Consider the following 72,089-nt stretch of genomic DNA (forward strand, 5'->3'; position numbering starts at 1 on the left):
GCTGTCTTTAGTTATTACGAGTATATTTACATACACCATACAGCCCATACCTACTATACAGGGTGAATTTTTAAAACGGGCCTTCATGGCCAAATCCGAAACTATAAGGGTTAGCGAAAAATGCTGAAAGGAGTTACGAGGCCGATTTTGATAAAAACTAAAACTGCATCATTAGTTTTTTAAAATATCAATGTTTTTTAAAATTCTTGCCGTGTGGCTCCGGCGGCGAATAGACCACCCCATGCCTGCCCGTGGGTGTCGTAGAAGCCGACTAAGGGCGTCTACTCGGGCATTTAACATCTTACTGCGACGGTCCCACTGGTAGCTGGGTCTGACACCGCCTGGCGTAATTCCCAAAGGTGTCCCGCTTGGTGGTAAGGTCTCTTCGTGGGATCTGCCTGGCTAGCTACCACCCTCAGGCCGGAGTCTACCGCTAATAACGACTCGTCGTGTTTCGGTAGTGCGCCTGGGAGCCAGTTCATCCCTTTATCCCCCCTTCCCATCCTCTTGTGGTGCTTCCGACGGCGTACCTCTCGGGTCCGGTAGGTCACTTTAAGCGTCGTTGCTCCCGGGGGCGTGGTGTATTGGCGCGGGGGCCAGGGAGACCCGGTGAAACGGTTGTCCGCTGGCCGCCCGCCGGTTAGTTGGGGACCCGAACCCGGGTAACACCGTCAACCTCTGGCCCGGGAGGCTGTCCCGCCAACCGGCGAAAAATCCCGTGGCACGATTACCCTGCCGGAGTAAGAGACCGGAGTGGAGCCGGTTAGTCGTGCACGGGGGGGACCGGGGGCCCTTCCGTCCCCCGCGCCAGCATCCCACATTACCTCTGTGAACACGCCGCTACGAGACCCGCACTTTGTCCCGTGAGGCGGCGACGGAGCACCGCAAATCCTTTCTAATTCCTACGCTCTTCAAAAAACACCATGAAACGGCAGCTAAAAAGGAAAAAGTTATGCACAGCGGCGACCTCCTCCACACTTACTGTGGACATGTGCAACATCAGGGGGCTCCATTCCAATCTGGATGCCGTCCATCACCACCTTGAGACGGCAAAGCCGGCTTTCCTCTTTTTGACGGAGACGCAGATATCGCCCTCGGGCGACACCTCGTATTTAGATTACCCCGGCTATAGTTTAGAACATGCCTTTAGGCGTCGAGCCGGGGTATGTGTGTATGTTCGGGGCGATATCTGCTGCCGCCGTCTCAGCTGCCTTGAAGACAAGGACCTATCTCTGTTGTGGGTGCGCGTAGATATTGGGGGGCAAACCCGCGTCTACGCGTGCCTATATAGGTCCTATAGCGGAGATGAAGAGACAACTCGATTATTCGAGCACGTCCAGTGGGCGACTGACAGAATGCTGCAGCAGTGTCCTTCGGCGGAGTTGGTGATTCTGGGTGACTTTAATGGCCACCACATTGAGTGGCTGGGCTCCCGAACCACTGACTTTGCCGGAAGAACTGCGTATGAGTTCTCCTTGGCATATGGGCTCTCCCAGGTCGTACCCGGTCATACTAGGGTACCTGATATAGAGACCCATACTGCGTCTTTGCTAGATCTTCTGCTGACCAACCGTCCCGAGGACTACCAAGTGATGGTCAAGGCTCCCCTTGGATCTTCTGACCATTGCTTGGTAAGTTCTTCTGTGCCCTTGTCGCGTCCCACGGGGGCTCGACCTCCGGGGAAGCGACAAGTTTGGCACTACAGGTCAGCAGATTGGGACGCGTTCCGGGAATTCCTGGCCTCGTACCCGTGGAGGCAGCTGTGCTTCGTCTCGGGTGATCCTAGCACGTGCGCTGACTCTGTAGCCGACGTAATACGGCAGGGTATGGAATGCTTCATTCCAAACTCTGTCGTGTCCGTCGGTGGACGGAGTCCGCCCTGGTTTGATGGGTCTTGCGCTAAGGCATCACGTCATAAGCAAGAGGCCTACCAAGCCTGGGCGTCAGCGCACGCATGCAAGGATCCGAAGACCTCCGAGCTACGAACCGCCCTTAACGCTACCTCCCGATCAGCAAAGAAGCATATGGCCAAGGCGAAGTCTAGGCACGTTGGCAGAATTGGCGAGCGATTACTTGGTTACCCCTCCGGGAGTCGAGCCTTTTGGTCGCTAGCCAAAGCTGTTGAAGGTAATTTCTGTCGCTCCTCACTACCGCCCCTGCGGAAATCAGATGATTCTCTGGCCCATACGGCAAAGGGAAAAGCCGATCTTCTGGGCACTCTCTTTGCCTCAAACTCGACTCTCGATGACATGGGGGCCACACCGCCGACCATCCCGCGGTGTGAGAGTTCTATGCCTAATATACGCTTTACGCAGAAAGCTGTCAGGCGAGCTCTATTGTCCCTTGATGTCAAGAAGTCGAGTGGGCCGGATGAAATCCCCGCGGTGGTGCTGAAGACGTGTGCTCCCGAATTGACTCCCATCTTAACGCGCTTATTCTCGCTTTCCTATACCACAGGACAAGTACCGTCTTCGTGGAAGGTAGCCCTCGTTCACCCGATTCCCAAAAAGGGTGACCGCAGTGACCCGGCTAATTACAGGCCTATAGCGATCACCTCCCTGCTCTCAAAGGTTATGGAGCGTATTGTTAATACCCAGCTCCTGAGGTACCTCGAGGATCACCGGCTGATCAGCGATCACCAATACGGTTTCCGCAAGGGCCGTTCAGCTGGTGATCTTTTGGTGTATCTCACACACCGATGGGCGCAAGCCATTGAGAGTAATGGTGAGGCTTTGGCAGTTAGCCTAGCCATCGCTAAGGCCTTTGACCGGGTCTGGCACAGGGCCCTTCTCGCGAAGCTTCCATCTTACGGTCTTCCCGAGAGGCTGTGCACATGGGTAGCCAGTTTTCTGTCTGAGCGGCAAATCAAAGTCGTAGTAGACGGGTGCTGCTCAGACACGAAGCATGTTAACGCTGGCGTGCCCCAGGGCTCTGTCCTCTCTCCCACGCTATTCATTCTGCATATCAATGACATGTTGCAAAAAACTAGCAGCATTCATTGCTATGCAGATGATAGTACGGGAGATGCTGTGTATACAGGCCGTGCAAACACCTCTCGGACTCTCGTGGAGGAAAGCAGAATCCGACTTGTGTCTGAAATCGAAGACTCTCTGGAGCAGGTCTCGACATGGGGTCGACTTAACCTTATTGAGTTTAACCCCACGAAGACACAAGTCTGCGCGTTTACCGCTAAAAAAACCCCATTCGTCATAGCGCCACGGTTCCAAGGTATTCCACTCACCATTGATAAAAGTGTGGGGATCCTGGGAGTTGACATATCGTGTGACGTGCAGTTCCGGGGTCATTTGGACGTTAAGGCCAAGTTGGCATCAAGAAAGCTGGGCGTCCTGAACAGAGCGAAGCAGTACTTCACTGCGGGGCAACTCCTTCTGTTGTATAAGGCTCAAGTGAGACCTCACATGGAGTACTGCTCCCATCTCTGGGCAGGGGCGCCCCAATACCAACTTAACCCACTTGACTCCGTGCAAAAACGCGCGATCCGAATCGTCAACGACCCCAGGACCTCCGATCGGTTAGAACCTTTAAGCTTGCGGAGGGACATAGGTTCCCTCTGTGTGTTCTACCGGCTTTACAATGGTGAGTGCTCCGAGGAACTATTTGACCTGATGCCTACGTCACCATTCCTCCATCGCACCACTCGCCGAAGGATGAAGTTCCATCCACACCAACTGGACCCGTGGCGGTCCTCCACAGTTCGGTTTGCACGGACATTCTTGCCACGAACGTGCAAGATGTGGAATGAACTTCCTCCTGAGGTATTCCCAGAGCGCTATGACATGGGGCTCTTCAAAAAAGGTGCAAAAAGAGCTCTCCTTCAAAGCCGGCGATGCATTGGCGACTCCTCTGGTGTTGCAAATGTTCATAGGCGACGTTGACTACTTTCCATCAGGTAGCACGTCTGCTTTATCGTTAGGCTCAAACATATAAAAAAAAAAAAAAAAAAAAAAAAATATCTTTTTCCCTAGCCGGGAATCGAATGAGTTCATTTTTCAAAAAATTACACCCTCTATATTATTCCACCATCTGATAGTGTCGCTTATAAGGATCAAATTCTGGGAAGTAATGTTATGTGACAAATTAAAGGAAAAGGAAATTTTTGAAGAAAATACATATTTTTCCATACATTGCCATACTAATCCTTAAGGATTATACATAACAAATGATTTATGTGTAATTCTTTAGAAACATACGTAAGTCATACCATTGAAGAATGTGTTGGTTAATCAACTAATTATTCGATGTTATAACCATGGCATACGGCTTAGTATGAGAAAGTAATAGTTTGGCAAGTAAATTACCGCCGTTTTTAGAATTTATTTTTTAATAAAAATAGATAAGTGATTAAATAGTAAATTGTTATTGTTTGTTGTTTATAACTACGTTTCAACAGTAAATATAATTTTCTATATCTCTTTGTTTAGGTATCACTCGGATTTGGCTCGAAAAAGATATTCTCGCAAATTGTCAATTTTACATATGTATTTAACGAAACTCCGCCCATAGCAAGTTAAATCTATTATAATGGTCCTAAAAGTAACCTTAACTAAGTCGGACATAAAAATATAAATTCTTGAAGAACAAAACGTCCATTTCGAATGATTTGAAATATTGAGCCAAAAAATTGTTAATACGCGAAATGTTTAAATTGATGAATGGCGGGAACTTAACTGCCAAATTAATATAAAAAAATATGTATTTTCTTAAAATTGAGGCTTTTCCTTTAGTTTGTCATTTATCATTACTTCCCAGATTTTGATCCTTATAAGCAACACTATCAGATAGTGGAATAATATAGAGGGTGTATTTTTTTTTCAAAATGAACTCGTTCGATTCCCGGCTAGGGAAAAAAGTTATTTTAAAAAAGTAATGATGCAGTTTTAGTTTTTATCAAAATCGGCCTCGTAACTCCTTTCAGCATTTTTCGCTAATCCTTATAGTTTCGGATTTGGCCCTGAAGGCCCGTTTTAAAAATTCACCCTGTATATTGCTAGGAAAGCGTGGACGTACCCGCAACCTACAATATTTTCTGGTATTCGAGCCGGACCCCTACAATTTTGTGTTACTTTCGGGGGGAGCGTACAAAATATGTAGCTACAGCTACGCACAAAGTCACGGCAATATCATGTCAATATCACAAAAATCATTTTCATTTCTCAGAATACATCGCGTAGGTGGCGGGTAAATGAGTGCTTGAGTCGTAACGAGCTCTTAAAAAGGTTCAATCAATTGGAGCTTATGAAGCACCCTTAAAAATACGCAGAATATTTGCGCCATCGCTCATTAGATGCCTTCAGATATAACGAGGGGATAATGTCTACTTTCAAATCAGTAGGGACGCATAATGCTTATTAAATAGGAAAATTTCTTTGAATTCTCTACCCACACAACATCTACCAAAAAATGCCATGTAAAGGCGGGCAATTGCCTAGAGTAAAATTTATATGAAAAAAAGGTTTTAAACATAAGTTTTAAGTAATGTTATTTTACTTGTTAGTTTTTCGTATACTTTTAAAAAATCCTGTAAATTGATACTAGGGTTTCTGATTTCCCGGCATATTTTTTTTCCCGGGTCACGGGATTTCCCGACCACATTTTCCCGGGAATTCCCGGGAACTCGGGAAATTTTCAAATCATTATGAATTCTATGTCTCCAACCTTTCTAACTCTTATTTTTGGGCATTACCCACTTCTTGCAACTGGGGGAGACCTGGACCGTATTATACTACGCTACTCTGCTATACGGATTCGTGGAAAGACGTACGGATTAGTGGCCGAACCATGTCAAATGTTTTATCCACTATTCGTATGGTCTCTAACAAGGTTTAACGGCTGCTAACCAAGTGCTACAATACCTGAGATCGTCGAATTAACGTGTGCTACAAAGCGCAGCAGCGTGCCTGAAATTTAGCCATTAGCGGTCATCTATATAGTAGTAGGCCGAGAAGTATAATCGTGCTGTTATCTAAACTTTACGGTGCAAGGCTTTTCAGAGATGCCAGATCAACTGTAAGTACATCGAGATTTTAATCTGTGTATAAAGAGCCGCCTTTGTGTTATTCCGAGTACATAGTAATAGAGTAACTGTAGTCTACCCCGGCAACAGATGCACCGTTACCTCCTGAGGACTAAGCTGGAACGCCTTAAATTGTTTGTTTCCCTTACCGCACCCTTGAAACCGGAACAAAACAGCGTTTAATACTTCTGTTATTAGGTAGAAATACGAGTGTCCCTGTAGTACCGGGACCAGAATAGGGCTACGGTAACCCTTGCCTGTCGTAAGAGGCGACTAAAAGGGGCTTCCGGGGTTGCGGGCGGCAAGAGTGGGAGCTCAAACCGTCCAGCAAGCGACCCCGGGAAGGACAGCGGTTTGTGTGGTCGCATATCGCTGTAATCACCAGGGGATGTGAGAGGAGCATAAATTGCTCCCCCCAGGGCAGAGCCCGATAAAAGGGCATCGCGTTAGGAGGTCTCCGGTTGTGTTCCGTTGGAGATCCCGGAGTTCTCCACCAAACGCTGAGGACGGCCACCGGGGGGGTTTTAGTGTGGTAAAAATCCCACATAACCCGGCGTCACTCCCATGGCGTCGGGTACCTTTTGAAGGTTTCCCCCTCGTCAACAAAAAAAAAAAAAAAAAAAAAAAGGTAGAAATACGAGAAGGTGCGGCGGTGGTACCTCTGGAGTCGAACCACAATGGATTTTACCATCTTCAAAACCTACGTGATATCTACAATGCCTCACAACGGACGGGTCTTAAAATGAACAAAGGGACAAGGCAAACATCATGCCTACGACTCCATGTCACACCCGTATAGGTTGTTGTTGTGCGAATGGGGTTACTCGAAAAATCCACCTCAGCTAGTTTACGTGCTAAAAAATATGGAGTGGTTTTTTACCCCAAATTCCTCATTGCCTGAATTTGAAAGTATTCGCCTGTAATGACTTATGGCGACAAGATAAGATCCTTTACTGTAGGCTTTAGAAGCCTCAAAGCCGAAAACTCAAAGTTGGGGGGAGCTATGCTCGGAGTTAGGTGTAGCTTAGCCAGCTGAAGTGGCGATGACCAGCCACATCACTCAATAGGACCGACCGATATAAACAATAATAGACTCGCCCTAGTTATGGGAGCTGGGCGTCGAGGAAATAATTGCAGTCTATTTCGCGAACAAATTAAATTTTTATTTAAATTTAACACAAATTTTACACAAGTTTTAACAAAAATGAAATAAAAAAAAATAAATTGATGGGATAGGTCGAGTCACTTTCCGCGATGGAGGTGAACTGATTCCATGGTGGACGGCCACCTGTACGTGGGACGGCCACCCGCGCGTGGGACGGCCACCTGCGCGCCTCGTCAGCGTTGGCCGTTCCGCGAAGGCCCGATGCAGCGCAAGCACGATGCAGCGTGAGAACGGTGTAGGGCTGGCGCGATGCAGCCTTAACGTGTAGGGCTGTCGCTTACACGTAACTTCTCCCGCCCCAGCTGAGCAACTATTTGCCTAAGTTTAGTGCAAATATTGCGGCCTTCTTGTCCTCTCGTGTAGCTGTCGACGAGTGATGCTCACTTGAGGTTGCACACGGTTGAAGAGATATTTCAACATTCGATTTTGATATGTCTTCTGATTTTCTATTTCGCCGGTATCGCCTTATGTACGCAATAGCGAGAGCAATTGTACCCAGTAGGATTAACAGGTACAGAGGAAGAGTAGTATGGTAAGTACTCATCGAAGTGGCGTCGGTTACTTTTGGTGAAGTTTCCATTGATATTTGGTCTTCAATGACATGTAGTTTATTAAGATCTATTGCAGTTATGTTGAAATGAGCTTTTCGATTCCTTGAAGATGACAAGGCTAATAATTCAGAATTTGTGAATGTAAGTATTTCGAAATGCTGTCCACGGAGTTTATCGTTGACGTTGGTGATAGTGAATTCTGTTGTTCTGATGCTGCAGGTTCTCGGTATAGTAGCAAGGAAACTACCCTCGATGATTTGATGGCGTTCCTGTCCACATAGCGTTTGTACTTTCGTGGGGGTTTGAAAAGATAGTATATAGTGTTGATCGTCAAGCTCCAGTAGAGCCTCCTGAGACAGAAAAATAGGCGTGGGGTGACACGTTTCATCTATTTTCTGTAAATGAATTAGTGTGCTGATGCAGTCCTGAGATGTTCTGGTTTGATAGCTCATTTGTTGCTTGCATATGAATATGGTGTCGACCTTCGGGCATTCTGCCTCCATGTATGCATATTCCTTGGAGTTGGTTGCAACAAAAGGAGATGGGGGAATTATAACTTCATGGTGCTTATTAGGAACTGGACACAAACGGTAAAGGTCATAAGTTGATGGAGATACAATGGGAAATTTAAGAACAATAATGAGTTTATTGTCTACGAAATAACATCCTAACCTAATTAAATCATAGTAGAGTCGAGCATCAACTAAATTAATAATCTGATCTTGGTTATATATATCTTTCAATCTGCTTAACATATCAATTACATTACTAGTACTTAAAACAGAATGATGTACGGTACTTGTACGGCTAAACGCTAAAATATTTTCTATTCTATCTATCTCTAATCGCAAATCTTGAATATTTTCAGCTATAAGTGTTAATATTTGCGACAATTGGACATAACGGGTAAGCTGTATAGTATTATTACTTGTAGTATTAATATAGCGTGTCAAAGCTTTTTCTAACTTAACTTGATTGCTACTTAAATTACTTAATATTTCTGTTTGATGGAAAGACATCTGCTTATATAAACTTATGTGATTATTTAAACTATTAGCTAAATCTACATCATTCTTCTGTAAGATATGAAACATTTGCTCATACTGTAGAGCATCATTATAATCGAGGTTTCCCGTAATACTTTTAATTATGGATCCCAATGGATTGATTAAACCACGCTTGGTTCTTTTTGTTGGCAGAAAAGTATCTAATTGAGAATTTATTTCCTTAATTTTGTCAGACAAGTGTATGATTTGATATTTAAAAAGAGCGAAGCCTCTAGTAGTTAAGTTATTTGTGACATCAGTTAACTGAGTTTTAGTCAAATCTAATTGCTTCTGAATTTCATCAAAATTAATATCATGTAAAAAGGTGTGATAATGTGAGGTTATTTTTGCAGGTCCGAGTTTGAAAGGAAGAATGCCAGGACCATCATTTAAACTGTCAAGTCGAATGTCTTGTGCTTGGGCCAGGTGTATCAGGATCACCAGACATCTGTAGCAATCCAGACGTTTTGCGTTTACGTTTCAGTCTATTTTTAGCTACGGGTGTGCGCTTCTTTGAAGTGTATATATGTACAGGTAAGTTTGAAATAACTCTATCATGTATGTAACGCGGTGCAATTTTTTGTCTTGTAGCTACCGGGTTCCTAATGTAAACTTCTTGTCCTTCTTCATAATCTATCTGTGGTTCTCTACGTGCATTCTGTTGAGACATAAGTGTGTTACGTTCAGTCTGTGAAATGTCGTGAATAATTTTATATACTAAATCCATTTTATGACGATGGTCTTGAATGTATTGTTGCATTAGTCGTTCATTTAAGTTTAAGTCAGTAGGGTCACGCGGATCGAAATGTCCAGATATTAAGTCAAAGGGTCTGCATTTTGTTAAACTATGTACGGAACTATTGTAGGCAATTATAGCATAATTCATTAAAGTAGAAGTGGATTCATTTTTATACTGTAGTTTTAATAACCTTAAGTGTTCGAGTATGGTGCTATGAAGACGTTCAATCATTCCGTTTTCATTAGGAGAATAAGGTGCAGTAGTGTGATGGTGTACATTATGTAACAGAAGAAATTCTCTAAATACCTGATTAGTAAATTCTGTTCCTTGGTCAGTAGTTAAATTAATTGGAAATCCATGATGAGTGCACAAGGTAAGAAAAGCTTTTACTATATTTGGGGCTGTACAATCAGATATTTTGTATATTTGAGCGTATTTAGAAAATGCGTCTATTACAGTTAAGTACTTTTCTTGATTAATTGTTAATACATCTGCATGTACCATTTCAAAAGGTTTACTAGGAGGTGGCACAATTTTAAATTCTGGACGAATTGGATGACGGTCGTATTTAGCTCTACTACATGTAGTACATGAATTTATAAATTTACTTATAGATTCTTTTAACTTAGGCCAAAAGTATCTATGATAAAGGGATAAATAGGTTTCTGTGATACCACGATGGTTCGTTTTACCTTCGTGATACTTGCGTATAATATCTTGTTGCTCAAAATAGCTGCTGACATTTTCTAATTCATGCTTAACTAGGACTAATCTTATTGATGAATTTTTAAAGAATTCTTGCAAAATTGGTACAACTGTAAGCATTTTTTCAGGCGGATTTACAAGAAGAGCAGTTAGAATTTTTGGGTCGATGAAATTTTTTACTGTATTTATTAAATCTTGTTGAAAATTATTAGCTGAAATATCTGTAACTACTTTTTCATACGTGTTGAAAGGTGTTGTGACTTTTGGTTTACGGTTAGATGGATGCTCACAAATATTAAGAATTAACTGTTTATGATATTTATTCAAAGGGTCATTGACAATAGGTATTTCAAGTACAGGATCTTCATTACTGGTATGCATGGTTTCACTACGTGATCTGACAGTTTCAACGTCATTCGCAGGTATTAATTCGTCAGTAATAGAAAAACGAGAGTTTGCTGTTACTGTGGAACATGGACTACTTAAGGGTTCTATGTTTGGTGCTGTGTCAGTCGACGATTGGCTTATAAAGGGTCTATCATCTGGAGCGGTAACAGTTGATGATGAACAAGTTGAGATATTAACAGCTATTGAGTTTAAATCTTCATTATGAATTTCGACTCTAGAAAGAGCGTCTGCATTAATATTAAGTCTCCCTTTTTTGTAAATTACTGTAAAGTCATATTCGGCTAATTTTAATTTCCATCTTGTCAACCTACAATTCGATTCTTTTAAGTTCATGAGCCATTGCAAGGGCTTATGGTCTGTAAAGATTTTAAACTTTCGGCCAAACAGATATGCTCTAAAATATTTAGTCGCCCACACAATTGCTAGCAATTCTTTTTCAATTGTAGAATAATTTAATTCACTGTCATTAAGAGTCCTGGATGCGTACGCTACTGGTCGGTCACTACCTATAGGTCCTTGTGATAAAATAGCTCCAAGTGCAAAGTTTGATGCGTCTGTGGTCAAATTAAACTCCTTAGTGAAATCAGGGTATTGTAATATCGGATCGTTTGTCAGTAGTGTTTTACAGTGATTAAAACATTCGATGTATTCTTCAGACAAGGTTATTTTTGCACCTTTTTTTAAACAGCTAGTTAGTGGTTTGGTCAGTCTTGCAAAGTTAGGTATGAAACGTCTGTAATAACCTAGCAAGCCTAAAAATCCTTTAATTTGTTTTGTAGTTTTGGGAATTGGATACTTTGAAATAGCACTAATTTTGTCAGGGTTTGGCTTTACTCCGTCAGATGTTATAATATGTCCCAAATACGGTGTTTCATGTTTCAGAAACTCGGATTTGTCCATTTGAATCTTAAAATTGGATTGACGAAGTCGGTCAAAAACTTTACGTAAATTAACTATATGTTCTTGTAGTGAGGTGGAAAATACAAGTATATCGTCTAAGTAAACTACGCAAATTTCATTCTGTAAGCCTTGTAAAACGTTGTCTATGACTCTCTGAAAGGTTGATGGGGCATTTTTAAGACCCATGGGCATTCTTAAAAATTCAAAGTGTCCGGGAGCAAAGTCAACACTAAATGCAGTTTTATGTATGTCATCAGGGTGAGTCTCCACTTGATAAAAACCACTAGCTAGGTCCAAAGTCGAAAAGTATTGGCATTTACCTAATTTGTCAAGTATGTCGTTAATATTAGGGATGGGGTATTTGTCATCAATAGTCTTTTCATTCAGTCGTCTAAAATCAACCACAAGTCTCCACTTAGTCTTACCCGAAGCATCTGCCTTTTTGGGTACAATCCAGATGGGTGCACTCCACGCAGAACTAGATGGTCTGATAATTCCCTGATCAATCATACTTTTTATTTGAGCCCGTACTTCATTTCTATGCACATGAGGGTATTTATATGTCTTACAATGAACAGGAAATTCATCGGTAGTTTTTATACGATGTTTGATATTATTGGTGAATGTAAGTGGCTCGTTTTCTACATAAAAAACATCGGCATATTTTTTGCATAAGGCAAATAAATTTGCACTTTCTTCCTTATTTAAATGATCAGTTCGTAATCTGGATAAAATTTTTTGAGTGCGATCTAAATTTTTATTTTTATTAAAAAAATCATAGGCCGAAACTGATTGTTCACTGAATAAACTTGCAGAAATTGGTTGGATCAATGTGAAAATCACATCATTTTTAGAAGGGTTAGAAACTTCTACATAGGCTTGGCTATTTTCAGAAATAGTCAAACAATCACCAATACTACATTCACAAATGGTTTGTCTATCTATAATAATTTCACCGTTAGCTATAGTAGTTGGCACTTTACTAATTTTGCTAGATTGTGCTGGTATTATCACCTCTATTAAATTTACACTGCCAGATTCAAACATATGGATTTTATTTTTTGCAAACTGTGTGTTAAGTATGCGAGAGCCTAAATCAATTTTTGCTTGCCACTGCTCTAATAAATCACAACCTATTAAACCGTCGAAATAATTGTGAAACCTATAAATGTAAAGCTTTACGGGGTTATTGTCATTAATTTCAGAAAAAACATGGTATTTCTATGGAATAGTCATTTCTAGTAGAAGCATGAATATTTGTCACAATAAAAGGGTCGTAATATAATGGTAAATCCGAATAGTATCTTTCTATAGCTTCTGGATTGATAAAGGATTGATTTGCTCCTGTATCTATTAATAATTTCAGAGGTGGGTTATGAATTTGAATGTATGGAAGCTGTCTTTTATTTTGTAAATTTAATTCTATCTTGGGACACTTGAAATTTGAGCTGACAAAAAATTTTCGTCCGTTTGTTCGTCAGTCTGTTCAATAAATTGTTGGTCATTTATGTAACCGTTTCCCACTAAGTGTTCAACTACGTTAGATGGGGTGTCATAGCTCATGTCATAGTTATCGACGAAGTTATGGTCAATGTCATCACAGTTATCATACTCATTAGTATTAATTTCTTGGTAATAATTTGGAGAACGGTACTGACCTTGTCGGCTCCAGTCAGGTTTCATTGAAGTCGGTGGCAATGTACGGGCTTTGGGGTGGCTAATGCCACTCATAGGCTGTCCGTGCATTTGATTACTGACCTGGCGTTGGTGCTGTGTGGGGTGAGTTTCCCTAAGTGGTATCCTAAAACCAGTGCTCATATTCGATCGTGGTAGAGCCCTAAACATTTGCTGGGTTTTTGATGGACCTTGATAAGGCTTATTTAAGTGTGGCAACATCTGAGAATTATTCATGCGTGACTGCTGGCTAATTTGCTTATTAAAGAAAGGATTAAAATTGTTAGTTCTGAATGATGGTGTCTGTTGTGTAAGTTTTCGTGAATAAGAATTTCTATTTTGCATGTAAATAATATTTAATTCCTCCTGAGCAAACTCCAAGGCCTTTTCAAGCGTTGGAGGCCTCATACAACGTATGCGTGAGCCTAATGGTTCACGTAAGCCTTTAAGGAAAGTCTGTAAAGCTAATTTTTTATATAAGGTCCGTTTAGCTTCAACGGTAGTGGAAATATCATCATGTAACTCAACATATGTCATTATTGTACCGAGTAAATTCTGAATTCGTTCATAAAAAATGTGGGGTGTGTCATTACCTTGAGATAACATAGATAAATCGCTATACAATGAAGATTCATCACGATGATCTGAAAAGGTATTAATAAGAGCTGCGCGGATTCCATTCCAATCCGATGGGATGCCATTCGTAGCTAAGGTTCTAGCCGCGGGTCCCTTAATTTTATTTAAAATTCCATTTATCACTGCATAATTATTTAACTCATTTCCAGATGCCGGATCGACATATGCTAATACAATTTGATCACATATGTTTAAAAATCTAATTAAAACATTTGAATTTCCATCAAACTCAGGGACTAATCTTAAAGCATTAAAAATTTTATCGGTTTTGTCTGACAAAGAAGCAGAAATTGCCGTTCCACTTACACTTGGCATTGAATTTTCTGTCATATTTAATGATTCTTCTATGACAAATAAATCTAAATTACGATTACGGTCTCGTATAGATCTACGAATTTCCTGACGAGAACTGGGTGAACTACCCTTATTTGCTCGTAATAAAAAAATCTTGAAAGATTTTATGTCACTGTTCACTCAAATTTTCAATAAAATTATATTTATAGGGATAGGAAGGACATATATTGTATAGGAGCTGCAACCAATAGGTACATACTTAATATCTACTTATTACTCACAGAAGTAGCTTCATCTCGTATTTGCACATCGATTTTTGGATGTAGCGAGCTGAGCAGGGTTCCCCGACGTCCGGATCTCGTTCAATGGTTCGGTTTCCCGTTTAATAGCGATAGTCCGAAACACGCACAAACCGGGAACTTTCGATTGCGCCAGTTATGGGTTCTGCGCCACTTATGGGTTCCTCGTTTAATTGCGATAGTCCGAAACACGCACAAACCGGGAACTTTCGACTGCGCCAGTTATGGGAGCTGGGCGTCGAGGAAATAATTGCAGTCTATTTCGCGAACAAATTAAATTTTTATTTAAATTTAACACAAATTTTACACAAGTTTTAACAAAAATGAAATAAAAAAAAAAAATTGATGGGATAGGTCGAGTCACTTTCCGCGATGGAGGTGAACTGATTCCATGGTGGACGGCCACCTGTACGTGGGACGGCCACCCGCGCGTGGGACGGCCACCTGCGCGCCTCGTCAGCGTTGGCCGTTCCGCGAAGGCCCGATGCAGCGCAAGCACGATGCAGCGTGAGAACGGTGTAGGGCTGGCGCGATGCAGCCTTAACGTGTAGGGCTGTCGCTTACACGTAACTCCCTCCAAAGAGTTTAAAAGAAATTAATAAACACAAAACATATGCTATTAGTAGTGGTTAGAAAGTCTGCCTCTCAATCGAGGGCTCTGAGTTTAAAATCCACCGCAGGCGGACGCACAGCGGATCCTGAACAAAATAATGTTCCAGTCTTAACAATGAGTAGTTAAATATCACACCTTTTTCTAGTCAGAGTTGTACTAGGCCTATGCGACTGCATATGACTGCATAAGACTTTATGAAGACAATAAAATGGATTATAATAATAAAAGATAAACCAAGTATAAATCGGATGGGATTTGGTACGAAAAACCATGGCTGCAGCGTCCTTTTTATTAAAAGGGTAAAAACGGAACCCTATTACTAAACCTCCACTGTCTGTCCATCTGTCACAGAGCTCTATCTACGGAACCGTTATAGATAAAAATTTGAAAATTTTACAGAGTATGTATACTGGTGGCTGTTATAACAATAAATACTTAAAATAAAAAAGTTTAAAATGTGATAAATACAAGGAACCGCTATTTTTCGATGTCTTTCGCTTCTGTCTATTGAATGTAATAGGTAGACTGTTAAAATGTTTATAATAACTAATACAACATATAAAAGAAATAAAAATTTTGGTGTTACGATACTCTCGGGCTCAAGTTTGAGTTGCACTGGGCCAATTTTATTTATAAAATAAGAGGCCTATGTCCAGCAATCTTCCTCAAAAGGCTAATGAATGGATGGATAAAATAAGAGAGCAGTTAATGCCTCATTTGCAAATGTATTTCTTACATTGACATAATTCTTAATTTTTTGAACATATTTCATTTCTGTCAGCTTGTAAGCACTACCATTACAATACAGCAATAATTACAATATAGTTGAAACTTCGGTATTAATTTGTGCTTAAATGACATATTCTTACGCGATTAGGTCTACTTTATCATTGTTAATATGTTCTCATTGAGTATTGCATGTTAAAATAATCATAAATGTTAAAATCTATGAGTAATTTACGGTATTTTAAGATTATTTTGGACCTTTGAAATTTGCCGAGTTCCCGGGATCCCGGCCCATTTTTCCCGTCCCGACTCATCGTGTTTTTCCCGGGAATTCCCGACCAGAAACCCGAATTGATACCCATGTAATGTGCATGAAAAGCAATTGGTCTACGATTCCTGGATCTAGAATGGCGTCATCATTATGCATTATCCAAACTAAACGTTTATGCGAAATTACAACTCAATCGTTTGGGAATAACTGGTTTAAAATGAAGATGCAAGATTTCAACCCTCACATTCGTGCGAACTAATAAAGCAGTTAAAAATTAAGGAGTTCACAGCCCCACACTAAGATTCCCTGTGTAGCAATGGACTATACAATTCAAACAACCACCCAGACCCAGAACAGATGTCTAAATTAATCATGTAGGCGTCTCTTTAGCCGGGTCGGACCTGGAACTGCGCATCAACATCGGTATAGTGACCGCACAGACCTATAGTGACCGCGACGCGACACAGTACCCTTACCATGAGTTTATACGTTTAGACAAATATTATTTATTTATTTATTTATACTTTATTGAACCAAAACATAATTGTGGAACAAAAGGCGGGCTTAATGCTAAAAGCATTATCTCCCAGCCAACCTTTGGGCTGTGCAGAAAATAATAAAAGCGGTACAACAATAAAAGAAAAGAAAAAAAAATACGTTATAAAATAATAGCATAAGAAACAATATGTAAGAGAAAGAAGAAATACGAGAAAGGAAGAGGAAAAGTGACGTAAGGTTCTAAAATACATACACAGATATAAATAAGAAGGAAAGACTAGAAAAATTAATACAAGAGTTGATTCATGTAGTGACCATGCACTCCTTTTTTAAAAGAAGTCCTGCTTTTCATCCTTCTGATAGCCTCAGGGAGAGAGTTCCAAAAACGGATGGACTGGAGCGTGAAAGAGTTTGATATAAACCCAGAGCGGTGTAATGGAAAAGCAAGGGCAAGAGAACGTGAGGAACGGAGCTGCCGCTCATGGGAATCCGAGAGATACCTGAATTTACAATTCAGGTATTCTGGAGAAACTGGATCGAAAAGAATAGAAAAGAGAGGGTTTAGTACACGAGTCTACGCTCACGAATTGGAAGCCATTTAAGTTGGCGACGATAAGAGGAAATGTGGTCGAATTTACGTAGACAGAAAATGAAACGTATAGAATAGTTGATAAGACGTTCTAGCTTATTGAGAAGATCCTCATTTAAGTCAGTGTAGCACACATCAGCATAATCTATTATGGGGAGAACTAGGGTCTGAATTAAATATTTTTAGTAGCCACAGGTAAAAAGTTCCTGAGCCGGTTAAGGGAGCGTAACGTTGCAAAGACAGATCGGCTTATTTCGTTAACTTGCGTAGTCCAGCTTAAGGTTGAGTCGATGTATAAACCCAGATTTTTGACTGTAGATGAGAAAGGGATGACAGTGTTTCCAAGCGTGACAGGTGAGACCGACGACATATCCAATTTATTTAATTGCCTCGAACCCCCTATGATAATTGATTGGCATTTTGTCGGATTGACACTAGTGTTGCCCAAATTCAGTCTTGGTCTTGCAGTCTTGGTCTTGTTCTTGCGTTTTTGCAAGACCAAGACCAAGAACAAGACCGCGTATTTTTAGCAAGACCAAGACCAAGACTGACCGTGCAAGACTTGAGCAAGAACAAGACATAGCCTGCAAGACTCTTGCGTCTTGCAGCTAGGACTTAGCGCTATTTCACTGAGTAGTTAGGTGTAACAGTTCGGTGTATAGGTAGGTACGCTTAGGAATTCTATGAGACGCAAAAAACTGTATCAAAGAATATGAAAAACTGGACCTATGCGCATTACGACTAATACCATAAACATAGCGAATAAAAAAATATCTATTAAAATCAAACTGAGTGCATGCATAGTTATGTTTTAACCATCGGCACTTTGATAATGCGGCATCAAAGGTTTTGTACTTACTTCTCAAAGAAATTTGCCGCTTTTCGGAAGTACATGGTTATGATACACGCGCCGGCGGCTTCTTTTGAAATCTAAAACAATCGTTGCCGCCACGCCGAAATCATAACATTTGACACTATTTGATTGCCGCCATAGGGCGTAGGTATACTCATGCAAAATAATTTCGAATTTTAAGAGTACCTACAGGTGTTCCAAAGAATAAATAAGTTTCAGAGTGCTTAGAATGAAAATGAATACATTATACTGATCACGCAAGTACTATTATGATTGGGATAAAATGGTAAGGATAGGTAGTAGATGTCATATTAATTCATTCTAGTAAGTATATATTATAATATTGATTACTTATATGGTTTAAAACTAATTACTTAGGTACTATTCACAAGCTCACAATGTTCCAATTCTAATACGTTTTTCTAAGATTTAAAGTAAACTTTAATAAATAGTAATAGACTAATAGGTAATTGCAAGACTTGCAAGACTCTTGCTGCAAGACCAAGACCAAGACTGGGAGCGCAAGACCAAGACCAAGACCAAGATCAGGTGTATTGGCGCAAGACCAAGACCAAGACTGGCTAAGTCTCGTCTTGTTCTTGCATTTGGGCAACACTAATTGACACTGATACCAAATTTATGGGACCAGGAATCAATCTTATACAAATTGCTATTTATTACCTTTACTCCGGAATCGATGTCTAAAACTTTGACCTGTGTGTATATTTGCAGATCATCTGCATACAAATGGTAAGAACAGTCAAGAGAAAAAGTAATAAAGTTAATGAAGATGGAAAATAACAAAGGAGAGAGAATTCCACCTTGAGGTACGCCAGACGTTAAATCACACCAATCAGAAAACCTAGGGTTAACTTTGACAGCTTGCTGGCGACCTCGAAGGTAAGAGGAGAACCATTCCAGTGTTGTGGATGAGAATTTGATATGTTTCAGAGCAGCAAGGAGAATGTCATGATCAACCATATTAAACGCGTTGGAGAAATCGATAAGAACTAAAATGGTGACCATTCCATTCTCCATGCCCTCTCTGATGTCCTCAGTAACTTTGAGCAGAGCCGTTGTGGTACTGTGCCCCGGTCTAAAACCAGACTGAAACGGAGAAAGTAAGTGATTACTGAGAAGGAAGAAAGAAGTCTGTTTATGAACTATGGCTTCGAGAACTTTAGAGAGAAAAGGCAATATAGATATAGGTCTGTAGTTATTTAGTTGACTGGGGTTAGAAATTTTCGGAAGAGGGATTACAAAAGCTTTTCGCCATATGAGAGGAAAAGACCCAGACAACATAGAGAAATTGATGAAGGAGAGGCAAAATCATTGCTCTACTCACAGCATCGAAGCCCACTGCATTAGATTTAAGAGAAGATATAATCTTCATTGTTTCATCCACAGTCACAGGAGAAAAAGAAAAAATATCAATGGAGGGTTGGGTCATGGAAGCTATTTCAGCTATGGTGCACGACTTAACTGATGGGTCAAGAGAAGAGCCTATGGAAAAATGTTTATTTGAATCATTAAGTGGAAAAATAGGTACTAAAACACCAGATGGCGATTTGCCAATGCCAAGAGAGTGAAGAAACTTCCAAATATCGGCTGAAGAAGAATTGGAGATATTGTCGTATATGTAACGACGCTTGGCTGCCCTTACCATTTGATTACAACGGTTACGCGCTTTTTTATACAGACACCACCTCTCATCGCATCTGTCACGCTTGAACTGACGGAAAAGTTTATCACGCCGCGCCATTGCCATTCGTACGCCTCGAGTTATCCACGGAGCTGGTGGTCTTTTTAACCGACTTCAAAAAGGAGGTGGTTATCAATTCGGCCGGTATCTTTTTTTTAATCTAACGGCTCTCATGGGTGCGTGCTTATCAAAATGTTCCAAAATATTTTTATTGAAAAGACAAACTTTATCATCTACAGTTTTCGCTGCTGTCACTGTGGAGAAATCTATTTTATCTGCATCTAATTTTAATGAGGGTAGATCGATCTTGGTAAAGTTGCGCAGCCAAACGACTTCGGGTTTGAGTTTCGGAGGTTTAATGTTGTACGCAAGATAAAGTAAATCATGCCTTGAAAACCCAGGAGCCTCGATCTGTCCGTGGGCAAGGGCCCTGTCTGGCAACGACACAAAAATTAAGTCCAAACAAATGTCGATAGAATTAATATTGTGATGTGTGGGAAGGGAAGGTAAAAGAGATAAATTGACGGATTCAAACATTTTGACAAGTTTTACAGAACGGAGAGAGGTGTTGTGAACGTCAGTATTAAAATCGCCCATGATTATGTGGTGTGTGCACTCGGAACCAAATGATTCTAAGACATTCTCGAGGCTAGAGAAGTAATCAGTAGAAGGCGGACAGTATACGACCCCAAGAACAACCTTGGAACTCCCAACCTTAGCCTCAACAAAAATAATCTCACAGGACGCAGAATAGGGGGAAGGAGATAAGGCAAGTATGTTATAAGGAATGTTACTGCGCAAATATATAGCCACTCCCGCACCGCCCTTACCAATGCGGTCATTTCTTATCAACACATAACCTGGAAGACTGTAAGACACTGACTCGAGGGATGGTTTAAGCCAGCTTTCAGAAATTAGGATTGCGTGAATAGGAGAGTTTAAAGAAAAGGTGTCAAGGAGCTCTGTGTAGTGCGAAGGAATGCTTTGTGCATTTAAATGGCAAACATTGAAGGAAGAGTTAAAGTGATATAGTGTTGAGTCTACAAGTCTGCCAAGGGTTAAAGGATCACAAAATGAATCATCACTCGACTGGGATGTAACATTACAAGCTGCTTTCATTACAAGCTGAGTAAAACGATTAATTATCAGACATAATAATTATAATTTATATGCAATAAAACAAATATAAATATATAATATAGTAATAATAGATAATTAGTACAAGATATGATTATTATATATATTTATAACACTACAACAAATTTGCACGTCCCGCCAGTGAGAGGGGATAATGGATAATAACATAGAAATGCGTATATTATAATTATAATACAAAAAAAATGATAAAACTACTAGACGTCAACTTACAAAACTTATAACATAGACACAACAAACAAACAAAAAAGCGATATATATTAAGGATTTTAACAAAACTTATTTAAATGTCTACCATCCAAAACTAGCACATGACAGCGAACACAGTAAACTGCATTTAGTAATTCAAGCAGAATTTTGAAACAAATATGTTAGGCAAAATAATGATAATTAAAAAAGAAGAAGAAGAATGACATCACATATTTTATAAAAATAAATGTTACCGAAAAACTACCATTTACGTGTATAAGTACGGGACTGGCAACATCGATTTTGACTAATTACCATCGAAATGACAGTTGTCTTTTATGACATCAACGTCAGTCAGACAAATTGGTTAAATACAAAACAATTTTATAACTAATATAAGACAAGAAACAAAAGTATTTGTCGTCTGCGTCTAGCAGTTTCGCTACAAATAACTAACAATATTAGTACCCTCAAGTTAAGCAACAGAATGAAAATAGTGATAAGTAATAACAGGGTAAAGCAAATAACTTGGAGAACACTAAAGAAATCGTGTGCATGAAAATGATAATGATGTTAATGTTATCATTTCTTATACCTTGCTGCACGTTTCGATTTTACATGCTGATCCGAGTGAGCGGCAGGCACAGGGGACGGTGAACGAGTGCAAGGCTGGTTGCAGTCAGCCGGCTTATCGGCCAACGGGATGGCTTTAAGATCTTCCTCCATATATACTCGCCGCTTAGAACCGTCCGGTAATTTGACTATGATAGTCCCATCCGCCGTCCAACAATTCCGCATACCAAAACGTTGACGAGCTTGGATAAACAACGACTGGTGCTGTCGAGTTAGGAACTCAGACAGCACATACGGAGTCCCTTTAAACACCGTTTTCTTCCTCCACACGGAAGACCTGTCCGCAGAGTCTGCAAAGCGCACAAGGGCTGGCCGACATTTGCCATCGCTGACTGTACCGAGCCGATGACATCCCTTAAACTTGTTGCTTGTAAAGCCACATACACCAAGCTTATCTTGGAAGAGCTTGGCTATGAACTCCGGCAGACTTTCTTCAATATCCTCGGAGACACCGCTGACGAGGAGATATTTTCTGCGATGCCTCATCTCACCAACTTCAACAGTTCTCGCAATCTCGCCAATTTGATGTCGAAGAAGGTTGAGGATACTCTAGACGTGGGTCTTAAAATCCGAGATCTCTTCCTGCAGGCGATGCAATGTTATGCCACTACGAGGGGCTGATGCCTTCAGCTGAGACTCAAGATCTGCGAATTTTTGCATCAGGTTGGCCTCAAGAGCTTGTTGGGTCTCCATAACTGCGTTGTAATTTGCCATTTTCGTCCAAAGTACACTCGGACAAACAATCAAAAACCAGTAGTGCAGTGGTGTGATAGTGAGGTTGACAGGACAGTGCAGTGCAACTTTAGTTATGCAGCATCAAATGAGTTACTAACACTTGTAAGTCTTTCCAGTACTATAAACTTCTAATTATTAATAAGAATAGATACTTTAAACAGAGAAATACTAATAAATTTAAATATTGATGTTAAGAACACTGTGTCACTTTTTTACACCTACCGCCCAAAAAATATTACTGTTTTGGTATTTGTTTACGTAATTACAAATTCCAATCAGCTCCCCTAGCGGATTGTATCAGAACTATTGTATCAGTAACGTAACACTAAATGTTTACATGTACAAAATGGCGCTTTATGTTTTGTCTCTTTTTTTTGTGAACATGTAAGGCAGTCAAAAACACTTGAGCACTTACTTATTGTTACGTTTACTCAGTCTACTGAAGCAAACGGAACAGAATAATGGATTGAGTAAATGTAACGTAAAATTGTGGGATGTTTTGAAAACTCATGTTAAGGTCATACTCAGGTCGTCATACAATAAAAGCTAGTAAAAATGTGTTCAAGGATTTACTTCAATTTCCAATCAAACTTTCCTGCCGTGAGTTATTTGAAAACAACTTAACCAATTTGCGTGCGGGAATACGAATTTGAAAACATCAAACAAGCCGAAGTCATAACTTTCTACGCCCCACCCTTTGCGCCACTCTACACTCTCTAAACGAACTTCATTGTTGTCTACCTGTTGCAGAGAAATCTTTGAGACGGAATGGGACTACTGATTTTATCCGACGGTAAAGTATAATGTTTGTTGACGTATGTATTTTGTTGGTATGTCTTTTCTTTGTCATATCGTTGACTGAATATTTACATGTGAGGTGTTATTGGATTCGTCTAAATTGTGTAAGTAACATAGGCTGCTTTACAGTAAAAAAATTTTTAACAAAAAAATACAACCGACTTCTATGTCACTACCGAGTAAAAAATAATTCAAATAAATGTTAGTTTAGTACATATTTCTGAAGTCGGCGCTCTATATATTTCGTTGGATAACGATGTAAACAGCGTGTCTAATATGAGCGTTGAGGAGTTACATATTTTGTCTCCGAGCCACATTCTCAGACCCTTAAATAGTCAATGACGAACTGGCTTTGTAATTTCATTAGAACCTACACCAAATATCTTCAAACACAACTCAATTACTCCCATCGGTTGAGGAGTTACATATTTTGACACCGAGCCACATTATCAGACCCTTAAATAACCAATGGTAAACTGGTTTTGCAATTTCTTTAGAACCTACACCAAATATCTTCAAACAAAACTCAATTATACCCATCGGTTGAGGAGTTACATATTTTGTCTCCAGAACCCACTCTGATCCTCATCATATTTAAATGGGACCAACTTGTAGCAATTGTACACACACGAAATTAAAGGCATTAAAATAGGTTCATAAACGGCGAAGTTATGGCTGTTATATTTACATGGGTGGAGGAGTTCCCCCATTTTCTCCAGAACCCATCGATGGATCCTAACCATATTTAAATGGGACCAACTTCCAGCTCGTATCTATACAATAAAACAAGAATTATTAAAATCGGTCCACTAACGGCGGAGTAATTCGTGTACATACATAAAAAAAAAAGATACTGGCCGAATTGATAACCACCTCCTTTTTGAAGTCGGTTAAAAAGGGATAAATAATTAGTTATTGCTAATTCTAAGTTTTGATTATTTAAAAGTTAATCGATTATAATTTCTTCCGAATGCTTTGAAGCCGAAAGCTCTAACCGTCACGTGGTCGTAATCTGCCTACTAAAAAGTTAGTTTAAGACATTAATGACATTGGGATGGCATATGTCAAAATGGGCCTATTAAATTGTGACGACTATAAATCCTTAATTACGTAAAAAAATCACTAAACTTTAACGTTTATGGCGTATAAAACACTTGTAATGGACCCAAAAACATATATTACAACATTTTAATGGCATCCAATATTTAAGTTTCACAATATTTACGATGTTTATAAATGTAACTACGTGTGCTCGCGCCCTTTTGACGGAGGCGACGAAAATGTCGAGCGGTAGGCGATGTGGCAGCACGTGTAAGGTGTACATTAAAGTACATTTAATTATTATAAATAAGTAGTATTTTAGGTATAAATTGAATATTATAATTACAGTCTTTGTTTAGAATATAAAAAATTGTAAAAAAATACGCGATTAAAGGGAAAAAGGGCTAGGTAGGTATACTTAAAATTATTGCTTCTACCCATTTTTTTAACGCGGAGAAATCCAGAAGGGCATCCATGAGGATTCTTTTATATCAGATCAGAAGATCGGGGGAACAGAAAGGGTATGTCAGACTCTTACCAACTAAAACTCCGCACCGTTCCTCTTGACGTTCAGAGACGGGTCACGAGAAAGCGTTAGCATTACGTTCACGACCCGGCAACCAGACACTTCCAACCATAGCGCGAACCACCAGCAATACCTCAAGCGTGTGCTGAGCCGTCTCTTCGAGGCAATCATCACAGTGATGGTATCTGGCCGTCGACTTCCGCCCGATCCGGCACAGGTAATTCCAGAAACAACCATATACCTAGAGTACGTGTGTGCGACGGAAAGACAGAACGCCCTCGCGCTTACCTAACCACTTCTTCAATAACGGACGAATTGCCTCAGTAGTCCTCAGGACAGCGCTAGGACGCACCAACCTAGAGGTCCACGTCTCGGTAACCCATTGGCGCAGCTCAGCTCTGTGTCTCTCCAGTTCGTGTTGCACGAGCGGCGGCTCCAGGATCGGTGTACTCCCTCGCGTTACTAACAACGCGACGCAAAGGTCTTCACTTCCAAATCCCAGGGCAAACTTCCCGCCAACACGTAGGCCTCACATGAGATAAGGCAGAAAATCTACCCAAGGTCGCCGCCGACCTCAGGCGCTAAAGGGTCCATCCAAAGCGGGGTCCAACAATTCACCGGCTAGGATAGGACAGGATAAACCCCCAGATACGTCCTCAACGGCCTCACGTCGATACGAACTCCGGAGGCGAAGATATGAGCATCCTGGGGCGGCGCCATCCGCAGGCCATAAAGCATCGCCATGATCGCCATGAAGCACGTATGGGTTTACGGAATTTAGCTGCTAAAGCTGCTCGCGAGGAAATGTCTTGCTTAGTTTTGCGTGCAAGATTTTTTTTAAGTAATTCGATTTATTTGTCCGGTGTTCCTACATACATAATTATATTACTTAAAATAACAATTAAGTTACCTTATTTAGTTACTGTATACAGGGTGAATTTTCAAACGGGCCTTCAGGGCCAAATCCGAAACAATGAGGATTAGCGAAAAATGCTGAAAGGAGTTACGAGGCCGATTTTGATAAAAACTAAAACTGCATTATTAGTTTTTTAAAATATCTTTTTCGAGCTCGAATCGAACGAGTTCATTTTGAAAAAAAATACACCCTCTATATTATTCCACCATCTCATAGTGTTGCTTATAAGGATCAAATTCTGGGAAGTAATGATAAATGACAAAGTAAAGGAAAAGCCTCATTTTTAAGAGAATTCAATTTTTTTCATAATAATTTGGCAGTTAAGTTTCCGCCATTCATTAATTTAAACATTTCGCGTATAAACAATTTTTTGGCCTAATATTTCAAATCATTTGAAAGCGGATGTTTTGTTCTCCAAGAGTTTATATTTTTATGTTCAACTTAGTTTCAGGACCATTATAATAGATTTTCGACTTATACCATTGTAACATTATAATAGAGTTTCGTTTAATACAGATGTAAAGTTGACAATTTGTGAGAATGACTTTTTCGGTTCAAATCCGAGTGATTACTTAACAAACACATATTGAAAATCATATTCAACGTTGAAACGAAGTTGTAAACAAAAAAAAAGAAATAAGAATTTACTAATTAATCACTTATCTATTTTTATTAAAAAGTAAATTCTAAAAACGGCAGGAACTTAGTTGCCAACCTATTACTTTCTCATACTAAGCCGTTTGTCATGCCCATAACATCGAAGAATTAGTTGATTAATCTACAAATTCTTTAATGTTATCACTTATGTATAGTCCTAAAGAATTATACATAAGTCATATGTTATGTATAATTCTTAAGGATTAGCATGCCAAGGTATGAAAAAATATGTATTTTCTTCAAAATTTTCCTTTTCCTTTAATTTTTCACATAACATTACTTTCCAGAATTTGATCCTTATAAGCGACACTATCAGATAGTGGAATAATATAGAGGGTGTATTTTTTTTCAAAATGAACTCGTTCTGTTACGCGGCAGCCCCTGATTGTCTTTTTTCTTGATTTCTTGAAAAAAAAACACACACACTGCTGTCACTACTGTTTAATGTCTTTAAAACTACAGAGAAATTATCCCCTCACTTTTCTTTTATAATGTTAAAACTTAAATGTTTCGCGGACGCGGATTAGGTGCAACTGCCGGCCACATGGTTGGAAGGCGTTATATATTAATTAAGAATGATGAGGTCGGCAGTATATTACTAAGGAATTTTGAATATAACATCTCCCCCCCTTAAATGAAGCTTTATCCCTTTAAGGGTGAAGCGGAATTAAAAGAAAAGAAAAATGAGGTTTACATCGAGATTTATCCTTATATAAAATATTAAGAAAAGGTTTAATTTATCGTTACATTAGTTATAAGTAAAGAATTAAGTAATAGTCACATTAACTAATTATTATTTAAGTCTTAATTATCTACTTTAGTATTTTACCTCGATAATTTTGAGACATTTATATGTATTTAATTATTACATACACATTTAAATATAGAATTTTAACAATAGCTCGATAGGTAGTAAAAAGAATTGAAAAAATAAGCAAAATAGTTATAAGTGTAAATAGCAAGAGAACATTTCAGTATTTAAGAAAATTCAGTAATATTATTTAAATTTTAAAATACTAAACACAAATGTATTAAATATTAGTTGTTACTCAAGTTACGATTAGAAGTGTAGAGGCTTTCCGGCTCCGAAGAATCGGTAATTTCTTTCATCTCAACAGAATTAGAAATGCTAGTGCTCCTTTTAATGGTCCGTTTTGTTCTACATTGATTAAAAAATTGTATACAACACGAAGAACTGCTTTTTCTGTTAAAACATTTATATATTTTGTATAAAATAAATAATAAAATTAAAGTAATCAGAAAATAAGTAATTCAAGAATAGTAAGGGGCATATTTTACAAAATGGGTTTGCTCCTGGAAGTTATTTATTTCTTTTTCTAAATCTTCTAACTGTCGTGAGGAGTGTTTCAATGAGTCTAAGGCAATATTGGATAGAGTTATCGGAGACAATGAGGAGATCGTTTTGTTAAATATATCCCTCTTACAGCAATCATCTTGCGTGATATCATAATCTATAATAAATTGATTCTTAGAATTTATAGAGTAGGTAGTTGAAGGCGTGAACCGTAAGGTCTTTGAATATCCAATACAATCATTTGATAGCTTTAAGATACCTGTCCCGATAATAGGATAATCAGTTGTGATATCGTTGCACTTTAGTGTTACTTTATTTGACTTTGATTGAACAAAAATCCATCTATTCCCACTGAGTTTCTGCCAAATATCTATATTACCGGAAATTAACCTGGAATTACACTCTTGCGGTAGACTGAGTACTACATCTGTTAATAATTTAGTCTCACAAGAGGGGTTAGTGATGCTGGGGAAAATTGTAACTGCTGGGCAGATAGAGTAGTTGTTATCAACTTTACGGCACTGTTCTAAAGTATCTAGCATGGCGTAATTTAATCTATCCTCAGTAATAGCGAGGTAAGGTTTGATAGGTTGTATCAAAGCAAATGTATTAGGTTGCATTGGATCATGAGGAGTGGGTAAAGGAATCAGTTTATAGACGGCATATTTTACAGGAGAAATAAGAGGAATTTGAATAACGAAAACAATTTTCTTCCTATAATAGTATGTTGTTAATTTAGAAACATCTATAAGGCTGTGTATTGTTTCAATATTGAGAGGAACTGGAAAGTCCAGTCTTTTATTGATTGAATTAACATGTTTTAACAATTCATTTACTAAATTTGTAGGAGTAATTACTGAGGGATGTAAAACGTTGGCTTTTGCAAATAAAATAGCATTAAGAATTGATTCTAGAGAGTTTGATATAGTCAATAAGGATCCTTTGATAATATTTACTAAGTTGTTTAATTTTGAGACATATATTAATTCGTTGTTATTTTTGGTAGTTTGAGTAAGAATGTCGTTTAATCTATCTATTTGGGAATTCAATCTGTGCTCATTTTTATTTAATCGATTTAAGGAGGTATTAAATGTATTTATAGTGGATTTTACGACGTGAATGTTCTCTTTCATAAGCCGAAAGAGTTCAGTTTCACTAGTTTGACACGCGTTTATTGCGGCGTCATATTTCCGAGCATCGTCGGCATCTAAGGTCCCAAACAAGAACTTCAAGATCTCTCCGCCGAATTCTAAAGATCTTTTAAAACGATTTGGAGAGTCTGCAGACACTAAATGTGATAAAGAATATAGTTTTATAAAGTTTGATTGCAACAGTGCTTCGATGGGGCTGAAAACATCTTTACATTGGAAAATTTCATTGAGTTGGAATTTGATACATATATCTAATGTTTTTTTTATTTGTTTTTCTATATTATTAAGGTGTGGCTCCATTGAGACCATGTCAATATGAGTAATGACATTCCAAAAATCATTATAAGAATAAGTGTTGTCTAGATGATCATAGAAAAGTCCTGGACTGTGCGCAATGGGGGTTATTTGTGATATAACCATGTCGGATTTCCCAAAAGTTCTGAAAATAAAGAATAAAAATATTATAATTTTGCCGGTTTTATTTCATTTGTATGATATTTTACATGTCTTCGATTTAAAGATAAAGTAACGTTGTGTTTGTTATTAACTTTCACTATCTTATAAGGGCCTTTCCAGATAGGTGACAAGGCTTTTCCTAGTCTGTGGTGACACTTAAGGTAGACCATGTCACCAGTTTTATATGTTGTAGTACGGGTTGATTTGTCGTAATATATCTTTGATGATTCTTTGCTTTTAATTATATTTTCAAGAGCCTTTTGTCTACTAAACTTCATTCGATATTGTAGTGCTCGAATGTATTCATGGTAAGTGTTATTACTATTGATTTCATATAGTGAATTGGGAATTATGGGTTTATGGCCAAATAACAGTTCGAACGGGGTGAAGGTGGTCGTGCTGTGAGGTGTTGTGTTGTATGATAACACGGCTGTTGCCAAATAAGAATGCCAATCATTTTGGTTTTCATTGACGAACGACTTTAGGTATTCCTTTAGTGTAGCGTGGCTGCGTTCTAGAGCTCCGTTGGTTTGAGGATGATAGGGAGTTGTGAATATAGATTTAATTTTGCAGATATCGGTTACCTGTTTAAACATTTCTGACGTAAAGCACGTGCCCAAATCTGTTAAAATTGTTTTAGGAAAACCAAACAATGACATAAAATGGACTAAATTTCTAGCTATTTCGTCGCTGGTGGACGTAATCATAGGGTAGGTAGAGGTGAACTTGGTCAAATCATCTTGTAAAGTAAGAATGAATTTGAACTTTTGGAAACCAGCTTCAGGAAGGGGACCAACAACATCTAAAGCTAGTCTTTCGAAAGGTTTTGTGCTGGTTGATGTAATTTCCATAGGAGCTCTATTCGAGCCCCGGAGGGGTTTATTTACCTGGCAAAGTTTACAATTATTGACATAGTTTTCTATGTCGGAACGCATAGATTTCCAATAGAAAGAGGCTTTAATTCGGCTAAGCATTCTTTTAATGCCTGCATGACCTGCAATAGGGGAGTCATGATTTTCTTTGAGGATCTGCGGCACCTCGGCTGGGGTAGGATAGATAATTTGATTTTTATATATATGTATATGAATGTTTGTATTATTAAAAATAAATGCGATCATATTGTAGATTTTAGTGTATGACAATTTAGTAAATGGCTCAGAAAAATCGGATAGGGCAAGTTCAGTTGCGTCAGGGCTGTGCTCGATAATGGAATTACGTAATTTCAAAAGTAATTCATAAATTATTCTGTACTGAGTTTCGTCATAGTGGTGGACTTTTGTAAATAAGAAATAGTAAGTTTTACCATGAGATGAAATCTCTAGTATTGAGTTTGGTTCACGTTCAGTTTCAAGGATTTTAGTCGAGTCTTCAATATAAGAAAGGAGCTCTTCACAGTGAGGTATAGAATTATCGAAATCTAAAGATGTAGGGCATGCAATTAACTTACATTTAGTCAAGTGTAGAGCTTGAGAATGTTCTTCAATTTGTGTGTTATTAGTTATGGAATTAGTAAATTGTAATTTAAAGTATTTTTCATATGTGTGGTTATTTAAGCTAGAATGGAGTAAACCACTCCGGTTTATGGCGTGAATAGGAATTCGCGAAAGTGCATCTGCGTTTGAATTTAACTTTCCTGGTTTGTAAACAATCTCATAATCATATTCCTCTAATTTTAGGCGCCATCGGATAAGACGACTACCCGGATCTTTAACGTTAAATAGCCAGACTAAGGGCCTGTGGTCGGTTATAATTTTAAACTTATAGCCATAAAGGTATGGACGGAAGGTCTTAACCGCAAATAAAATTGCCAGTAATTCCTTCTCTGTCGTAGAATAGTTTCCTTCTTGTTTATTTAAAGTCCTGGACGCATATGCTATCGGTTTATCTTTTCCTACTATGCCCTGGGAGAGAACTGCACCTACGGCGTAATTACTTGCATCTGTAGTGACTATAAAAGGCTGCGAAAAATCCGGATATTGGAGAAGTGGAGCTGTGATCAGTTTTTCCTCAATAGTTCGAATGCATTTTGTTGGTCTTGGCCCCAGTGAAAAGTAACATCTTTTTTTAACAAAGAAGTAAGCGGTTTAGTGATTTTAGAAAAGTTATCGATGAAGCGACGATAATAGCCAATCAGGCCTAAAAATGATTTTATTTCTTTTGGATTTGATGGAGCTGGATAGGTAGAGACTGCTTTGACCTTGTCTGGGTTCGGAGATACACCTTTATCGGTAATGATGTGTCCAAGGTAAGATACTTCGCGACGCAAAAATTCACATTTATCGGGTTGTAGTTTTAAATTATATTCTCTGAATCTATCGAATACTAATTGTAGTTTGTTTATATGTGTAGATAAATCGTGGCTATAAATAATACAATCATCTAAGTATACATAGCAGTGGAGGCCTTGAAGACCTGAAAGGACGGTATTCATAAGGCGTTGGAAGGTAGCAGGGGCATTTTTGAGGCCAAACGGCATTCTGGTGAATTCGTAGTGGCCTGATGTGCCGTTAGTATTAATAATAGTAAATCCGGTTTTGGATGCATCTTCAGGATTTAATTCTACTTGGTGAAAGCCAGAGACTAAGTCCAATGTAGTAAAATATTTTGAATGCCCTAGTTGATCTAAAATATCGGTTATTAACGGTATAGGGAAAGTTTCGTTAACGGTAACGTCATTAAGGCGTCTGTAGTCAATTACAATACGCCACTTTTTTACACCTGAAGCGTCCAATTTCTTGGGTACTACCCAAACTGGGGCACTCCAGGGAGAGATAGAAGGTCGTATAATTTTTTGGCTTAACATTTTTTTTATTTGCGAGTCGACTTCTTCTTTATGGCAATCAGGAAAAAGATAAGATTTAACATTAATAGGTGCGGCATTTCCGGTATTTATTGAATGTTGTATGGCATTTGTATGCGTGAGAGGATCACCTTCTAGGTAGAATATATCTGAATACTTGGAACAACAATTTAGAAGGGCTTGCTTCTCTTCTGAGTTAAGATGCTCGTGTCGTATTAAATTAAGAACGCGATCAATACGATCTGAGGGTGAGGACGAGATTGTGTTTATCATTTCGGTGCTGGGAATTATTTTTGAAATTTCTATAAAATCAATTGGGGTTAAATTAACTTTGAATTCGTTAATACGAACTTCGGATTCCGTTGTATTTAGCACGGAAACATTAACTCGGTTATTTGGTTTTAGAGACACAATACAATTAGCGACGTAAACGCCATCACAGACCCTATGATCTAAAATGAGCGCTTCACGCAGATTAGGTAAGTCTGATGATTTGTTTGCTACTATGCATTCAATTACAGCTTCTGAGCGAGCTGGGACGATATAAATAGGTTTATCATATAAAATTGGGACGCTCTGACCGTATAAAGACAAGCATTTAGAGTCATAATCTATATTAGCATTAAAGTATCTAAGAAAATCTGTGCCGATGATTCCATCATATTTTAAATTTACTCCATCACCAATAACGTGAAACTTGTGTTGTAAAGTTTTGTCAGACAAATCTAGTTGTAAATTAAATGAACCCAGAGTTTCACTGTAGGTGTCGTTATCATTAATGCCTTTGAGTTTTATAATGTCACAAGAAAATTGAGGTTTATTTACTAAACTTGATTCTTTGATTATACTCACGCTAGCACCCGTATCAATGAGAAAACTAAGTGGTCTCTGTGAGTATTTTGTCATCATGTTTATGAAAGGTAAAGATACTTTGTATTTATTTACGCAAGTTTCGAAAATAGGCACTGAATGTTTTGAATTTGTAGGCAAACGAGACATCGTATTATGACTCAGCTTCTGTGGCTGAGGTGGGAGAGGCCTACCACCATATTGACTTTCAGGTTTTGTATATAACTTGGTAGGACTCAATGACTTCGGTTGTAATAAGCATTCTGCATAGGTTTTAGGACGATTTAGAACCTGAAGCGTATCGGAGGTAGAAGGACTCAGCGGCTTAGACTGAGATGCTTTAGGTTTAGAGAGACTCAGCGACTTGGACTGAGGTGCTCGTGGACTCAGTGGCTTAGACTGAGATGCGTTGGCTTTAGAAAGACTCAGCGGCTTGGGCTGAGATGCTTGTGGACTCAGTGGTTTAGATTGAGATGCGTTGGCTTTAGAAGGACTCAGCGGCTTGGACTGAGATGCATTGGACTTGAAAAGACTCAGTGGCTTGGACTGAGATGCTTGAGGACTCAGCTTCTTAGACTGAGATGCGTTGGTCTTGGAAGGACTCAGCTGTTTAAACTGAGATGAAATCATATTATAAAAACTCGAAGGGTTGGACCGAGTTGGGTGATATCTAATGGTTACTGTGCCACTTGAAATTGACGATTTCGGAGGGCACTGATCCGAAATCCCTTTTAGTTTAAATTACCATCCTCACTATTACAATTATTACCGTAATAGGTGTCGTCTTTTGCACAATAATTAATTGCATTATTTGCTGCATTAGAGCTAACGTTGCTGTTTTGAGTAGATTGACCTGGCTCAGGTTGCGACTTGAACTCTGTAACGCGACGCCGGTTGTTGAACTCACGTTTACGACATTCGGTTATCATATGGCCTTTATTTTTACAATAATTACAGAATTTATTACTATTTATATTGTTTTGAAATGAATTAGGGACGGCAGGATTTGGCATGTGATAGGATTTATGATGGTTCCTATAACAGTCTGACGAACTATGCCCTTGCTTGTTACATAGAGAACAGTGTTTCGAGGGGCGTTGAGCTATTCTGGTTAGTTTGTATAATTTATCTTCTTCCCCCCCAATAAAAACGTATTAAGCCCCAATAAAAACGTATTTAAAGCTAGATCTTCCATTGCCGCTATTCTACCTGGTAATTGGGACCTATCAGAACAAGAGTAGTGGATATCTGCTTGGATACGGGTTAAACACGTCTCCAACCTAAGGGAAAATTGAGATACAGATTCGGATGGTGACTGACGACAGTTCTGCAGGTCAATAAGCAAATGCGAGGAATGTTTCTTTTCGCCAAAATTTGTTTTTAAAAATTGTTTTAAATCCTGCCAAGTTAAAAAAGTTTTGAGACTGCAAGCTATTTGGGCTTTACCTTCCAATTGCGATATTATATATTTGCATAATATGACTTGTTGGTCTGCAGAAGCTAATGACATGGCATTCTCACAATTTGTTAAAAATGCTGGTAATCGCCGTTATAGGGTCTTATGAATTTCGTCAAAAAGTTTAATGTCATTTTATCGGACTTATCAGCAGGTTCACCTTTTAGGGACATTTTAACTTGAATTAATAAAAGTTACAGATATACAGCACAAAAGAAATAGTTAATTAATAACACAAGGAACACAAATAGAAATACAACTACAAAACATAAGTTAAGGTAAAGTAATTATAGTGAAAGTATATACATATAGTCAAAGTTAAGTAATTACACTTAGTTACTCACAAAATTATTAGAAGCGCGATCATCACTAGTTATCACTTAGTCCTCTCAGTACAAACGATGACCTGGCCTTGCTTCGCTGACGGCGACGCGATGATGACGTGGCTCCGTCAGGACGATGACGTGTCCGACGTTGGTTGAGTTGCGCGAGCTGGTTGTAGTTGGACGAGGGTCTCTGCTGCTGGTCGGGTGCAGGCTCACTTGATTTGTGAGACTAACTGTCGACCACGATGCTTCTCCTGTAGCGACTGCTGGTGCCTGACGCGGGCTCAGAGCTGACTGAGACTGACCGTCGGTGAATATGAACTATCGAGGGGACCTGCCAGGGGTTCGGGATCTCAGGGTTCTCTTCTAAAACCACTTACGAGATCCCACTTCTGACACCAATGTTACGCGGCAGCCCCTGATTGTCTTTTTAAAAAAAAACACACACACTGCTGTCACTACTGTTTAATGTCTTTAAAACTACAGAGAAATTATCCCCTCACTTTTCTTTTATAATGTTAAAACTTAAATGTTTCGCGGACGCGGATTAGGTGCAACTGCCGGCCACATGGTTGGAAGGCGTTATATATTAATTAAGAATGATGAGGTCGGCAGTATATTACTAAGGAATTTTGAATATAACAGTTCGATTCCCGGCTAAGGAAAAAGATATTTTAAAAAACTAATGATGCAGTTTTAGTTTTTATCAAAATCGGCCTCGTAACTCCTTTCAGCATTTTTCGCTAATCCTCATAGTTTCGGATTTGGCCCTGAAGGCCTATTTGAAAAATTCACCCTGTATAATCAAAATATAATATATACTATATATACTAATAATATATATAGTTGTTATGTGGTAATAAATACTAAAAATAAATATAGTTCGAAAAACTAAAAAACACGCTTTTATGAAAAAATCAACTAAAAAGTAGAAAATACTTTTTAGTTGATTTTTTCATAAAAGCGTGTTTTTTAGTTTTTTGGACTAAATTTATTTCATTAATTTTTAGTATTTGTTGTTATAGCGACCATCATTATGCATCGTATATAAAATAATCAAGTGTCTATCTATTACGGTTTAAGAGATAAAGCCCTGTGACTCACGAACAGACAGCGGAGGGTTTTATCCTTTTATTTTTATCGTTTTATCCTTTGAGTGCGGAATCCTAAAAATCATACTACAAGATGGCATTATAGATATGTTTCAGTACATTTGAGTTATAGGGAAATAACATTATTATTTTCCAAAGCTAAAAATCAATCTAGTAACTTTGCCTGAACGCTCCATAAGGCGCTTTCTCTCGCCTCGAAAATCGTTAATCCTGAGGATATTGATAAGGACAATGGTACAAAATTATTAAAATCGTGTATTGTCATCGGTTTTTGATAATTCTTCAAAATTTTGAATTAAACTGAACGTTCAAAGTGGATAGAAATCGGGCTCAAAGATTCCGTTACTGTTACGTACATACATACATACAAACGTACAACCCAAGCTAATAAAAGCGTGTTAATAAAAATAAAGAACATTTTGGTGGCACGGAAGCCTCTATGACGTGTGAGTTTAACTCGTATTTGACCAATTTTATTGTCTCTATAATATTATAAAAAAAGTGTGTGTGTGTCAGCTACGACACACGATTGGAGTTTACTCCTTACGAACGATAATTATGATATATATCGAATAGAAAAAAAGGGTAAATGAACGCATCTGCTAAAATGATAAGAGAAACAAACATATATCTGTAATTATTCGGATTATTTATATTACTTCAATAATGCGTATTACATAAAGTATGTTACAAAATAATATAAATAATAATAATAATAAAAACATTAAAACTTGATGGTTAGGTTGCTGTTTATGTACGTTGTATATAGATGTATACAAAAGATGCTACTATATGCATTTATTATACAGCATGCATACCCTGTACTCGGCAGCAGTATACAAGTTGTGGCAGAACTTCGTAATACGCAGGCGCGCAACACACACGTACAAACATACGCACACATTCAACTCTCAGACTGGAGGTAGTGAACTATACAGTGAGACTACGAAGTATCGCGCAAAGAGGAGACCCCGAGAATGAGATACGCTGTGTAATGTATTCCATCTCATTCTTTTACACGTTCAATCCTACAGATATATATGTCTGTCTCTTTCTACGTTACGCCTCAACTTTTCGTGTTACACTTGATTTTACTCCTCATAAAATTTCCGTACCGGGCCTTATAACTCAAGTCGTTTCTTAAGGAGTAAACTCCAAAAATAAAATAAGGTTATGTCTCAATTTACATGAATAGATTTCATTTGCTCAAGTGGCGAGCCTGGTCGCTTAATTTTATATTTTCTTTTATGTTCTAACCTAACCTAACAAATTCTACATACAACGCTCTACCTATTTCTGTACTAATGTTACAAAAGTAAAAGATTATTTTTTTATCATGATTCAAATATATATGTAAGCTTTGTATACTGTCTGCTGTGTACGCGGCCTAATATTTATACCGTGTGTACGCCGCCTTAAAAGTTTGACGTTGCGACACTGACAGGAGATTTAAGAGGGTTATGAGTGGAGTAGAATATAAGCCTGCTCGTAAAGTGATTTAAATAGCTAACTGTGGTTGTAAGAAATAGAAGTAAATCATATAAATTCATTAAGTTTAATAATAGTATCGATCTACAAAAATATTGGAAGTAAAAACCTTTAATTGTCGATTTTTCTATTTTTAGATAAATCAAATTGTGCGTTTTTGCTCCCCGTATCATCCAACATATTATAAATCGACAATTGTCAGAGTTTGATTGGATAATAGTAGATCATGGCAAGATTACAATTTGTGGTTGAGCTGGCAGCGGACGAAGATCCAAAGAATAACATCATAACTATAAAGTCAATTACAACAGAAGAGGGAATAACATATCTCATTCCGCCATGTTTTCAAGCGGCAAAACATCACCTTCAATTGACTAAGCTACCGGAATTTGTAAAAATAAAAAAAACATTACAGAGAAGAAGTCATTATAGAAAAGTGTGGATATCTATGCCAACTGATGTGCTAGAACTATACAAAGATAATACTGGAAATATAATGTTTAATGATTATTTATTAGAAGAATTGACTCAAACTGCAAGCCAATCCGCTACTACAGATGAAAGATTAAGTTTTAGAGAAATTAAGTGATAAATGCAATACTAACAAAGAACAACATAACAATTTGAGCAGATTAACTGAAAAATTTGTTTTGAAAAAGTTTGACAACAAGATCACTAACGCTAAGCAATGGTTGCAGTGTTTTGAGAGTGAGTGTAAAAGATTTGATTTAAATTGTAATACAGAGAAAATTTGTGCTTTGAGATTATTTTTGAATGACTCAGAAAGCGACTGGTATGAGTCTATGTTAATTAAACACAGCTTTAACTCACTGTGGGAGATATGGCAAGCAAGTTTTCTAAACACATTTGCGGACAAAAGCTGGTCCTCGGTGATCTATGCATTGACATACAAACATTTAAGTGGCTCTCTACTGGAATATGCATTGAAAAAGGAGAGACTGTTACTGGAGTATAACAGTGATATTGATAACAGAACTCTCACTGACTTAATTGTCACAGGATTACCAACATATGTTAGAAGCAAACTAGATAGACAGGAAATGACAAACCCAACTCTTTTATTTAGTGCCTTACGAATGCATGAAGATCAAAATAACGATATAAAAAGAAAAGTTACTGACAAAAAAATATCTACTAAATCAGAATTAGAATGGCGAAAAAAAACACCATGTCAGATATGTCACAAGATTGGAAAGAAAAACAGATTTCACTCTGAGGATTTGTGCTGGTTCAAAGAAGACAAGAACACACACAACACAACAGTACATACACATACCATAACACTGCAAAAACAGAAACATAACGAGATACGATAAGATAACACGATACGAGATACGAGATACGATAACAGTGTCAAACACTGCAAAAACTTGACATTAGAGATCGATCAATTTCAGGATACAAAAAACTAAATATTCCCCCACTAATAGAAGTTGAAGTAATATTGAATGAGAAACTGAAATGCACAGGTATTTATGACCCTGGATCAAATATAACTTTAATAAATTCCAAATTATTAAAAGTAAAAAATTCAAAGATAAATTACTTTGAAAATAAATTCAACACAATTGGTGGTGGGGGAAAAACAACAGGTTTAGTAAAATTAAATGGAAAAATACTGGGTATTGACGAGGAAATAAATGCATTTATTTGCAATGATAAAAATTTCACTCATGAATTGCTTTTGGGACTGGATACAATAAAGAAGTTTGGGTTGACCCATGACGGGAATTTAAACATCCAACTTCAGAAAAACGCCAACCCAAGATCAAGAAAACATATCAGCCCAATAGGAGACAAGAAATACAACTATTCAGAAATTGAAACCAAAGAGTATAAGTCACAAATATTGAATTATGAGATAAATTTCAATGAGGGCATAGATGTGAATAAATTTGATATAGATACTACGTACTTGGAAGATAAGCAAATAACAAAAATTTATACATTATTAGATGATTATAAACACATATTTGCGAAAGATAAATTTGATGTTGGGCAAGTGAAAAACTATGAAGCATTTATAGACCTACAAGTGGACAAATATTGCTCAAAAAAGACCATATAGGTGCTCCTTAGGTGATAGAGAAGAAATTGAGAAACAAATTGGTCAATTGCTGAAGAATGAATTGATTGAAGAATCATATAGCCCATTCGCAGCACCAGTGACATTGGCATTTAAACGGGATGAAGGGAAAAAGTCAAGATTGTGTATTGACTTCAGAGACCTTAATAAAATTATTGTTCCACAGCCACAGCCGTTCCCTCTAATAGAAGATCTGATGGTAAAAACAATAAACTGTAGGTATTTTACTACGCTTGACATTAATTCTGCTTTTTGGTCTATACCATTGAGGATCAGTGACAGAGCGAAGACAGGCTTTGTCACACAGGAAGGTCATTATCAATGGACTTGCCTGCCTTTCGGTTTGAAGACATCTCCGGCAATTTTTCAAAGGATACTGACTAATATAATAAGAAAACATAACCTGTCTAATTATGTAATGAATTACATAGATGACATAATGGTATTTCAAAAACTTTTGATGAACATATGGACCATTTATCGAAGCTGCTGAATGCAATAGCTGAAGAAGGATTCCGTTTGAAATTAACAAAATGCAAATTTGCAGCACAGTCAGTAAGATTTCTGGGGCATGTAATAAAAGGTAATATAATCACACCTTTGAAAGATAACCTCAAATCTATAGCAGAATTTCCAGCACCACAAAACAAGAAACAAATAAGACAATTTCTGGGTAAGGTAAATTTTTATAATAAATATATTCCTAATGCTGCAATAACTCTTGATCCATTACACAATTTACTTAGAAAAAACATCAACTACGTTTGGTCAGCTGATTGTGAAAAAGCTTTCCAAACAATAAAAAGCAATTTATGTTCAGCCCCAATTTTGGCTATTTTTGACCGAGACGCGCCAACTTTTATTTACACTGATGCAAGCATAAAAGGCATTGGTGCAATATTGAAACAAACACAGAAATGTGGAGAAATCAAACCAGTGGCATACTTTTCAAAGAAATTGAATGAATACCAAAAAAAGAAGAAAGCTATATTTTTAGAATGTCTTGCAATTAAAGAAAGTTTGAAATTTTGGCAACACTGGCTAATAGGAAACTCATTCACAACTTATACGGACCACAAGCCACTGGAAAATTTAAACATAAAGAACAGAACAGACGATGAACTGGGAGACATGACTCATTACCTATCCCAATACAACTTTGTAATAAAATACCATCCAGGTAAAAACAACACCGAAGCGGACTGTCTAAGCAGAAATCCTGTGTATGAAAGTCACGAAAACGAGGAGGATAATTTGAAAACAATAAATATTATAAAGATTGAGGAAATATTAAATGACCAGATAAAAAATTCAAATTTAAAGAACAAGCATATTTATATTAAAGAGAATGATATTTATTACAAGTGGAACAACAAGAAAAAAAAAATCGTTTTGTCTGAAGACTATAGTAAGGCATTAATAAAAAAAGTGCATGAGCATTTCTGTCATATAGGAATAAATCAGATCGAATCAAAAATAAGACCTTTCTACACAGCACCAAACCTACTGGATAATATAAAGTTGATCTGCCTTCAATGTGAAGTTTGTATAAAAAATAAAACACGATTGAATAGAAAGTATGGACTTATGTCATAATTAGGACCGGCAGAAAAACCTTTCCAAATTATGTCCATAGATACAGTAGGAGGATTTGGTGGTAACAGGTCTTCAAAAAGGTATCTACACTTGTTAATGGATCATTTCACACGTTATGCTTATATTTCATGTTCAAAGACACAACTGGCTAAGGACTTTATAAAATTGATAGACCAAGTGATTAAGGACAATAAAGTGGAGATAATGCTTTCAGATTAACCATCCATTAATATCCAGCACTGAATTCAGAGGAATTTAAAAAATATTTAAGGGATCACTCTGTTGACTTGATCTTTACGGCTGTGGATGCTCCTTTTTCTAATGGTCATAATGAAAGGTTGAACCAGACGCTGGTGAATAGGATTAGGTGTACCCTGAATAGCCAAGAAAAAAAAATTTCTTGGACAACCGTGGCAAAGGATTGTGTAAAAGCCTATAACTCAACAAATCACACAGTGACAGGTTATTCGCCTCTATACCTGTTAAGTGGAGAACCAACAGATTTACTACCAATGAACCTAAAAAGAAGACAAATTGAACCCGGAGAACTGGAAAAAGACCGAAAAATAGCATTTCTCCGATCAAAAAAATGTCATGAATTGAACAAAGCCATTTTTGACAAAAATAGAATAGATTACAAGTTTAAAAAAGGTGATATGGTCTACATAATGGACTGTAATAAGTTGAATAGATCTAAAATGGATGAAATTAGAATTGGTCCTTTTGAGATACAAGAAATGATATCAAATTCGCTATGCAGAATCAACACTGGGAAAAGTAAAAAGTCCTTGGGACTTTATCATGTAACAAAGCTCATTCCTCAGTTTGATTATTCAAATTAACCTCAGTCAATTTGCACATTTCTGGGGGGGAGATGTAAGCTTTGTATACTGTCTGCTGTGTACGCGGCCTAATATTTATACCGTGTGTACGCCGCCTTAAAAGTTTGACGTTGCGACACTGACAGGAGATTTAAGAGGGTTATGAGTGGAGTAGAATATAAGCCTGCTCGTAAAGTGATTTAAATAGCTAACTGTGGTTGTAAGAAATAGAAGTAAATCATATAAATTCATTAAGTTTAATAATAGTATCGATCTACAAAAATATTGGAAGTAAAAACCTTTAATTGTCGATTTTTCTATTTTTAGATAAATCAAATTGTGTGTTTTTGCTCCCCGTATCATCCAACATATTATATATATATAGTGATTGAAGGTGGTAGAACATTTTGTAGTTAGACTTCGGCGGCACCACCGCCACACCTATTTCTGCCTCATAACAGCAGCGTTGAGGCTGCTGTGTGTTGGTTTGAAGGGTGTGGTAAGGGAGAGATACGTTTCCGAGACGTTCCAGCTTAGTCCTTAGGGGTAGCGGCGCATCTGTGACCGACTCCAGGTAGGAATATATAATCCTATCTGAGGTTGATTACAGACGTCCATAGGCGGCAGTAGCTACTTACCATAAGGTGAACTGCATGCACGTCTGTTACTCCCATATTGTGAAGTGTAAAAAAGTGAGCACTAAATGGCCGAATAGACAGGTATCATCAGGATTAAGGAGTTTAATATTGAATATATGCGCTAGCACAAATAATTTACTTTTATTAAGTTGAAAATAATTGTATATTAACAGGGTTAAGTAGGTTAAATTTGTGGTCAGTACATGGATGGGTGACTGTCACGTAATGTTATTTGTCTCGTCAAACGTTTTCGTGCTTTTGAATTTACGTTCAGCTGCTGGTTCCAGATGTTAAGTCTGGTGAAAACCTCAAAAATTATTGTTTCTAAAATTAAAAGTTTTTATGTTATTGGTTATCCACAACCACTGTTTTTCTTATATGAACTAAAGGATTTACTTTACCTATTCGACTTTCGTTATTATATCGGACTATCGAATCTATATAACCTGTAAGAATCTAGACTGTATTTTGAACTTCACGTCACTATTGAATTATTGAGAGACAACATGAAACGCGAGTCAATTGTGGTATAACTACAAATCGCTGCAAAACCTTATACAGTTTTCTTTTAGACCATAAATCTACATTGATATTAACTTGTCAATGGCACATACAGGAGCACGTAAGTAACTTTTTTTACAGCATTACATTATTTAAATACACGTGACGTTAGTCACATTTACATTTGCGTATTAGCTATTGTCTAATAATTATATTGAACTACGCCTATAATACATCTACATATCTTTGTTGAGGCTTTTGCACCCTTAATTTCCTGCATGGATGCATTGGTATTTCTGAGGATTAATAAAGTATAGTAGCAGCGTGTTTTGTAAGATTGTCAGTGTCTACTGATCTACTGATCCCGTAGCCATTGTTTGAGTAAATTATTTTTGCTGCTAAAATCTAATAACATAAGAACCATATTTATTGTGTTCTTAAAGAAAGGCTTTTCAAAGCAACCAGGGGACTATTAGTAAAAATGTATAATTACATGTTTTATTTTTATTTTTAGGGGACCACTGCTAATAGCTTAATGGCTTAGGAAGCTTTATGAAGGCAACAACCTGAGGACTTTGCTCAAATTGCATGTCGCAGTGTTTGCCTTAGCTGAGTATTTGCTGTCAATTCAACAAGACATTTGCCCCATAAAGATATGGTTCATGAATTAAAAATTTATAATGTTAAATATTGGATTAAACCAAAAATTGTAAGTACCTACCAAATGTAAACTTTACTTAGTCTTATTTTAATTTAATATTTATTCAATTTGCATTTAGCAATTACATATGATATGTTAATAAGATCATCATCATCATCATCATCATCAACCCATTACTGTCCCACTGCTGGGCACGGGTCTCCTCTCAGAATGAGAAGGATTAGGCCATAGTCCACCGCGCTGGCCAAGTGCGTATTGGTAGACTTCACATACCTTTGAGATTTTTTTTTTATAAATCTCTCAGGTATGCAGGTTTACTCACGATGTTTTCCTTCACAGTTTAAGCAAGTGATAATTAATTTCTAATACGCACATAATTTTTTTGAAAATCAGAGGTGCGTGCCTGGGATTTGAACCTCGGACCCCTCGATCGAGAGGCCGCGTTTCTTAACCACTAGGCTATCGCTGATTATATTAATAAGATATAGTCTAAAAAGTACCAAGCTCGTCAAGTAGATGTCTTGAAAACTCTACTATCAACTATCATGATTCATATGTACTTAAACTAGCAAAAAGCGCAGCTTTATAAGGGCTCGCGTATCGTGAATGGTTAGTTTAAGATCCTATATCAGCAAAGATGATGTGGTCACTTATTAATTAACAATAAATTATTAAATCTACCTTTCGTCAGAAGACCTATGAAGAGCAAAGCTACCTTTGATCCAGAACCAGAACCACTTTAAATGCTTGTGGTGGATAACGTATATGGGTAGTAAACGTGTGACTGCAAATAAAAGTTTTGAATGACAAAAATAATGAATTTTGGTTATAGTATTTCTAAGCGAGCGACTGGCTGCGAGTGACGAGAAATCAACAGAACAGCAAGTTACAAACATTTATGTGAGTTACTTAAAATACGAAATGAGAAGCTTCATTATATTTGAGCGACTTAATATTTGTCGACCTAATAGAAGTGTAAACATTGCGTCATGCGTTTTATTATTGAATAAAACGCATGACGCAATGTTAAATAAATATTGATTTAGCAAATGTTTTTTTTTAATTACTGAGCAGCATTTTAATTTAAATGAAGTGTTTCGAATACAAAAACCACTTTAAAAATACTATAATAAGTAAGTAGATTATTGTGTGCTCATGTCATTGATCATGAATAAAGGTAAGGTCTGAATTCATACAGATTGGGCCCACCCGCTCACAGAGCGCTACCGCGCCCCGCTCGCTTAGTTTTCCAATTCAATTAGAAAAATCTAATCTATCTTAATACTAAAGTTGCCTCAGAATTATGTGTGTGGCCTGCTCAATTAGTTTTGTATTATCTTTTATGTTTCTACCTAACATACAATACGGGAACGAATTCCCGTAAAACACAATGTGATAGTCGCTGAATTGTAAATCTTTCGCTGGCCTTTTTGTCACAAACAAAGTATTTTTTGACGATGGAAATGAAATTTGTGGATGGATTCTAAACAAAAACTTAAATTCATCGGACATGTGGAGTTTTTGAAACTGCACTGCATCAAAACATTTATAATATCCAACAAATATTATAAAGGCGAAAGTTTGTGAGTATGGATGGATGTTTGTGCCTTATATTAATCGGATTTGAATCGGAAAACTTTACAGTATTACAGCCTACTAAACTTTACAGTATTACATCAGAATAACCTGGAGAATACAATTCATAAATATATGTTATTTGGTTATACTATACTTAGTTGTCAAAGCTATATTGATGTACGATACGATGATACGTAAATTTTATATGGAAGCCACATAACCAAAATAATCATGCATAAATAGTAATTTATCTTAATTAATAGTAATTAATTAAGATACATTTTTGCTACGCATATTGTAAATAGATTAACTTTTTCTTTGACACTAAATAAATCGGACGGATAGTCCAATTTATTGGACTTATTTATTTAAGGTGGTAGAACCCTATGTGGATCGACTCCGGCGGTACCATCGCCACACCTATTTCTGCTTCATAACAGCAGCGTTAAGCGCTGCTGTGTTTGGGTTTGAAAAGTGTGGTAAGGAAACATACTTTTCCGAGGCGTTCCAGCTTATTCCAGCTTAGTCCAGGGGTAACGGCGCATCTGTGGCTGACCTCAGTTACGAATATGTAATCCTATCTGGGTTTGATTGCAGATGTCCATGGACGGCTGTAGCCACTTACTACAGGTGGACTGCATGCTCGTCTGCTACTCCTATATTTAAAAAAAAACTTATCTCAGACATTCCAGTTTAGTCCTCAGGGGAGCGGCGCTTCTGTGGCCGACCTCTTTTAGTTACAGATGTCAATGGGCGGCAGTAGCCACTTACCATCATATGGACTGTATGCTCGTCGGCTACTCCTATATTATAAAACAAAGAAAAACTTGAAACAAAACGCTTTTAAAATACACCGGTGAAACCTCGGTGAAACGCTGCCACGTTAGCATTTTCATATTTTTGATTGACATAATTATGTCATAAATGTCTGCATTCATCATGACGTTTTTTTTATTCTGCCATTATTTAAACAAAAATAATCCAAGTCATACAGCCATCAATATTACACTAACTTTAAATTTGATAAAAAAGTGTTTTTTTTTTGTGTACAAAACCTTATTTCAATCGTGTTGGTCCAATCTAGACATGACCTTAAGTAACTATGTTAAGTTTCAAATTTATAAGCCCTGTAGTTTTTTCAAAAAAGGGATGGAAAGCTTGCAAGATTTTCGAATTATAGAGGACTCGCTCGCTCGCCCTAATAAAAATATCTCTGTTACAGAAACAAGAAGCTTATAATATATTTTATCGTTGTTGAATATCTACTAACGGAGTGGCTGACAGTATGGCCACTGGCTCTTTAATTTTTGCTCAAACTAAAACCTAATTCAAATATATAAGTATATAATTTTTGAACACATGACCATAAGTTCCTTAACTTTCACTCAAGGGTATTGAATAGAAAATCATCTCCTATCATTGCCTATTTGGAAAATTCACCCTGTATAGGTGTATCTAGAGGTTGCTAGCATGTTCGGCTATTGGGACCACGTAACACAAGCCAACGGTTGGTCAATGCTATCGTACTGAACTTTCGGGCTTGGCTCTGCGCGTAAGGTCATGCAACATACCGGTTGACCCAGATACTCGCCGGACATGGCCGTTTCGGTGAGTATCTAAACAGGATAGAGGGAGATGACGGCCCAGTGCCATCATTGCGGGCACTACGAGGATTCCGCATAGCACACGCTGCAGTACTGCAAAGCATGGGAGTCTCAGCGGCGGATCCCCGTGTCAAAAGTGGGACCGGACCTGTCTCCAGCGCCATTGTTGGATAGCTCCAAGATATAGCATGATCACCTGCGACATTGTCATGTAAACGAAAGAAGATGCCGAGCGAGCTAGGGAGCGCACAGTTAGGAGGAGGATTAGCCGCGGCTGTACATAACGCCCATCTGTCCCTGTAGTTCCGGGACCAGAATAAGGTTATGGTATCCTCTGCCTGACTTAAGAGGCGACTAAAAGGGGCTTTCGGGGTTGCGGGTGGCAAAAGTGAGAGCTCGAACCGCCCGGGTAACGGCCCCAGGAAGGACGGCAGTATGTGTGGTCGCATACCGTCGTGCACACCAGACAGACTGTTGAGCGGCATACTCACTTGGGCGGAGCTCGACGGGGCAATGCGCTAAGAGGACGGTTGTGTTCCTTTGGAAATCCCGAAGTTCTCTTCGCAGCGCCGAGGACAACTACCGGGGGGGTTTTAGTGCGGTAAGAATCCCACATAACCCCGTGTCGGTCCCACGGCATAGGGTACCTTTTGAAGGTTTCCCCTCATGTGAACAAAAAAAAGGTGTTTCTTGAGGGAAGTATATTAGGTACCTTTTTATGTAATATAGGAGTAGCAGACGAACATGCAGTCCAGACAGTAGCCACTTACCATCAGAAGGACTGATAAAGCCTTGTACTAAAGTAATAAGATTGTTTGGAAGAAAGAAACAGACGAGGAAGATGTTGATGTACAAGAAGAGTGATAACGAAACAGACAAATTAATCAATGATGAGATGAAAGGTTTTGTGAGCTGAGTTGAGGCGTTAAAAAAGTCAGAAAAGTTTAATTATTACGTTTAAGAGAAAATTATTTACAGTTACGATCTCAGTTTTATAATATACCATTATAATGTACGACTTTTTTCTTAAGTCGTTTCAATTATATTTAAAACGTTAAAGAATTACATTTTCATTACCTGCAATAAAAAATAAAGTAAGATTTTAAAGTGTTTTAGTTTTTAACCAGATCCCTAAATACGTTTTTTTTATTTTAATATTAATTTTGTTTATGCCACAACTTACAGCATTTTTTTCGCGTAAAAAAAATAAACTCATCGGGTTATAGCTTTTTAAAGTAACAATGAGTTATAAAATATAATGTTTACAGCATATACGCTTTCCAAAAAAAGAGATTACATTTGCATAGTAGGGTGTCCCGTAAAAATTTTTTTTCGATTCTCTTAACAGCAGACCCCTCAAAAGTTGCGTAATTGAGCGAAGATTAATAAAAAAATAATAAAAAAAATATAAAACTACATCTTTAGGGCTCTACCGAGCTTCAAAGTTTTGCGAAATTGACATTTTTTGGTGATATTTCGCCGTTCATTATTATTGTTCCTTAACTTAATTTTAAACAAATATTTACTTTATTTTCTATATTGGGTCAATACCAACACGAGGTTTAGATTTGCTTACAATAACCCATTACCAGCGACTTCGCATTTGTTAGGATTTAATCAGCAAATCCTCATATTTCCACAAGTTTCTTGTTTTGACTCGCGAGTGTTTTCTTTGTGGCAAAAGCAATTGTTATACCATATTTGCTGTTTATACTATGTTAGAACTATACTGAGAACTTGATGATCGGCAGCTACCAACTATATAGGGACATCCAACTACATTTGCGTGTCATCTGGAGAGCTCTACCTAACTTTGAAGTTTTATTAATTTTACATTTTTACAGACACGCAACAAACATTTATCAACCGTACAAAATTTAGTTTATAATCAATGACAATAATATAAAATAAAAAAAGTGTTTTCTACCCAGAAATTGTGCTTCATTTTACAACATACCTATCAAAAAGAAAGCCATCTCTATAAGAAGCTATATTTACACTTTAAGAGGTCTCTGTTACCAGTTATACATTTATTTCTCTTCACGTGTCCTCATTTTAAATGTGTTAAAGAACCGACGTTTATATAACCAGAAGCTCCACACAATATTTTGGTATAAACTCTAGCAAAGAACTTTACTTATTGCGGTTTAAATATCCTAGGTTTAGCGCAACTTTAAGCTTATCTAGTCTCTTTTATTCCTTGCTATACCAGTAATTGAAAGTAGTCGCTTATATCAACCAACATGTGAAAAGCATGTTTTCTTCGCATACAAATAAAAACATATCTTTCGACATAGAATCAACGATAGAACTCAGATTTTTGGGTTAAAATCAAGAGTAGGTCCGGTGAAATCTTATATGGTTGCACATTAGGTTCAAGAAAATATTCCACATGTATTTGAAAACAATTACATAGTTCGTTGCGAATAATAAATAGTGTGTTTTTCTGTGATGGCTTATAATTTACCTAACTTGCCGAAAAATGTAGTTAATGAAGATATAAAGATGACAATTATCTGTTAATATAATAGCAACTCATCACTAATGCCATACTGTGATTTTACATTGCCTATTTATTATATTATACGTCGTTAAAATATGCGCCCAATTTTATCAAGAGAAAAACTTCTTTTAACTTTGGATTTTTACTGAAAGCTGAGTTCTGTTATTTATTATGGTATCGAAAGAAATTACTTTTCTGTGCATTATTTGTATATTTTCTAGGAGCCGAAGTACATTACATTGTATATGCTCTCGATTTTACACAAAAATCAGAGTTCTCTCGTGGATGCAATGGACGAAAGGAATAATTTTGTGACAACATTTGTGTCAGTACATTGTATGATGATAATCACTACATCGGGGTGTTAATATTACGAAGAATAATAAAAACTGGATAAAATTAAAATGGTACTAAGCGCAGGATATTAAAATCGCAAAAAATCAACTTCTCTGCTAGATAATATTACATCGAAATAATTGTATGTCTCGAGCGCTAGGTCAAAAAATGGCCGTTTCTTCAACATATTTTTAACAAGGATCTTCAACTCATGTCATGGCTTAAGAGCTCTGATATTGTTAATATGATATTTTCCCTGTCACACGCACTCTACAGAAAGATGTAACAGGTAAGAGCAGCCTCACAAAGTGTAACTACGACGAAGTTACCTTATATATACCAAATTCTGGACACAAAAATAAAGGAGAATGCCCATTCTTGGTACTGATTTTTCTCATGCGTCAAAATGAAAGTAATATTAAAATTATTTTTTGATTTTTTTACATAATTTGTCGATCAGAATAGTTTCTTTGAACAGGGGATTCCATTTAAGATAAAATAAGACGAAATGTTGATTGTTGTTCTTAAAAATTAAAATGGCGGAATTGTGTACTCGGAATTCAATAAGATCTATTAGTGTTTTGATTAATGATTTTACTCATGCATCAAAATTAAAGTAATATTAAAATTATTTTTTGATTTTTTTACATAGTTTGTAGATCAGAATAGTTTCTTTGAACAAGGGGGTTCCATTTAAGATAAAATAAGACGAAATGTTGATTGTTGTACTTAAAAATTAAAATGGCGGTATTTTATACTCGGAATTCATTATTTTAGGTTTTTAGGATTATTTTAGGTTTTTTTACCTACTACCTTTAAAAGTAAATGGAATATGTTAATCGAACTACATTATAGGTACCTACTATCAGTTAAAACCGACCATCAATCTATCGTCGGATATTTTCGATTTTAAGGTTATGTAACATTTTGATAAATAACTTCAGAACCCGGGTGCTGATCTAAAAAATAATTATTGGTGGTAGTATTTGGTTAATTATACATCGTCCACAACAAGTTTCAATTTGATGCAACCCTGGACGGCGGTCCATACTTTCATGGGCATTGTCCTTTCAATATCAAGTATTTGTTATTGATTATAAGCTCTTGATTGAATTATTATAATTTTCTATTAATTTTGTTACAAGAATACTCCTTAAAAGTGATTTTTTTTATTATTCTAGGTGTCTATTAAAATGGAAAATTTATAAAACTTCAAGGCTCGGTAGAACCCTCAAGATGACATGCAATTGTATTTTTTTTACTTCATCCGTAATCTGTGTAAAATTACGCAACTTTTGATACTTCTGCTCATAGTCTAGCTCAATTTTTTTTTCATACAAGGACGGGACACCCTAATGCATAGTGCATATTTTTTTTCGTATGGCAACACTTAAATATTTTTTCACACATTGGTACAGTATATAAGTACGCGCCTAATACAAAAAAATGATGTCAAATGGTGGCAACAGCCTGAAACATTCGATAATCCTGTTGAAAATGCATTTGTATGAAATTTTTTTTTTGTTTATGGCAAAATTGGATATTGTATTTTTTACGTAACGATCATTTTAAGTAAAACGTTTATCCTCTGTCAACGGTTCTCCTTCAACTAGGTACTCAAAAAGTGAAAATCATGAAAAAAAATCTGTATGCCAATGTTGCCAGTTGATTAAGACGAAAATGGTCAAATGTCATTACCGCACCCTAAACAATTATTCATGTGAAAAGTTTTCATCAAAAATATTTCTCCTTCTACTCTTCACATTTTTGAATGAAAAGTTCCAAAAAATGTATGAACGAAGAAAAAACTAACCTTACCTGGCAACACTTCCAGCCCAATACAAAGCGGCGCGCTTTAATGTTGCCACCCTCAAAATATTTCACTTCGAAAAATGCGTTTTAAGTTATCTCTATGTCCTTTGTAACTCTTATATTTTATCCCTCTTTTATAACTCACAAGATTATCACATTTAATACAATTACTTTTAATACATATCACATCCACATCTACAGAATCCATACAGAAATATCCCTTCTGTTATAATCATTTAATAATATCAAAATATACCTCTTATATTATATCCTTCTTTTGTAAATCTTATAGTTTACTTAACCCTCGTTTAAAAGTCACAAGACTTTTTCGAGGGTAGGTGCCAAAAAGTGAACACAATGTTTTATGCTCTAGAAGTTTTTATTACATTAAAAAAAAATTACTTACGCATCTAGGACCCTAATGTGTCTGTAACATTCCATCTACCATCCAGCATCAATTCCACACTTAATTTCCTGAATAATAAACAAACTAAACACACACAGAAATATGGACTCCCTCCAAGGATCACTGACAGCTATGTCTGTATTATTTACAACTAAAATGGAGGAATTCCAGAAGCAGCTGCAGCAGAGTTCCAGTACTCCATCCACATCAGCACTAGCATCTGATTTTACTGCGTTTCGTCTGTTTGTGTGTTTTGTCTGCCCTGGATACTGTGCAAAAACAAATTGAATTTGTAGCACGCCAGATGGAGCGTATAGACATGAGAAGCAGGCGCAAGATGATACTCTTTCACGGTGTACCCGAAGAGAAGGGAGAAACTGCAGCTGTCACCATCACAAATCTAGTTTCCAGCAAGAAGAAGGTCACTGACTTCTCCACGAACAGCCTAAGCCGTTGTCATCGCCTAGGTCAACCCAAGGAGAACAGACCCAGACCCTTACTGGTTAAGTTTAGGGAGGTCTCTGTGAGGGATCAAGTCTGGTTTGCCAAGACAAAGTTGAAAGGCACTGGCGTGACGCAGTCTGAGTTCCTGACGAAGAGCCGGCTCAGTGTCTTCATGCGGGCGAGGCAACTCTTCGGCGTCTCCAAGTGCTGGACCCGCGAGGGTGTAATCCACATACTGGCTCCGGATGGCTCACACCACCAGGTTGAAAGCTTGACGGAGCTTGAAGCAATCCCTAGTGTGCCGGCACCATCTTCAATGCAGGCTGCTTCAAGCGTAAGCAAACCCCAGGACGGCAAAGAAACTACTCGCGTCAAGCGAGCTCTTAAAAAATAGGTTATTCTGACTCTTATGTAAGTTCCTTTTTATATAATTATTGTTTTTAGTTCTTTCGTAAATCTTTCTTCTTCTCCTCACACATGACCATTATTGTTGATTATCTGTTTCTTTGTGTTATTAGCTTCCGTATTATTTAAAGTCACTTTAGTTATATTTGTTATTACACCTAGGTAGTTTGTTATTTATTATTGGTGGTATTAGATAAAACAATTGTTTACTCCGTTCGTCTCAATCAACTTCAAACTGACAGTGACAAGATTGGGGTTACCGGTTTCTATAATAAAATCGCCATAGAGTATATGTTGTCACCCGACCATGTATGCGTACAACCACTTTGGTCGTACGACTTGTCACTAGTTAGGATATTTATACTACCTATTACTTAATGAAAAATTAAAATTGTCAGTTATTGTGATGTATTTATAACATATAACCGTGTGTCTGTTTGTCTTCCTTAGTGTTATTTATATTTTTTGTTTTTTGTGTTGTTATGCAATTTGTTTGTTAAAAATTGTATTAGTGTCCTTCCAGATTGCTGCCAGGCAGGAGTTAATGTTAATTATTTGTTTTGATATATTTAATGTAAATTTTAATATAGATATATATTTGTATTTTAATAGGTTAATTTTAAATAATTTAGTAGGTTATTTATATAATATATGATGTTACTCAATGATAGCAACGAGCATCCACTGTCCTTTTGTTCTGCCTCAGACGGATTAAGTAGTAACGATAGCTCTGAAAGTATTCCTCCCATTAATATTCTAGATTCTTATTTCTCAGATGTACTGAAAAATTTTAATGTTGTCCATATTAATGCACAGAGCATTCCAGCACATTACCCCGACCGACCGATTATGTTGTTAATATTTGATAGCACACATATTCATGCTATTCTTGTTTCGGAATCGTGGCTTAAGCCATGTCTCCCTTCTACGGAATATTCTCTTCCTGAATTTCACCTAATCCGCAACGACCGTACTGTTCGGGGCGGTGGGGGAGTTGCAATCTATCTTCGTTCCCATATCCCCTTTTCGATTATAAGTATATCTCCGCAGGACATTTCTGGGAACGAATCTGAGCATCTCTTTCTGGAAATTCATCTCTCTAATGCCAAACTACTTCTTGGCGTTTTTTACAGCCCGTCTTTTACCATCGATTACTTTTCCTGCCTAGACAAACTGCTTGAAGATCATTGTCCACTTTTTGACCATACAATTATTATGGGTGATTTTAATACTTGTTTACTCAAGCAGGATGTCAGATCTCGTAAACTACAATCCTTAGTAAATGCGGCTAATCTAAATATATTGCCACTAAGCAACACACTTTTTTCTAAACTGTGACCCATCTCTGCTCGATTTAATGATTGTATCATCATTGGATCACGTTGCAAAGTATGGCCAGTGTGCTGCCGAAGGTTTCTCATATCACGACCTTCTCTATATGTCATACAAAATCCGTCCTCCAAAAGCTAAGTCAAAGATTCTCCTTCAGCGTAATTTCAGTGGAATGGATATTGCAAAGCTTCGCCAAGACGCTGTCAATATTGATTGGGGTGTCATTGAGTGTGTAAGTACTGTCGACGAACAGGTGGAACTCTTTAACTCCTTGATAGTACAACTGTACGATTTGCACGCCCCTGTTCGTCCAGTCCGCATACGACATCCACCAGCTCCTTGGCTCACTGACGACTTGAGGTTTTTAATTAATAAAAAAAACTCTGCCAAAGCGAGGTACAAGCTAGATTCCAGCGAAGGTAATCTTGAGCGGTACAAGTTCGCAAGAAATCGGTGCAATATGATGTGTAGAGATCTACAACGACGCCATATTCATAAGTCTGTTCAAAATGAAGACCCTAGCAGGGTCTGGAAATTTTTAAAAACTTTAGGAATTGGGAAATCACCAAATAATTCTCTTCCGCACAATCTCGACCTAAACGATTTAAATCGTCACTTCTCCGTCACGTCTTCCATTGATAGCGAAACAAAAGCAAAAACTCTAAATCAACTGTCACATATTCCCAATCCAACTTCTCCTTTATTTTCGTTTAGTCAATTTTCGGATCGTGATGTCGAGAGGGCAATACTCTCCATACCATCTAATGCGGTCGGCAGTGATTGCATTAGCCGTAAAATGATCATCCCTCTCCTTGACATACTTCTCCCTTGCATTACGTCCTTGCTGAATAGTTCCGTCCGTAATAATTCCTTCCCTTCCATTTGGAAAGATGCCCATGTCATCTCTTTACCCAAAAAGTCCAACCCTTCCGAATTTGGGGACTTTAGACCCATATCCATACTTCCTTTCTTATCTAAAGTCCTCGAGCGCCTCATCCACCATCAGCTTAGCTCTTTTCTGTCCGCTAATGCTCTACTTAATCCTTTACAATCCGGTTTTCGTCCTGGTCATAGTACGGCTACTGCATTGCTAAAAATCACGGACGACATACGCATGGGGATGGATAATCAACAGCTGACGGTGTTGACGTTGTTGGATTTCAGCAATGCGTTTAATGCTGTTGATTTCGATATCCTCTTGGGGGTCTTGCGTTCTCTCTACATATCTCCGACGGCTATTGACTGGTTTCATAGTTACTTGCATGGCCGCCGGCAGCGTATTCAAATTGATAACAAATTTTCGTACTGGTTGAATACGGTTGCCGGTGTACCGCAAGGTGGCGTGTTGTCTCCTCTCCTATTTACTATTTTCATAAATTCTATTAGTCTTCATCTCACTTCGCTCTACCATCTATATGCAGATGATTTACAAATCTACAATCATGCTTGCTTGAACAACTTACCCAACGCCATCAGGATTACTAATGCTGATTTGGATTGTATCTCGACTTGGAGCAAAACCTTTGGCCTAAAATTAAATGCTACCAAGTCTCAGGCTATTATCATAGGGAGTTCGCGTCTGATCTCTAGGATCGATTGGCACCAGTTACCACCAATCGTACTGGATGATGTGCGTATTCCTTATAGCAATAAGGTCAAAAATCTGGGTATCTACATGGACCAACACCTTTCATGGATACCTCAGATCTCAGAGGTCAGTAGAAAGCTCTTTGCTGCAGTGAGCTCGCTACGTAGGCTAAAAAATGTTTTACCCATTCCAACTAAAATTACGCTTGCACAGTCCCTCCTCTTACCAATACTTGACTATGCTGATGTGTGTTATCCTGACATTACCGAGGAGCAATTAAATAAGCTTGAGCGACTCCAAAACTTATGTATACGGTTTATATTTGGCCTAAGAAAATATGACCACGTTTCAGAATATCGTGCTAAACTCAAGTGGCTCCCAATTTTTTTTTTGGGCGGTAGGTGCAAAAAAAGTAACATTGTGCTCTAGTATCATAATTGTAATTTAATTATATTTTCTACAAAAATCTCAGTATTTTTGGTGCTAAAAGGAAGTTTTCAATAAAATTAATACTTACAAGTGTTAGTGATTTAACACATGCTCTAAAACTTTAAATAACTGCACTGTCCTGTCTACATCACTCTCACACCACTGCACTTGTCAAACTTGTCAATCTTGAACAAGAACTATAAGTATGGCCAACTACACTGCAGTCTTGGAGACACAACAGGCTTTGGAGTCCACCATGATGAAGAAATTTGCTGATCTGGAGGCCCAGTTGAAGTCATCTGCTCCGCGTAGTGGCCTCACCTTGCAGCGCATGCAGGAAGAGGTTTCAGAATTCAAGACCCATGTGTGGACAATTCTTAACCTTCTTCGACAGCAAATCTCTGAGATTGCACGTGCAGTTGAAGTAAGTGAACTGAGACACCGCAGAAAGTATCTGTTAATCAGTGGGGTCCCTGAGGATGTTGAAGATCTCCCTGTGCATGTGGCCAAACTTTTTAGCAAAACCATGGGCATTTGTGACTTCACGAGTGACAAATTCAAATCCTGTCATCGTCTTGGTACTCCAAGTGATGGAAAATGTCGTCCTGTACTTGTACGATTTATCGACTACTCCAGTAGATCGTCGGTGTGGAAAAAGAAAACAGCACTCAAAGGAACTCCTTATGTTGTCTCGGAGTTCCTCACTCGACATCGCCAGTTGCTGTTCATTCAAGCGCGCCAACGTTTTGGTCTGAAGAATTGTTGGACGGCGGACGGCATTATCAATGTTAAGTTGGCAGACGGTTCGAGGCATCGCATATTTGGAGAGGAAGACCTCAAAGGCATTATTGCGTCCGCCAGTAATTTGCGAGATGCTCAAGACCCGCCTGGTACCCGGTCTCCTTCTCCTGCGCCCGCATCGGATCAACATTTGAAGTCGAAACGTGCCGCAAGGTATAAAAAATAACTAATGTTGCTTTCTACTTATGACTCTTATGTTTACATTAACATCTCTGTTTAACTCATATCACTTTTTTATTATTCGATGGTTAGAGGGTAGTTCCTCAAAGTCTTAAAACTCATAATGCAACATTTTACTTGATTAGCTTAAGATTTCTAAATTGTTTATTGAATTTTGTAACTTATTAACACAACCACTTGTCAACTGTCAGTGAAAAAGTTATGACACAGTAGATGACAAGTGACGTACCATTTTTAATATGGCGCTGTAGCAGTGCATTCACGAATGTAGCTTTAAATATGACTATTTCATGTTTTGATTTTTTTATATAAATCCTGTTTTTTTTTTTTTTTTTTTTTTTTTTTTTAATTTTCTTTACTGTTGTTGTTTATATACTTATTATTATTTTCTTTTTTTATACTGAAGTGTATCGTTTCATAAATAAACCTAAAAATTGTTACGATTCTTATAAACTGAACTTTTTATCTTTATAGTAACTTTATATCATTGCGCCTTTATTTAGTTACAGATTTTTTTTTTTTTTTTATTTTTATTGTTATATATTTTTAAGTTTAACTTAACTTACTATTTCTTTATGTGGTTGTGTTATGTTGCTTATTTACTGCTTTTGTTTATTTGTAGTATTATTATTATTTTCTTTCTTTCCATTTCACCGGCGGGACGTGCAGTTATTATAATATAATATTGCATATTAATTATTTTTATTAGTTTTAATTAATATACATTTACTGTTTATATATCATATTTTCACTTAATATACCTATTTACTTTATTTGTGAAGTAAAACTCAAGGTACCTATGTCTGATGAGTCTGATGCTAATTCATTTTTCTCTGCTTGTGACATCAGCCTTGCTTCAAGCTTTAGTAATGATTCATATAGTGAGCCTCTTACTCTTGGTAACGTATTGCATAGTGCTATAAGTCCTTTAGATTTCTCATTTAATGTATGCCACTTAAATGCGCAAAGCATTCCTTCACATCACACTGACCTTCTTGACACTTTCTCTATTGCTACCACTATCCATGCTATCCTTATTTCCGAAAGTTGGTTAAAACCAACTTTGAACTCTGTCTCTTACAGTCTCCCTGGATTCGTTCTTATTCGTAATGACCGTATCGGCAAGGGTGGAGGCGGAGTTGCCATATATCTACGGAGTAATATCCCTTACAAAATCCTTGCCATTTCTCCTTCTCCTTATACAGCATCCTGTGAGTTCATTTTTCTTGAGATTACAGTCAGGAGTGCCAAAGTCGTCCTTGGAGTCGTTTATTGCCCCCCAAATACAGACTATTTCATTAGTTTAGAGAATGTTTTAGAATCTATATGTTCGGAGTACACACATCACATTATCATGGGTGATTTCAATACTGACATCGGTACTAGCTCGTCTAGATCAACGAGGCTACTTAACATATTTAATTCCGTTAATCTATCTCTTATTTCTTCTTTTCCAACTCATCACAATGTCAACTGTCATGATACTTGTCTGGATTTAATGTTTACTTCTTCTTTAGATCTTGTTCTTTCACACGGGCAGCTACTAGCTCCTGCGTTTTCCAGGCACGATTTAATTTACCTTTCTTATAAAACAAAACCTCCTAAAATTAAACCTGAAGTAATTTGGATACGTAACTTTGCAGGGATGGACCTACTTGCTTTAAAAAAAGACGCTGACCGTATCGACTTTGGGGCGGTAGTAGCTGCATCATCGATAGACGACAAAGTTTCCATTTTTAATGCTGCTATTTTGAAGTTGTTTGATGTCCATGCACCACTCAAGGCTGTTAAACTCCGACGACCTCCTGCTCCATGGCTCACTCGTGGTGTGAGAATGGCAATGACGCGGCGCGATAGGCTCTTTAGGAAATACAAACGTGATAGGTGTGCTGAAAACTGGGGTTTATATAAAATTGCTCGTAATAGATGCAATCAAATGGTGAGAGCAGCCAAGCGTCGTTATATATACGACAACATCTCTTGTTCCTCTTCGGCCGATATCTGGAAATTTCTCAACTCCATTGGTATAGGTAAATCGTCGAATCTCTTCACAATGCCTACTTTTTCACTCAATGATTTAAATGATCACTTTTCCTTCAGTTCATTCTTAGATCCGTTAGTTAAATCCAGAACTATATCCTACATACAGAACATGCCCCAAACTACTAATAATATTTTCACATTTTCTTCAGTATCTGTGGATGAAATTACAAATACAATTACTTCAATTAAATCTAGCGCAGTTGGTTGCGATGATGTGGGAAGAGCAATGATTCTTCCACTTCTTGAGTGTTTAGCCCCTATACTAACCCACATCATCAATCATTCATTATTGTCAGGGCATTTTCCTTCTGTCTGGCGTAAAGCCTTTATTTCCCCACTTCCGAAAGTTTGTAACCCCTGTCAATTAAACCACTATAGGCCCATCTCAATATTACCTTTTCTGTCGAAAATCCTTGAAGCCTCTGTCCATAAACAAATTTCGTCTTATCTATTTAGTAATTATCTTCTTTCTCCATATCAGTCAGGCTTTAGACCTGGGCACAGTACAACAACTGCTCTTCTTAAAGTAACTGAAGATATTCGTGAAGGCATGGAGAATAAATTGGTCACCATTTTAGTTCTCATTGATTTTTCTAACGCCTTTAATATGGTTGATCACGATATTCTTCTTGCCGCTTTCCAACATTTCAACTTCTCATCCACAGTACTGGACTGGTTGTCCTCTTACCTTCGTGGTCGCCAGCAAGCTATCAGAGTTAACCGTGTGTTGTCCGATTGGTGTGATTTAAAGTCTGGCGTTCCACAAGGTGGTATTCTCTCTCCCTTATTATTCGCCGTATTCATAAATTTCATAACTTTTTCTCTTGACTGTTCTTACCATTTGTATGCAGATGACTTACAAATATATACACAAATTGACATTGATGATATCGAAACTGGGATACATTCTATTAATAAAAACCTCAATAACATTCATTTGTGGTCACGCAACTTTGGTCTTAGCGTAAATCCTGCTAAATGCCAGGCCATTGTCATTGGGGGTTCGCGACAACTGAGCAAATTCGACTTGAATACTGTGTCACCAATCAGTCTTGATAATACTGTCATTCCATTTTCTCCAGTAGTAAAAAATTTAGGTCTTTACATTGACTCCACTTTAAACTGGAGTGTCAATGTAAACGAGGTAAGTAGGTCGGTTTTTGCAACGCTACGCTCGCTTAACCGTTTAAGAAACTTCTTACCTATCTCCACTAAAAAGTATCTTGTGCAAACTCTTGTGCTTCCCATAATCGATTATGCTGATGTGTGTTATTCCGACTTAAATGAAGATCTTCTTAACAAACTTGAACGTGTTGTTAATTATTCCATTCGTTTCATATTTTGTCTACGTAAATTCGATCATATCTCTTCCTACCGTCGCCGTCTTAACTGGCTCCCAATTCGTGAACGTAGACAATGTCATTTGCTTAATTCTATTTTCTCTATTCTTTTTGATCCCGTTGTTCCAGAGTACCTGAAATGTAAATTTCAATACCTCTGTGATTTTCATGAGCGGGAGCTTCGTTCCTCGGACTCTCGTGCCCTCTCTGTTCCTCTTCACCGTTCTGGGTTTCTCTCCAATTCTTTCACGGTTCAGTCGGCTCGGCTTTGGAATACTCTTCCTGACAGTGTTAGAAAAATATGTTCCAAATATTCTTTCAAGAAAAAAGTTTATGCTCACTATTTGAAACGCTATTTGAAACAATTTGATAATTAGACACCAGTATCTCTATTACTATTTTCCGGCTTTTACTCTTATTCATGTATGCTTGTATTTTATATACTTAGTTTCTGTTCTTCTTTTATCTTTTCTTTTCTTTTTTTTTTTCCTTTCCTCTTTCACATTTATTCTTATTATGTTTCTTTTTTTTCATCTTATTGTTTTTTATTTATGTCCTTCTATTTTATTGAACCGCCTTCAATTTATTTCTGCACATCCTCAAGGTTGACTGGAAGATAATGCTATTTAGCATTAAGTCCGCCTGTTGTACCACTACTTTGTTTTGGTCAATAAAGTGTAAATAAATAAATAAATAAATAAATTCGCCTTCGCCGGAATGCTCATATTCTATTTCTTCTCTATTGTTTACTATTAAATCCAACTGCTCCTCCTTACCTCAAACAACGTTTCCAGTTCCTCCACTTGTCTCTTGACCGAACCCTTCGTTCCTCAGAAAATCTTGCTCTCTGTACTCCCTCTCAATCAACTTCTTTTTACAAAAAATCCTACACTGTATCCGCTATCCGTCTTTGGAACTCCCTCCCTGTATCTATTCGTTACTCCCAATCCTTATACTCCTTCAAAAATCTCGTCAAATCTCACTACCTTCACCTCTAACTGTTTTTCTCCCAAAATCTGTGCTCTTGCTATTCACCTATAAAACTGTGTTAACTTTCTTTAACGACGACGACGACGGTAAGTATAGAGATAGCATACTATAGAACAAATAATAAATAAAGGGGAAAGAAGCTAAAAAAATAAAATTACAAAAAGAAAGTTAACACAGTTGTATTGGTTAAATTAGTTGAATCGAAATACCATTGTAGATCTACCTACCGGCGCGCCCACATATAACCGCGATTGTTACTAATGTCAGTTAAACACTCTCGAATTATACAATTTGAAATTATTTGCTCTGGTATTAACGCATCACCATTTTTAAAATTAATTGGAACCTTTAACAATTTTGTTGAATTAGCTGATATTATTTCCTCAAATAAATTACATTTTTTAGAGTTATATAAGTGAATTGGATTGGTCGCTTTACGAGTTATTAAAGTTTTATTTTTTAAATTTATATTAGATTCCCATTCTTTTAATAAGTCATAACCTAGAAGTCCATCAAAATAATCGTGGAAGTTATAAATGAAAAGACGCATATTACCTTCTTCTCGAAACTCTGAAAACGTCGGCACTGTAATACAATAATTATGCTGGCTTGTACCATGATAATTTGTTATCTCGAATGGTTCATAATTACATGAAATGTGTGAATAAAATGTTTTAACTGCCTGAGGGCTTATAACGGATTGATTAGCCCCAGTATCAATAAGTAGTTTTAACGGGGGATCTGAAATTACAATATATGGCAACATACGCTGAGTCTGAAGGTTAATTTCTATCCTAAGGGTTTCAAAAATTTTCAAAAGGACTTCGGGTCCTTTTGAAAATTTTTACCATCAGAAGAACCAAAATTAGTGTCCTCTTGATGCTCCTCTACCTCTACCTCACCATATTCCGGCACCTCAGTACAGAATGAACTATCATATTCGCCACTTACATTGCAAGCATAATTATAATCGGAATATCCGTAGTAGTCAAATGGTTCTGTATTATCGTAAGGTCCTGATAATGGTTCTCCGTAAAATTCATTAAAATTTATTTCCCTGCTTTTAAAATAATTAGAGGGTGGTGGATTACCCTGTTTCGACCAATCATGACCTCTTAGAGTTGGTGGTAGTGGCTTTGAAATGTAATGGCTTACTCCACTCATTGGATGCACTTTATTATTGGCAGAAGAACTTTGAACATAATTTTGTTGCGGAAATCTTAACGCATTATTAAATCTGTAATTTGGTGGAGGTGCGCTGAAAATTTGCTGTGTGCGGCTAGGACCTGCATAGTGAGGCCTCCACAGAGGGTTGTATGGGTAGTGTGGTTGGTGTGGTGTCAGTGGACGACTTGTACTGGGTAAGCTATATCTAGGTAATGGCGTCGCAACTGTGTTCGCATGATATGCAAAAGGAACTTTAAATGATTGACCTTGATTGAAAGAAGTTAGTTTTTTGTCAGGAATTTTATCATTTCTTTGTTGCAAGTACATGGTATTTAATTCTTCCTGAACGAATTCTAATGCCTGCTCAATAGTTGATGGTCGCATGCACCGTATACGAAATCCTAACGGGTCTTTTAGTCCACGAACAAAGGATTGAAAGGTAAGTTTTTGTACAAAGATCTCTTAGACGCGATTGTAGTTGCTACATCTTCATGCAAACTAATATAGGTCATAATTGTGGAAAATAAATTTTGGCACTTATCATAAAATTCTTGAGGTGACCCTGACCCTTGAGTCAAAAGAGCCAAATCATTATAAAGCGAGGTCTCATCGCGGTGATCAGCAAAATTGCTTATTAATGAAGAGCGAATGCAATCCCAGCTGTCCGGGATGCCGTTAGAATTTATTAACCGGGCTGCGGTGACCTTGTTGAGAATACCGTTCAGAAGCGCTAAATTACTTAATTCTTGTCCAGGTGTGGTACTCATATAAGTTTTCACTAATTCGTCACATAATTTAATCTTGTTAGGACGTGACAGTTTCCATCAAATTCTGGCAATAGCCTCAAGGCCTTATAAATGTTATGTAGATTATCCATATTAGAATTAGAATTTTCCGTATTTAAATTATTTAAATTTCGTCCAGAGTCTAATGTTTGATTTCTCTTAATTTTATCTAACCTAGGGGACGATTGCTTTGGATGAAAAATTTTGACAAAATTATTTAACACTGTACCACAATTATTTACTTAACACTAATATTAGTTTAATTTATTTTTTTCACATAAAATACACACAAAAAAAGGAAATTACTATAGATAAAATGAAAGGAGAGCCACAATAGTACGATTCTAAAGTACTCACATGCGCATTTTGATATCTCTGCTGCTGTATCGAGGTTTGGATACTCTTCCTGGTCTGAAGCTTCGTAGGTTTAGGATGTCCTAATTTTTGGCCTAGCTATGACCCTAATTTATGGACATCCGACCGACTGCGCCAGATACATAAGCTGCAGACGGGGGATGCAGAGATTGAAATTAAAGTAAAAAATGCTGCAATTACTTTCACTATATTAAAAATTATTAACTAAGTACATGTACAATTACGTTCAAGGTGGGAACCGCAATTGGATAACATAATTCTTAAATCTAAAAAGACACCAGGATCATCTTCGTGGGAAACAGGCCGCGAGGCACGTTCTGCAGCGTCGACGTTACTGTAGCCCATTGCCGATAGCGTGGGATGTGCGATGGGCGATGGGCGATATACTCGCTGCATTGTGTAACACGCGAATTACGTTTGCTGCTCTCGGAGGCTCCAAAAAAAAGCCAGATTTACTTTAAAACTAATTTAATTCTATTAAAATTACAATAAAACTTATATTTAAGGCTAGTGATTCCTATCTAAGTTGGATGAAGAATGCACAATTTTATATTACAATAATTAAGGAAAGTATTGATTGGTAATTGCGAAATTGCTAATGTGCAATAAATCTAGGTCTAAGTCGGTGACTCGCCAATGCACGTGTTGGTAGCGTCAGCGATCCTCTTAGGGCTGCTATACGTATTTCCTCCACCCCCAGAGCGGCAACTATTTGAGAACGCTTAGTGAGAATGTTGCCGGCATCTTTCCAGGAGTATCTTCCTTGCTATCTTCTTCTTTACTGCTCTTTTTCTTGCAATGCCCCAAGCTTGTACTTGTAGAGGATGATAATGATGTTAATATACTTCCGATTGACAGGATCATGTAAAATGGTAGAGTTGTATGATAAACTACATCAGAATGATGATGCTGTAGTGGAGTCTGTGCCATGATTCTCTCCTGGATGCCGTGCAGATCCTGCAGGTTAATGGAGTTCAATTGGATATGCGTTGCTGGCGAAGATTGGATGCCGATGCTTTTCGTGATTCCGGTCCGTTTCAGGGGCTGTCCTTCTACCTCGTCGTTGTCATTTACTATTGTGAATTCCTCGGTTTTTAGTTGACAGCTAACTGGAATCGTTGCTAGGTAACTTCCATGCACTGAGATGTAATCAACTCGACCGCAGGAAAGTTGTACTCGAACCTGGTGTCGAAAGGATGGCACATAGTGTCGATCATCTAGCTTCTCCATGGCCTCCCTTTGTTGGATGACTTTGGCGAATTGGCAAGATTCTTGAAGACGTTGGCTGGTTATCACCTCCTGGATGCAGTCATTCTTGCTACGGATTTGCAGGTTGACTAATTCGTCACAGAGATACCAGGAATTGAGCTTCGGACATTCTGTCTCTATGTACACGAATGTTTTCTCGTAAGTTGCTATGAAAGGAAAGGGAGGAATGAGGCCTTGGTTGTCTTTATTAGGTGCTATTGCTAACTTAAAAGCTCATAACTATCTTTAGAAATTATTGGAAATTTAAAAACTATAACTATCTGTTTATTAATGTAAAGGATCATGCAACAAATTCGCGGATTTAGGAATTCGTTTTAATCTGGACTTGGCGATCGGTCCGCGTTTCTTAGAGGTATAAATGTGAATAGGTAAGTTTGCGAGAACAGTATCCTGGGTGTAACGGGGTGCCGTTTTCTGACGGTGAGCACTTGGATTCTTTATGAAGACCTGTTGTTCTGGTGCATATTCTATTTCAGGTTCGCGAGACTTATTCCTATTCTCTATTAGGTTAGTGCGTTTAGCAAGAGAGGAGTCGTTAATAATTTTATATACCTGTTTCATCTGTTCCCTATGGTTCTGCGTATATTGTTGTAATAGATGATGAGTCAAGTCTATGTCAAGACAGTCTCTTGGGTCAAAATGTCCGGTAAGTAAGTCGAAAGGTCTGCACTTAGTAAAGCTATGTATGGAGCTATTATAGGCGATTATAGCGTAAGGAACAAGGTGGATTATAGGTTGGTCTTTATGTTGTAACTTAAGAATTCTAAGGTGTTCTAATAATGTGGAATGAAATCTTTCTATATTACCGTTATCGTTAGGAGAGTGAGCTAGGATTCTATGGTGATTTATTTTATGTAGTCTAGTAAATTCTAAAAATAATTGGTTTGTGAACTCAGTCCCGTTATCTGTAATTAACGTTAGTGGCACACCGAAATGTGAACAATATGTTAATAATGCCTGTAGTATACTGATAGCTGTTCCGTCGCGAAGTGGATAGGCTTGACCATATTTAGTGAAAACGTCTATAAAAGTAATGTATTTTTCACCCTGAACTGTAAATAGGTCCATATGTACAATTTCGAAGGGTTTAGTAGCAGGTGGAACTACATTGAATTGAGGTCTCACTGGGTTCCGGTCATACTTGGCTTGTCCACATATGGTGCATTCATTAATAAATTTAGTGATATGCTCTTTCATCTTAGGCCAATAGTACTTGGATGACAAAGCTAGGTAACACTCGGTAATGCCTCGATGGTTTGTTTTACCATCATGGTAGTGCTGGATAATCTCCTGCTGGCGAAGATATTCTTTTACGTTTTCTATCTCAAATTTAGTTAATACAAGGTTCATAGAGGAGCTTTTGAATTTACTCTGTAAGATAGGTATGACGGAATACATCGCTAGAGTAGGGTTGATTAAGAGGGCGGTTTTAATTTTAGGTTTAACGTATTCTTTTACAGCGTTTATAAGATCTTCTTCCAAATTATGTTCTGAGATTTGTATACTAATTCGAGTGTGGGTATCAAAGGGTTTAGTAAGAACGGGTTTTCTTTTAATATCGCTAACAATAGTTAAGTGTATCTGTCGGTTAAATTTGTTTAGAGGTTCGTCAGTAATGGGGATTTCTAATATGGGATTTTCCTTATTGGTGTGAACGGTTTCTGTAGAAGAGTTAACATGTGTTAGTGGAAAGTCAGTTGGGTTACCCAACAAGGAGTCGACGGTTTCCGTGGAAGAGTTAGCTCTAGTAGGTTGTAAGTCGGTCGGGTTTTCCGTCGGGGGTTTGACAATTTCCTTTGAAGAACTATTATTTGGAGTAGGCAGACATTCAGTCGGCTTTCTTATAAAGGAGTTTAAGTCGTCGATTTGCATCATCAACGTCTTAATCTCGTCGTTATGAATTTCTACTCGAGAGAGGGCATCTGCGTTAACGTTATATTTTCCTTTCTTATATATGACTGTAAAATCATATTCACTAAGCCTGAGTCGCCATCGAGTTAGCCGTGAGTTGGGTTCTTTTAGACTCATAATCCACTGTAGTGGTTTATGGTCACTATAAACTTTAAATTTCCTACCAAAGAGATAAGGGCGGAAGTATTTAGTTGCCCATACAATTGCTAACAATTCTTTTTCTATGGTGCTATAGTTCGTCTCACTTTCGTTAAGTGTACGAGAAGCGTAGCACACGGGTTTGTCTGAACCTATGGGGCCTTGGGATAATATTGCACCGATAGCAAAGTTTGAAGCATCTGTGGTTAGGTTGAACTCTTTAGAAAAATCTGGATACTGCAAAATTGGGTCATTAGTAAGAAGGGTTTTACATTTTTCGAAACAGTTAACGTATTCGGTATCGAAAGTAATCTTCTTACCCTTTTTTAAACACTGAGTTAATGGTTTGGTAATACGAGCAAAGTCAGGAATGAATTTTCGGTAATAACCGAGAAGACCTAAAAACTGTTTTATCTCTTTTGGTGTCTTAGGAATGGGATATTTCTCTATGGCTGAAATCTTATCGGGGTTAGGTTTCACGCCATCTTTACTGATGATGTGACCAAGATAGGCAGTCTCGAGTTTCAGGAATTCTGACTTGTCCATTTGGATCTTAAAGTTGGACTCTCGAAGACGTTGAAATACCTTTTCCAAGTTCAACATATGTTCCTGAAGGGACGTGCTAAATACTATGATGTCATCTAGGTATACTAAACATATGTCGTTTTGTAGACCTCTTAGAACGTTGTCCATGACACGTTGGAATGTGCTAGGTGAGTTCTTTAGTCCCATTGGCATTCTAAGGAACTCAAAATGGCCATGCTCGACATTAAAAGCTGTCTTTGGTATGTCCTGGGGGTCCATCTCTACTTGGTAAAATCCGTTGGTTAAATCTAAGGTGGTAAAATATTGGCACTTCCCTAACTTGTCCAGTACGTCAGTAATATTAGGTATAGGGTACTTATCGTCTAACGTTTTTTCGTTTAACTTACGAAAGTCTACGACAAGGCGCCACTTCTGCTTACCTGAGGAGTCTATCTTTTTAGGTACAACCCAAATAGGTGAACTCCAGGCGGAATCGGATGGTCTGATTATTCCCTGGTCTAGCATTTTCGCAATCTGATCCCTAACCTCTTGTCGATGAACGAACGGATATCTATAACTTTTAGTGTGCACGGGAACCTCATCCGTAGTTCTAATACGATGTTTTATTTTATTAGTGAATGTTAAGGGTTCGCCGTCTAAATAAAAGACGTCTGAGTAGCGAGAACAAAGAGCCTTAAGATTAGCTTTTTCTTCCTCGTTTAAATGATCTAAACGTAAGCGTGAAACTACTTCCCACGCGCGCGCCGATGGTTGGTTAGTGCGCATGCACTCGATATTAAATAATTCCGCGTGCGCCGGCCGATCGAGCGAGAATATTAAGTCGTTTGGTGTTGGATTTTCGATCTCAACGTAAGCGCGGTTGTTAATAACGGTGGTGATACATTCGTGAACTATACAATTACAAACTACTTGTTCTTTAATAAAAACATCGCCATCACTAGTGTCTATCGGTATACGAATAGCCTTTGATGTTCCAGCTGGTATGATGTCCTCGTACAGATTTACGTTCCGAGAATCATACATCATTATAGGATTCGAAGCGGAGCGAGTTATTAATTGTCCGTCTTTCAAATCTATTCGAGCTTCCCATTTATTTAATAAATCTAATCCTATAAGTCCATCGAAATAATTATGGAATCGGTAGACAAATAATTTAATATTATCGCGATCATTGAACTCTGAAAAACATGGTAGCGTTATAGAATAATTGTTCCTACTTGTCGCGTGTATGTTAGTAACTTCGAAGGGGTCATAATTAAGTGGAAATTGATTAAAGTAATTTTCAACAGCTTCAGGACTAATAAAAGATTGGTTAGCACCCGTATCTACTAATAATTTTAAAGGTGGGTCGGATATCTGTATATATGGTAATTGTCTCTGTGTCTGTAAGTTAAGTTCTATTTTGGTTTTCGTATAGGGGGGTCCTTCTGAAAATCCTGATCGTCACTAACATCTTCTACCTGAGTGGTATTTTCAGTTCGTAAAGGGTTGTAGATTGAAGCGTCATAATATGTCGGGTCGCAAGTGAAGTCGGGGGCATAGTCACTAGTGTAGTAGTTGTTATAGTCATCGTAATCGTACACCGGCTCTTGGTAACAATCATATGGGTAGTAATATGATCCGTCATATGCAGCACATTCGTTCATGTTCATTTCACGTGTTTTAAAATAATTATTGGGTGGCGGGTTCCCTGACCTTCTCCAATCATGACCAGTCATCAAGGTGTGAGGTAATGGTTTCGGAGTGAATCTCTGAACGCCACTCATAGGTTGAGGAGCTGATGACTGAGTAGGGTTATTTCTTGGTGGTAGTTTAAATACATTACTGTGAGGATTATAATTAGGAGGCGGTGCGCCGAACATCCTTTGAGTATTGGTTGGCATGCGATGATGTTGCATGGGTTGTTGGAATTTAAATGGTTGAGGCGGGGGCCTCATGGGCTGCTGCCCTATCGGTGACGGCCACTTGGATGCTGGGTTTTGGAAATTGGGAGGTGCACGTGGTGGTGCGAATGACGTGGACGGGAATACAGGGGTTTTTGGAATAAACTGACTTCTGTGAGGCTCGTTACGTTGTTGGAGGTATGTGATGTTCATTTCCTCCTGAACATATTCGAGCGCTTTCTCAATAGTTTCGGGGCGCATACAGCGTATACGGGACCCTAAGGGTTCCTTTAAACCACGAACGAACGCTTGCATTGTCACTTTTTTATACAAGTCACGTTTAGCTGTCACAGTGGTGTCTATAGTTTCGTGCAAGGTCACATAGGTCATAATGGTACTAAAAAGTGTCATGCAGTGGTCGAAAAACTCCTGTGGGGATCTATTGCCTTGCGTGGCTAATGAGAGGTCATTATATAGTGTAGTCTCGTCACGTTGATCGGAAAAATTGTTAATAAGAGTACTACGTATGCCTGCCCAACTATCAGGGATGCCATTGGAATTGATGGTACAAGCTGCTGTCCCTGTAATCTTATTAAGTATGCCGTTTAGAAGGCATGTATTTGAAAATTCACTGCCTGGATCAGGGCGCAAGTACTTGATAACTACTTGGTCGCAAACCTTAATGAATCTCGTTAATACGTTAGGGTTGCCATCAAAGTCCGGGACTAGGCGGAGTGCCTTAAAAATGGTGTCCGGGTCAACTGCCATTGTTATATTATAATCTAATTTATTAAAACTATCTAATTGATTATCTAACTCAAAATCTAAATTTCTAGTTCTATCGCTAACACTATCGCGGCGAGCCTGACGAGATTCAGACTGCCGGTCCCTATCGGATCTAGGGTGGAAAATGGTGAAGGGTACTTAGGACAAAAGGATAGCAACACGAGAACGATTCAAGTGCACTTACAGGTGTTTCATCTGGTTTTCTCTGGTGCTTCGATGTCTGGAAACTCCTCCTGTGTCGCAGCAGGTCCGTAGATTCTGGATACTCGATGACGGGGCTGGATAGCCACCCGGGTGACTCGCGACGCGATCTTCGATATTAGAAGTCCTAGCTAACGCGAACCGACCCGCGAGTATCCTACCGACTGCGCCAATTACGTTTGCTGCTCTCGGAGGCTCCAAAAAAAAGCCAGATTTACTTTAAAACTAATTTAATTCTATTAAAATTACAATAAAACTTATATTTAAGGCTAGTGATTCCTATCTAAGTTGGATGAAGAATGCACAATTTTATATTACAATAATTAAGGAAAGTATTGATTGGTAATTGCGAAATTGCTAATGTGCAATAAATCTAGGTCTAAGTCGGTGACTCGCCAATGCACGTGTTGGTAGCGTCAGCGATCCTCTTAGGGCTGCTATACGTATTTCGCGTACCCTGTTTGTTTACAATATTTTTAACATTGATAATGGCCATAATTTTATAATTATATTCTTGCTTCTCAAACTTACATTGCAATCTGTCATGTCATAGTGTTTGATGTGACGTCGTACGTCAGAATGACATTGAGGCAAAGATCAACGTATAATTGTTAAAATTGACACGTCAATAATTTTAAATAGCATCAATAAATTGTCGCTATTTTTTATTTTTATTGATCTGTTTTCTGTTGTTTGATTATTTTAAATCTCCATTGTTATATATTATCGTTTCTTATACAGCTTATTGTGTGTTTTAATAATTTATTGTCGATCATTTCATTTGTTATTCTATTTTCATACAGCTGGTGGGTAGGGGGGTTAAAGAGATAATTATTTTTTAAACTTAACTAATCATTATTGTTATATACATACAAACTTTAAATTAGTACTAGGTTAGTTTGTACCTACTAAAATGGTATTAGAGGACTGTGGCGAACATTATTTTTCCTTTTCTTCTGCCTCTGATGGCTCAAATAGCGACGACAGTTTTGAAAGTATTCCTCCCCTAAATAAGACACTAGATTCTCACTTCTCAAATGTCCTGAAAAATTTTAATGTAGTTCACATAAACGCTCAGAGCATTCCGGCACATTACCCCGTTATGTTGTCAACATTCGATAGCCAGCACATACACGCCATCCTAATTTCAGAGTAATGGCTTAAGCCATGTCTTCCTTCAACTACTTATTCTCTTCCCGGATTTCATTTAATTCGAAACGACCGCACTGCTCGGGGCGGTGGCGGCGTTTATTTAGTATTTAGTAATGCGTTTAACACCGTGGACTTCGACATCTTGTTGGGAGTTCTTCGTTCTCTTAACGTATCTCCAACAGCGATTGAATGGTTTCGCAGTTACTTGTTTGGACGCCGGCAACGTGTCCAAGTTAAAGATTCTTTCTCTAATTGGACTAGTACTGGAGCCGGTGTCCCACAAGGTGGCGTGTTGTCCCCTTTGCTCTTTGCTATCTTCATAAATTCTATAAATCTCAATCTCTCTTTTCTCTACCATCTGTATGCAGACGATCTACAAATTTATCAGAAAACATCTTTAAATAATTTACATCGTACAATACATTCTATCAATGCGGATCTTACTTGTATTTCGA

The 72,089-nt window shown here is 37.8% G+C and overlaps 2 protein-coding genes and 1 pseudogene across 2 annotated transcripts; 1 reads left to right on the forward strand and 2 right to left on the reverse strand.

Moving 5' to 3' along the window:
- Positions 1–27,177: 27,177 nt before the first annotated feature.
- LOC140746819 (uncharacterized) lies at positions 27,178–29,325 on the reverse strand. Its single transcript, XM_073078915.1, has one exon. The coding sequence runs from the start codon at positions 29,237–29,239 to the stop codon at positions 27,626–27,628; it is 1,614 nt and encodes a 537-aa protein (XP_072935016.1). The 5' UTR covers positions 29,240–29,325; the 3' UTR covers positions 27,178–27,625.
- Positions 29,326–33,081: 3,756 nt separating this feature from the next.
- Positions 33,082–34,434, reverse strand: LOC140746576 (uncharacterized). The gene is made up of 2 exons (XM_073078704.1): positions 34,134–34,434; positions 33,082–33,984 (listed from the first exon to the last, which is right to left on the reverse strand). The coding sequence occupies exons 1-2, from the start codon at positions 34,432–34,434 to the stop codon at positions 33,656–33,658; spliced, it is 630 nt and encodes a 209-aa protein (XP_072934805.1). The 3' UTR covers positions 33,082–33,655.
- Positions 34,435–37,171: 2,737 nt separating this feature from the next.
- Positions 37,172–38,643, forward strand: LOC140746615 (uncharacterized; annotated as a pseudogene).
- Positions 38,644–72,089: the final 33,446 nt, after the last annotated feature.

This window comes from Epargyreus clarus, unplaced genomic scaffold, assembly GCF_041222505.1.
Source record: "Epargyreus clarus isolate Ecla_fem2 unplaced genomic scaffold, WU_Ecla_fem_2.2 ptg000013l, whole genome shotgun sequence".
Taxonomy (NCBI): domain Eukaryota; kingdom Metazoa; phylum Arthropoda; class Insecta; order Lepidoptera; family Hesperiidae; genus Epargyreus; species Epargyreus clarus.

Coding starts and splice junctions, on each gene's coding strand:
- LOC140746576 (XM_073078704.1), bottom strand. CDS start 34,434: ATGTCATTAGCTTCTGCAGACCAACAAGTCATATTATGCAAATATATA. Junction 33,985..34,133: donor TGATAGGTCCCAATTACCAG/GTAGAATAGCGG, acceptor GTAACAAGCAAG/GGCATAGTTCGTCAGACTGT.
- LOC140746819 (XM_073078915.1), bottom strand. CDS start 29,239: ATGGTTATATCACAAATAACCCCCATTGCGCACAGTCCAGGACTTTTC.